General features: G+C 39.4%; 2 protein-coding genes across 3 annotated transcripts in view; both read left to right on the top strand.

The window, feature by feature from the left end:
• LOC134316293 (neurexophilin-4) overlaps positions 1-5,052 on the top strand; it is a 104,360-nt gene extending 99,308 nt beyond the window's left edge. The window contains exons 1-2 of one of the 2 annotated variants that reach the window (XM_062996629.1): positions 803-866; positions 4,227-5,052. In XM_062996629.1, coding sequence (XP_062852699.1) covers positions 834-866; positions 4,227-5,036 — 843 coding nt within the window. In that variant the 5' untranslated portion in view covers positions 803-833 and the 3' untranslated portion in view covers positions 5,037-5,052. Of the gene's footprint in view, positions 1-802; positions 867-4,226 lie in introns of those variants that run through there. The other variant, XM_062996628.1, reaches the window with a different exon arrangement.
• Positions 5,053-11,450: 6,398 nt separating this feature from the next.
• On the top strand, positions 11,451-56,191 carry shmt2 (serine hydroxymethyltransferase 2 (mitochondrial)). Its single transcript, XM_062997452.1, has 12 exons — positions 11,451-11,551; positions 29,903-30,085; positions 39,889-39,968; positions 42,695-42,895; positions 43,275-43,356; positions 47,182-47,304; positions 49,324-49,463; positions 49,731-49,893; positions 51,499-51,598; positions 52,547-52,702; positions 52,992-53,099; positions 54,945-56,191. The coding sequence occupies exons 1-12, from the start codon at positions 11,519-11,521 to the stop codon at positions 55,070-55,072; spliced, it is 1,497 nt and encodes a 498-aa protein (XP_062853522.1). The 5' UTR covers positions 11,451-11,518; the 3' UTR covers positions 55,073-56,191.
• The last annotated feature ends 12,661 nt before the right edge of the window (positions 56,192-68,852 follow it).

The raw sequence follows: 68,852 nt of genomic DNA, 5'->3' as shown, positions 1-68,852 counted from the left end.
TAATAATAATAAAACTTCTACTACTAATAATAATAGTAATAATAAAATAATAATAAAAAGAACAAACCAGCATTTTACTGTTAAATATGGAGGAATAACTTTTGGTACTCTTTTTAAAAATAATACTATTTTACATGAAGGATAGTGTTTAATATGGGTTTTCCTGTTTTATTTCTACTTCACATGTGAGATCTCATTTTCATGTTTTACCAGCACTGGTAAGGGTTGTTGTGGGTTTGGCTTCTCCAGAATAACTAAGCACTATGTGATAATACACCCCAGACAGGACGCCAATCCATTGAAGGGCCTCGGCCACCTCTTCCTCTCAGACATAGTCAATCATGTCTGTATGTAGACGCCTGACTGGCAGTAGCACTGCTGGAGATTTGAACCCTGGATCCAAGCAGTAGTGGGCTAGCATAATTTTTATTTTATTTTTTAGGGCTGTCGAAGTTAACGTGATAATAACTCATTAACGCGATCTCAATTTAACACGATTAAAAAAATAGTGCCGTTAACGCAAATTCTATTTGGCCCTGCGAGTCATCTGTAGTTCATGTTGAGACTTGACCGTGCACGGCATCTCTCATTAAGAGTAGAGGAGTAAGTGAGTGACGGAGAAAGGTCTGTTAAACGGGAAATTTCATTTCAAAAGTTTGCCAGATGGCTCACTTGACAAAACAAAGGCTGTTTGCAGTTATTGTCAGGCTGAGTTTAGCTATCACCGGAGTACATCCAGCCTGAAATACCACATGCAGGCCAAGCACACATTTGGCAGCAGGTTGAGCTCTGGCAATGTACGACAGACAACATTGGACAATGTTCGACGGCAGATGATGGACCAGCCAACCTCCAACAAATTAACGGTAGCATAACATTTACACAGATTTTTTTTTTTTAAATGTGATTAATCGCGATTAACTAGATGAAATTCTGAGATTAATCGCGATTAAAATTTGTAATCGTTTGACAGCCCTAATTTTTTTCTAAGGGGGGCTGTGCTAACAAACTTATGGTCTCCTGTGCCCCTTTTAAAAAGTCCAAAGTGTACACATACTTTTAAGGAATATTTGGAACACCTTACAAACCCAAATTAGAGGGGTTTTTTTTATAAATTTTTATTGGGGCAGCAAGCAAGAAATTTTTTTGACAGAAGTAACACTTTTGTGTGTGTGTGTGCGTGTGTGTGTTTTGCCTTTCAGTTATGCATATTGCTTAGCTTGTTTTTTCTTCCTGTATGTATTTGTTCAGTAATCATGCACTTGTCACATCATTTTCTTGTTTATTTGTACACATTCCATATTCACATGATTATTGGATTGTAATCATTTGTCTGTTAGGTGAGTTCTGTCACAGGTGAGTGGGTCAAAGTACCAAATTCTCTTTCATCTGTGTCTGGTGGCAACTGGCTTGAAGTCATTATCCAGTCAATAGTCGTTCATCACCATCACTTTTTTTAATCTATGGTGCATGTAATCAATATAACTGCACTTGTTCTGCTATCATCCATTCCCCTGATGTGAGCGGTGTGAACGACGGGTTGGAAAAGGCCTTTCAATTAATTGATTAGTGGTAAACGCTGGCAGCAGTGTTGATGAATACGGCTACAAATGGCAACATGAATTCAGTGTCAGCCTTGTGCGGAGGTTTCTGATTTAGAGCGGCCGGGTTGGATTGGAATAAGATGGTTTAAGGGAAGGGTTCTTGTGAGCTCCAGCCTGTTATTATCCTGCTGACCTAAAATAAAGCCTTCTCCTCTGAACTGTCACCATTCATTGACAGAGCTACTGTAGTCTGAATAATAGACAAGCTTGAAGTGTGTGTGTGTGTGTGTGAGAGAGAGAGAGAGAGAGAGAGAGAGAGAGCGAGAGATGAAAATAGGTACATTGTGTAATTGATTTTTATAGAAAGATTTAATAAACCATTAGAAAATCCAGACGTTTTTTTTTTTGCTTATTAAGCACTAAGGGCGGCTTCGTGGCTCAGTGGGCAGCACTATCGCCTCACAGTAAGAAGGTCCTAGGTTCGATCCCCAGGTTGGGTGGTCCGGGTCCTTTCTGTGTGGAGTTTGCATGTTCTCCCCATGTTTGCATGGGTTTCCTCCGGGTGCTCCAGTTTCCTCCCACAGTCTAAAGACATGCAGGTGAGGTGAATTGGAGATACAAAATTGTCCATGACTGCGTTTGACATTAAACTTGTGAACTGATGAATCTTGTGTAACCAGTAACTTCCTGTTCCGTCATGAATGTAACCAAAGTGTAAAACATGACGTTAAAATCCTAAAAGATAAATGAATATTGAGCACTTTGATGGTCACTTTGTGTTAGGAAGGGTCTAAGTAGCTTAAAAACTGTATTTCCCAACCAGAAGCCCTTAAAATCTCTGCCCACCTCTGTGGCTATTGGTTTAGGTAGGGATGCAGGAATGAGTGGTGGAACATCAGCTCTGCTGATGCACTGACAAGATGCAGCATCCTACATTGACCCATAAATCCAATTTAATCTTTTTACAGTACTCTTTCATCTTACTACTGCATAATTGCTAGCAGTAAGTGGTAGTAGTAATTGCTACTATTATAGTAAATTATCGAGTTCCAGGCCGGTCATTCATTTTTACGTTTACGTTTTCGAAAGCGGGCGGCACAGGGGCTCAGTGGGTAGCACTATCGCCTCACAGTAAGAACGTCCTGGGTTTGATCCACAGGTTCGATCCCCATAATGGAAAAATCCTAATAAATAAACGTTTTTGACATTTAGCAGGGGCGGCACGGTGGCTCAGTGGGTAGCAAGAAGGTCCTGGGTTTGATCCCCAGTCGGAGCGGTCTGGGTCCTTTCTGTGCGGAGATTGAATGTTCTCCCCGTGTCTGCATGGGGTTTCCTCCGGGAGCTCCGGTTTCCTCCCACAGTCCAAAAACATGCAGTCAAGTTAATTGGAGACACTGAATTGCCCTGTAGGTGAATAGGTGTGTGTATGTGTGTGAGTCTGCCCTGCGATGGACTGGCGCCCTGTCCAGGGTGTTACTGTGTGCCTTGTGCCCATTGAAAAGCTGGGATCTGAGACAAGCTCCTCCCGTGTAATTCTGGACTGACCTCACCTTTCTCAGAATCATTCTTACCCCACCAGGTGAGATCTTGCATGGAGCTCCAGAGTGAGGGTGATTGACTGTGATCTTGTATTTCTTCCATTTTCAAATTATCGCACCAACAGTGGTCTCTTTCTCACCAAGCTTCTTGCTGATGGTCTTGTAGCCCATTCCAGCCTTGTGCAGGTCTACAATCTTGTCCCTGACGTCCTTTGATAGCTCTTTGGTCTTGCCCATGGTGGTCGAGAGATTTGAACAGAAGAAACTGATTCTGTGACAGGAGTCTTTTATACAGGGACAGGACTAATTTGTGTGCCTCATGGGCACATAACCGGTCTGTGGGGGTCAGAATTCTTGCTGGTTGGTAGGGGATCAAATACTTATTTCACTTAATTAAATACAAATTAATTTATAACTTTTATTTAATGTTTTTTTTCTGGATTTTTTGTTGATATTCTGTCTCTCTCTGTTAAAATAAACCTTCCATAAAAATTATAGACTGTTCAAGTCTTTGTAAGGGGGTAAACTTACAAAATCAGCAGGTGATCAAATACTTATTTCCCCCACTATATATATATATATATATATGTATATACAGTGAGCGTTCATTCGGACAGCGGACGGTGTCTTTCCGGTGTTTTCTTTATATTTTGTAAAATTCAATATTAAAATGTCCCCAAAGAAGCTGCAGAGAAAGCATAGTGCTGTCACTGTGTATCAGACAGAGGGGACAGTGAGTGAGAGAGAAGAAGAAACTCGTAAAGTATTCTTTCTTTCATGCAATTACACCTACAAAATACAACGCTATTGAAATATAGAAGGAAATAATAGAGAAATATGAGTTATTGTTGTTTCTTGTAGATTCATTTTATAAAAAAAGGAAATGTATTATGGTGTATGGTACAGCACATGTACTTGTTTTATAACAAAAAAAGACCATTTAAGACATTAGAAAGGTTATGTAAGGGGGGGTTTGGGAGGTCTGCCACGGACTAATTCTATTTACATTTTTTCTTATGGGAAAAATAGGTTTAACTAACGAACATTTTGACTTAAGAACAACCCTTCGGAACCAATTAAATTCGTAGGTCAAGGGTCCACTGTATTTTGTTTAACCATCTATTTCTGATTTGTTCTTTTCCAGGTACATGGCCTGGATAAGCAGGCAGGCAAATCTACCTACCTGGAGCTGGGTACAGCAGGGTCTGTCTTAAAGGGCCTTCCATATGGTGGAGCAGGAGGAGTAGGTGGGACTGGAGTTAAACCCCCATTCCAGACCTCTAGGATATTCTCCTCTATGGACCACACACAAATGAAACCCAAGCCACCTACCTACAGCTTTCAGAACCCATACGACTGGGCCAGGAACCAGTCACAGTTCCTGGATCAGACAGGCTACATTCCAAAGCGCAAGCCTCCCCTAAAAACCACCATGAAGACCAAGAAGATCTTCGGCTGGGGGGACTTCTACTTCAGTGTCAAGACCCTGAAGTTCAACTTACTGGTGACGGGTAAGATTGTTGACCACGTCAACGGTACGTTCACCGTCTACTTCCGCCACAACTCCTCCAGCCTCGGCAACGTCTCAGTCAGCATCGTTCCTCCGTCAAAGGTGGTGGAGTTTGAGGTGCATCAGCAGCAGAGTACCCTCAGTCAGCCAGAACTCCAGTTTCATCAGCCTCAACAGTCCACTATCGCTCCCAAAGTCATCAAGACCTTCAACTGTCGAGTGGAGTACGAGAAGACCAACCAGTCAAAGAAGTCCAAACCCTGCCTGTATGACCCGTCTCAGACCTGCTTTACTGAGCACACGCAGTCTAATGCTGCCTGGCTCTGTGCCAAGCCCTTCAAAGTGATCTGCATTTTTATCTCTTTCCTGAGCATCGACTACAAGCTGGTGCAGAAAGTCTGTCCGGACTACAATTTTCAGAGCGAACAACCTTACTTTGGATGAAGAGTACAAACTGAATGAAGGAGAGGTTGACTGATGAAGGGTGTTGTTATGTGTTGTGTATCTATTAAATATGGATCCCATAAGAAAGGGTCAGCACGGTGGATTTAAGAGTTTTCAGACACTTGGAAAAAGTTTTGTTTGTACATATATGAGGGATCTTTAAAAAGTTTCTGCACTTTTATATTTTGGTTGGAAACGGTGAGGGTGGGAGGAGTAGTAATTGGTCGTGTCAGAGAGACTGAGAGAGAGCTTATAGTCTGGATTTAGCGGCATCTGATTTCCACCTTTTTGGACGCTCAAAGAAGCTTTAAGGGGAGGAAGATTTTCATGTAATGATGATGTGAAAGCAGCGGTGAATCAGTGGCTACGTGCTCAACCAAAAACATTTGTACTATGCTGGAAAAATGCATCAGAAGGTGACTGTAGAAAAGTGATGTCATTTGTTGTTGAAATTCTTAATAAATAGAGTGCGGAAACTTTTTGAAGAACCCTTGTAAAACAAAGCCAACTCAGTCACGCTGTTAGTATTTATTGTTTTGTTGACTTTTGTCTGTTCGACTGTTAGAAATAACTGGGAAAAATGAAAGGGAACATGTATTTTTTGTATTGTTCCTATATATATGATCCTAAACGTCATTATATGAGGGTTATTTTATATGTGGACTTAAACATAGTAATGATTTTATCAGTGTCAGAAACTGAAATTGCAGCCAAATGCTTGCAGATGTTCGACCTTGTATTACATTCTGCAAGCATTAATGTATCTTACTGTATTAATCCCATTTTACACTGTAGACAAGAGAAGAAAGTATATACAAATCTTTAAATAGGGGGATATACTGTTATTAAGTGCTTAAGTCAAGTCAAGTCAACTTTATTTATAAAGCGCTTTTTACAATAGACATTGTCTTAAAGCAACTTTACAAAATCCAGGACCCACAGACTAAAACCCCTGTTGAGCAAGCCGAGGGTGACGGGGGCAAGGAAAAATTACAGGAAGAAACCTTGAGAGGAACCAGACTCAGCAGGGACCCATCCTTCTTGGGTGGCCTGGAGAATAATTTGAATTAATAGGATTTACACAAATCATACACACACAAATTAAAATGAACTAAAAGTTATAACTAGCAAAAATAATTGGAGTTATTATTTATTCCAGTCTGTGATAAAGTCTGTAGTGAGTTCTTGACATTCTTGGTGCAGACACAGCACACACATACAGAAAGTACAGTAGCATTCCACTAAAATTTAGTTTACCTACAGTCATAGCTAAAATATTGTCACAAAATGCATAAATTCCTCCGAAAAATGGTTGCAATTAAAAATGGTTTGGTATTCACATGTTATTTTTTGTTTACATTGAGACAACACAAAAAGCTGATAAAACTGGTCACATCTGACAGAAGTACAGAAATGGACTGGACAACATGTTTTGCTCCTTCTCAAAATTGTAAGGAATTATTCAGTAAATATATATATATTTACTGATATCATATATGTATTTCCCCACTTTTCCTCCCAATTTTCTCCCCTAATCTAGTCGTGTCCAATTACCCTGATTGCGTCCTCTATACTGATTCGACCCTTCACCGCTGACGGCACATTTTTCACCTGCACGAGTCAAGTTCATACACCGACGGGTACTGTGTACGGAGGGCCACACCCCCATCAGCATTATTCCTTAGCCCTGTGCAGGCGCCATCAGTCAGCCAGCAGTGGCCGCAGTTGCACCAGTTATGAGGACCTATGATCCGACTTTTTACCCTCTAACCCTGAACAACAGCCAATCGTTGTTCATGCAGCCATCCAGCCCAGTCGGAAGGCAGAGCTGAGATTCGATACAATGTATTCGAAACCCCAACTCTGGTGTGTTAGCATACTTTACCGCTGCGCCACCTGAGCGACTTTTTTTGCAACCATTTTAAATGGTGGAAATGTATGCCTGTGTTAACCACATTGAACATGGAGAAAAGAAAACAGGGGCGGCACGGTGGCTAAGTGGGTAGCACTGTTGCCTCACAGCAAGAAGGTCCTGGGTTTGATCCCCAGGTGGGGCGGTCCGGGTCCTTTCTGTGTGGAGTTGTGTCATGCATGTTCATGTGTCAAACATAGTCATGGACAATTTTGTATCTCCCATTCACCTCACTTGCATGTTTTTGGACTGTGGGAGGAAACCAGAGCTCCCGGAGGAAACCCACGCAGACACGGGGAGAACATGCAAACTCCACACAGAAAGGACCCGGACCGCCCCACCTGGGGATCGAACCTAGGACCTTCTTGCTGTGAGGCGACAGTGCTGCCTCCGGTTTAGTTTTTTTTTGTTTTTTACATTTACAGCAAACTAGCTTGAATTATGTCTCTTAATTTGTGTTGAATGTGCTGATTGAGTTTTCAGATTATTCATAATGTGCACTAATTAAAGTTGTAAAGCTGGTGTGAAATACAGCAGAGTTTCTGTAGATACAAAGTTCTCTTACATTAAGTAAGTAATCATCTAGTATCTGTTTTATTATGACAAAATGATTGAAAGTCCAATCAATCCATGCCAAAGCCCATGGTGATGTGAAGGTTTTTTGACTGTAGACAGTCTCACCCATGTTTCATCCGCTTTCCATTTATGGCCACCTGCTTTTTGAATAATTTTTTGAATAATTATTCAGACATATCACCAGGTCAGCATATAGTGACAGTTTGGGTTTACTTTTTGAACTTGGGGAGAGACCACTTTTTCATGTACTTTTCAACAGGGACATTCAAACTCGCCCTATTTATAGATATTTGTAGACACAGAGCAGTCATCAGCTGTAGTCAAATGATCTCTTAAACAGCCTGCCGGCTGGGCTGAGCACCCACATGAACAACGATTGGCCTGTTGTTCAGATAGGGGTGGGATTTTAAAAAGCCGGATAGGGACTCTCTCATAACTAATGCAATTACGACCTCTGCCACCTGCACAGAGATGGGAAAAGAGTGCTCTCAGGGTGTGTCTCTCCGTACACAGTGCTGATTCGCATTGCACTCGTCAAAGTGTAGGTGACAGGATGCATACGGCTGCTGCCCACGTGTCGGAGGGGGCGTGGGTTAGCTTCTTTCTCCTCAATCAGAGCAGGGATCGGCATTGGTGGAGAGGAAGCATGACGCAATCGGGCAATTGGACGCGCTAAAAGGGAGAAAAAGGGGAGAAAATGCATAAACAAAAAATATATATATATAAAAAAAAGATCTCTTAAACAGAATTAGGAGGCCATGCCACAAAGTTTAATATAAAGGTTTAGAAATGTATACCCCACCAAATTAATCATCTAAAATAACAACAATGATCTAAATGACCAAAAAAAGAACACAACTTAGAAAGTTAGAAAGAAATTTGGCCACAGACAAAAAAAAACAGGTGTGTCCAGGTATGTATGTATGGATGTATATGTGACACATTAATGTTCAGTTCCTGTTTGTTTACTGACGATAGTGAATGCATTATTTTGAGTTTATAGATATAACTGTGACATTAAATAAACGATTACATGTTTTGCCCATGCTTTTACTTAATGTTTGTATCTCACCTGATTATATGCAGGCTTTGTTTAAAAGGGGGTGCAGGTAATTTCAATATTCTGTATAGGGTGCCCAGATTATTAATTTATGTGGCTGTAAATTTGCAAGACTGGATACAAATATGTTTCCCTGCTTAACTACTGTTAACAGAATATAAATATGAGCCAATGTTTTGTATATTAATATGTCAACAAGTGTATTCAGGGGGACAAAGGTCTGCTTCCTGCTGTGGGTCCTTCAGATTAATAGTAGAACACGCCTTTAGATTTTAGCCAATAATTTAAATGATATCACAATAGATGCACCACAAGCTAAGAGAAATGGATAGAAAGGTAAATAAGTGGTGTTTAAAGCTGCTACACTTAATATTTGAGATATTTATGCATAAGAATATTCTCTGTGCCCTCATCCACCTTCTACGTAACCAGTGGTTGAGTGAAAAGCGATATATCTAAGGAAAGAGATTACAGTTAATATTAACGATTACTATGTATCTAGTAAAGAAACTAGTTCAGTTTATCTTATTATTTACCTATTGATCTATTACTCTTACCACATCTTTATCTGATGTGAACCATTGATTGATTTTGCTGAGTTGCTGACACAAAGAAATGTGCAGTAACGTCATATTACTTTTTTCTTTTCTTTTATTTGCACAGTAAGCAAAATATATTCTCTTCATTTCTGGACAACCGATTAGTCTGTGAAACAAAGAGGCTGTGTAAAGAATTTAAATCACAGGTCTGTGAATAAAGTATTGCTTGAAGTGTATATTTGACATTGAAAAAATATTATGTGTAAATAATAAATAAATTATTACATCTGGTGTCATTGTCATGTGTTTTGTTCAAGTTATGTCTGGGTATTCGTTTAAAGCAGAAATAACATGTGTTTTCCTCTTATGAGAATAAGCTAGTGAAAATGGAAAGTGAACCAATGACTAAACTGTTTTTGTATTATGCTTGAAAGGAGTTGGGGAATCTCAAGAATCATAAACTGGGATGTACCTAATTTATCAGTAAAAAGATATTCTGCAAAACTACCATTCTTCCTTTTCTCTAGAACTGTACACACCTGGATTGAGGCAGTTTATCTCATTCTTAACTGCAAAACCTCTTAAGCATCATCAGAATGGACAAGGAGTATCTGTGAACACCCATCTTTAGGTCTCACCACTAGTAGGCTTTGAGAACATGTAGAGACTTCAATTTTCATTTCATCAGAGTAAAGAATCTTTTTCCAGTCTGTTGCCAGAGTTCTCCAAGTGAACTGTCATATGCCTATAACTCAACAGTGGCTTCTGTTTCCCCTCTGTTGGACGTAAAAGGATTTACGAAGAGATGGTTGTCCATCTAACAGGTTATTTTACAGTTTCAGTTTTTGATTTCTATTTATCTAAACAAAATCTAAACGTTCTTCCTCATGAGTTGTGAATAAATGTAATTAATGGTTTTGAATGGCAATTATATCAATTTAAATTTAAATCCACAACATAATAAAAGTGCAAGAGATTAAGGGGTCTGAATCCACTGTATATCAGAATCAGAAACTTTATTATTCACCAAGTACTAGATGTACAAGGATTTTCTGGTCTTATTTATTAAAATACTAGATCAAAATAAAAATATAATTCACTTTTTTGGGGTGTGTTGTCTCCAGTTACCATTCTTGTTTGTTGTTACAGACCAAAAAAGTGGAGGATATTATAACCCCACAAATGTATAGGGTGAAAAGTGGAGGGACAGTTTCATACGTTTAGCCATAAACTGTATGATATGTGGAATACCTTGACCATGTTTAAACACAGAGGTTGTTTTTAACATATTAGTAAAATTAAAGTCTGGTCTTCCAAATGCTAAGGCAAAAATACCTGATAAAAGACCATATGTTAGGGATTTGAGCATTTTAGTCTGACAGAGCAGGTGAACCGGTAAGAAAATGTAACATTATAGGTGTTTTATGCTGAAATTGGAGTAACACAAAAGCTGTTATTCTGATTATCAGTCACATAATCATTAGTGCTAATATTCCTTATTTTATAAATGGTGTTTTTGTTAATGATTTAGTCCCTCGGAGCACAAGGACATATCCTCTTATTTGTAGATGGCATTTATGTCCCATTCCTAATAAAATAACAGGACAAAATGTTTACTGTCTTTCTTTGCATGAATAAAATGCATCATTTATAGTTTGTGTTAAAGGTAATCTTGTCAGGAGCCGGTGGTAGGAGCCGGTGGGGACGGTGGTAGCCTAGTGGGTAGGGCTTTAGGCCATCAACTGAAACTGGTTCGAATCCCAGCTCTGACATGCAGCCACTGTTGGGACCTTGAGCAAGGCCCTTAACCCTGTCTGCTCCAGGGACGCCGTACAATGGCTGACCCTGCGCTCTGCCCCCAGCTTCTAAAAAACAAGCTGGGATATGTGAAGAAAGAATTTTGTTGTACTGTACATCTGTATGTTTATATATGACAAATAAAAGCTACTCTATTAGCCAGTATAAAGCTACACAATGAGAACTTTGGAGTAGAAGGTGGCCAAAGAATTCAATAAACCTTTTGCATTTTACAAGGAAATATGACAACTTGTGTATTTAGAAATACTCTGTAGCTGTGACAGTGCTGTAATGCATGCTACTGAATTAGCTTTCAGTGTTGCTTGTTTAATCACATTTATAACATATTAAAACATAATGGTAAGTAACTATTATAGCTCATTTGTCTCATTTTAAATTTGTTTGCTGTGTTTTACCGTTTGCTCTTGGACAAGTCAAATTCAATCCAATTCCACCTGACTGGGTTAAACGAGGCTGAGCATCGACCGAGACTACATTTCCCATGATGCCGTGCGCACGTCGTCTCTCCACAGCTCCCGGCCGAATGTGTGCAGACAGAACGTAACTGTGCTCTGAGCGTTCACACCACGTTATTACCATGCTCGCACTTCCACTGAGACATTTTATCAGGGTAAGTACAAAAAACACGTTATAAATGTATTCATGAATATTACTTCAAATAAACACATGTATCTGATAATTGTGGAGTAAGCATGCTTAGCTAAGTGTTTTCCTCCAGTAGCAGTTTGTCTGCTAGCTGGCCTGAGGGTGCAACATAACGTCTTGTATGAATGACGAATGTTGTTCTTTATGCTCAGATATGTGTATATTCTCATTTAAAGCATATTATAGCTACGTTTATTCTCGTCGACGTGGCAGTTGGTTTAGCTAACTGGCTGCACTGGACGTTTTGCTAACTGGTTTACTGTGTGTTGCCTTGATAACAGTCACGTGGTTCAGAAGCGTTCTAACTTAACATGCTGGAGTTCTCTGCAACGCAAACAAAGTTTTCCTCTGTGTTGTTGTGTTAATGAATGTACTTTTCTCACATTTTAACATTGTCGATTACATTGCTAACAAAGTCACGTCAATCAAAAGTTTCAAAACGGCATCATTGTAATGCACATGCAACCCAGATCCCTAATGTGATCAATAAACTTAAAATGCCAAGCACGTCATGATGTCTAATCTATTATGGCTTTGTGAGATCCTGAGAGGTTCCATCTTTTGTGTGCTAGGCGAATTATAAACCACAGGTTTGTGTTACATATTACATGTGAAGTTCCAGCACAGTGAGGTAATGATGCAACTGTGCAGCCTGTGTTTCATCAGGTCAGCTTATGGAAAACTGCAGATCTGGTTAATGCTTATTACCTTACATAGCCACACTCACCATGAAGTGTGGTGATGGTTAAGTTAATGACGAGCCAAAATGTCAACTGTTAAGGGGTCTAATTCCACTCTATATGGTCTTATTTATCAAAATACAGTAGACCCTTGACTTACAAATTTAATTGGTTCCGAAGGGCTGTTCTTAAGTCAAAATGTTCGTTAGTTAAACCTGTTTTTCCCATAAGAAATAATGTAAATAGAATTAATCTGTGCCAGACCTCCCAAACCACCCCCTTACATAACCTCTCTAATGTCTTAAATGTTCTTTTTTGTTATAAATACAAGTATATTTTTCCTTAATCTTAAATTATAGAATAGATAATACTGTAATAAATAATAATAAACAACAATACACAGTAGTACTGTACATAAAATCACACATCTCAGTACAGTAGATGTGCTGTACCATACACCATAATAAATTTCCTTCTTTTTTTATAAAATGTATCTACCAGAAATGACAATAACTCTCTATTATTTCCTTCTTTATTTCAATAATCTTGTGTTTTGTAGGTGTTATTGCACGAAAGAAACAATACTTTACTCAGCGGACTTCCTTCTTCTCTCTCACTCACTGTTTCCTCTGTCTGATACACAGTGACAGCTACTGGCAGGAGTAATTATACAACAACATAAAGTAACAGATTTGTTAATTTTCTCACCACTATGCTTTCTCTGCACCTTATTTGGGGCCATTTTAATTTAGAATTTTACAAAATATAAAGACAACACTGAAAAAACACCGTCCGCTGTCCGAATGTTCGCTCACTATATACATATATATATCGCTCGGAGTCAACTTGTTCGTGATGTCGTGTGTTTCAAGAATTTCGGTTCGTAATCCGAAATTTTCATACGTTAAGTTGAAACAGATCGTTCGTAACCCAAAATGTTTGTATGGTAAACCGTTCGTAACTCAAGGGTCTACTGTACTAGCTCTTAATAACAGTATAATTCACCTTTTCACTTTTTTCCCTTTGTCACCTCCAGAATGGGGCCTCTTGTCGCTAGTTACCATTTTTTATGTGGTGTTATGGATCGAAGAGTGGAAGATGTTATAGCCCCGAAATGTATGGGGTGTAAAGTGAAGGGGCATTGTTAGGTTGTTTCTCAAAGTCACTCAAAGTCCTGTCCCTTTAAGTAATAGAAAGAACTTAACCAGGAGAAAATCATTCGTTAAATCTCGTACGAGGAAAGCACCCAGACCAGACACCAAGTCAAAGTATGAATGCCTTAGTTAAAAAAAAAAAAAGAAAACAGAGTTTTTATAAACACAAGAAAGGTGTGTGTGTGTGTGTGTATAAATGTGTGTGTGTGTGTATCTAAATGTGTGTATGTGTATATATATATATATATATATATATATATATATATACATACATATATTATATATATATATATATATATATATATATACACATATACACATATACATATACTGTACATGTGTGTATATATATAAATGTGTGTGTAGAAATGTGTGTGTATATATGTGTGTGTGTGTGTATAAATGTGTTTGTGTGTATGTTTGTGTGGGTGTTTGATGGCTAAACTACATGAGAAAGTTTCAGAGAGAAGAAAAGTTTTGATAAAACAAGAACAAAACTAGCCAAAACACCATTTAGAACTGCATGCTCAGCTCTCAAGCTGTGCAAAGTGTAGAAATACTAGGCCTAATACCATAAGTATATGGACATAAGTGTAACTAAGATCTAACAGGCATTTTTATATGTTTAGCCATATACTGTATGATTATGTGGAATACCCTGACCATGTTTAAACACAGAGGTTGTTCTCAACATATTAGTAAAATGTCTAGTCTTACTCACCATGTGGTGTGGTGATGGTCAAATTAATGACAAGCCAAAATGTCCTAAAGACTTTTTAACATGTTCCACCTGAAGATGAGAAACAACTTTATAATTAAATGTTTAGGGTAGTGGTTTCAAAGCTTTTCAGTTACGGCACCACTGAATAATCGTGTTCACAGCAACCCAGGTCTGTGTTCAAAATCAATATTTTGCCTGTAAATGTTAGGTTATGTTAAGCATCAGTCATCAGTGTAAATAGTATTACTGTCTGTAGGTAGAAGGAAAGGAATTTCTCAGTATTTGGCACTGCTAAATAGCAAGTTAGAACATTTGTGAAGGAAATTGTGAGAATTCTGTGCTTCTGCACCTTTTGCTTTCTTTCAACTTAAATAATGCTTTTTGTTGTTATATGACTGAAAAAAAAAACATTGTTCAATCTGACTTACAATTGTGACCGAATACAATGTAAGCGATTGAAGCTCCCTGCTTATACCCATCTTGGTGGTGGCGGGGCATGAAGCATCAACTTTCTGGTCAATAGTTCAGTACTAGATTATCTAGATGATTTGTTAGTGTTAATAATGTTAATAAATAATTGAATTAATCTGTGTTGCATTTGTACACTATCACAAACAGTTAATGAGAGAATGCATTTCAAGAATACATTTAATTTTCAAAATTCTTGATGATGCCTGAGAGCATCATTGTATGTTTACATTGTTTGTGTTAATTGTTATTTTCATACCATCAGATAAATTATTAGAATTAAAAAAGCTAAAATGCTTAGAGTTTCTAACTTTTACAATGGTCTGTGAGTTGTCTATATGTAACCTTTAATTCTCCTGCTGTGTTAATATTGTGGTCCTGGTGCTGTCGGGTCAACAGAGTTTAAAAGGTTACATGTCAGAAATGTAAGAATAGACTGGTATATGTAGTGATCATAAACTCTTAAGATTTCCGATCCTCTGTTGCATATAAGCAAATAAAAGCTACAAATGCTGATTTTAGAGGAAATCCAAAATATTCTTAATAGATCTAAAATAATGTGATATGTTGTCTTTAACTGTCTGGGCATTAAAAACAGTGTAGGCATTATTTTTTCTTGTTTGTTGATTAGACAGCAGCTGTCAGACAGAGCAAAGTACAAAAATGAAAAAAGCAAAATGCAACATCAGCAGGGTTCTTCAGCAGCTGTATGCTATAGTTAGCTGTGTATGTTGCCAGTGGTGCTGTCCACTGCTAAATGGTATAAAAACCAGCCTTACAAAATAATTTATACTCTTTTTAACAAACATGTTCAACATAAAACTTCATTCTGATGCATGCTAATACAAACGCATTTTCAAATGTTGCCAACTTCTTTTAATTGACAACCGTTAAAAGTTTCTTTATGCTTTATTGATTAAAAACAGCAAAAACAAATGTTTATTTGTTTGAAATTTAAAGATACATTTTAGGTAGGGCCCTACTAAAATGTGCTTAATTTCACGGACCTCATTTTTCAAAAATCACAGATTTCTTAAGAAAAGTGCCACGCTTCATGGCAGTCATTAAATTCCACTCATAAATTGAATGATAAAATAAATGGAAGCTACAATACAAAGCACAGCCTACCTTAATAGTTAATTTGTAAGTCTAGGACATCCAGTGACTGTGCGAGACTTGTCTGTGTTTTGACCCCCCCAACACACACAGAATTGGTTGTCCCAAACTCTGAGTAGTTTTTTTTAGCTGCTTTACATTTCGACATTTTGACTTACCGATTGCTAACTGAATTGCCGTTGGATTGCTAGGACCGCCTGCAAATTAACAAGTAAACATGAGGCAGTTAAATGCTACACGAATTAAAAACGTTAAATCGCTAAACACAAACCTTAAAGTTTGAATTTTACAGCAAATTGCATATGACACGGGAAAAAGGTTAATTTCACAGTCAGTGGTGCGATTTTTCATGGCCGTGAATTATGTAGGGCCTTAATTATAGCGTAACAGTATGTGAACAGTTGAAGTTTGTGTGTTTCAGCTATAACCATTGTTAAAATTAATGATGCAAGTTAGAATTGTTTGGCAACAGGGAAGGCCTTTTTTAGCATAATTGTGCTTCTGTGCATAATGCCAGGTCCATAAAGACAGCCTCACTAAACCAAGTTGATCCAAATGGCCAGTGAAATCTATTTAATCCGCATGTGCTTGATCAGGCTGTATCATTTATGATTAGATTGTTTCCATATTCAGTTGACTGACTGGTTTTCTTGTTCTCTTCAAAGCAGACTTAATAAGTAACTTGTGTTTCACAATTTTGGCCAAAGAGCCAAAGCTCACTTAAGCCAGCCAATGAAACTGTGGTTTAGATACACACCCATATCTTAGCTAATTTCCATAACACCTGAAAAGGAGCTGATATGTCTTGATGAAGCTGATATCATCATGATAACTGGGTTATGATAATAACTGGGTTATGATTCCTGAAACATACACATCACAGCCATGAGACTTTTGTTAAATTTGCATATTCCCCCTTTAGCCTGCATAATAAATACAGCATTTAGTACACAGGCGATACAGTGCCAGTTCCAACATTTTATCTTTAAGGTGACTTTACAGAATAACAAATAATGATTGGATGAGTTTGCAAGTAAAACAGAGTGTTAATGATCACACAGCCAAAAAAAGAATCTTTAAATTCATCATCACTCCCCACCCGATCCTTATCAGTGGCCTGTTTGTATTGTGAGTAGGGCAATAAACTGTCATATTTGATTCAGATCAAAAGTTTATTTAATAATTGATTAGGTCATATGTTTAAATAGTTTCATCGTTATTTTTAGCCCTGCTCTGCCAAAGTCCCAGATTTGCATGGTATTGGGAGGGGTGAGATACAGCTGCTCGAGTTAGCACTGGCACAACTCTGCTGGTAAATCCAGAACTTGATTGAGCACACACTCAGAATTGCAGAGTTAGTCTAGATGCATATTAAAAAGATTTCTGCAGCCTCCTTTGCATTGCTCTGCTCTGAAGCAGCCGATCAAAAGTGTGTGAGCTGCTTCAGTGTAACTGAGCTCTCTCCTCACCTCAGTGAGACCAGATGTGTCCCATCATGCACCAGCGAACGTGGGCTGACGGGGACGGACATGTTCCAGAATCGCCACTCGTATTCAACTCCATCTTCAGGATTACTGCAATAATGTTCCCAGTCTCGGCTGGAAATTGGCTTTCCACCTTCCTGATTGTTCCGTGTCACACCGAGGGAGCCGAAGGCTAGAACGCCAGCGCTGTGTAAACCTTTCTTTCTCTCTCTCTCTCTCTCTCTCTTTCTATCCCTCCCTCGCCCCCCTTGTATCATTCTCGGCCAAATCAGTGGGTAATTTGTAATGGCTGCTCTCCTATTAGTCCCTGACAGCTAAAGAAAAGAGTACATGTCACTCTGACTGATCCCTGTTTGCTGACACTCTTCTTTTCACACCGTCCCTTGTTCTGTGCTCTCTTTGCTACTCTGTTACATGGTCCAGTTCTCATCCAGTCACACCCTGATAGCAGTCACTTGCAAAATTTCCCCTGCTATTGGAAACAGGAATTAAAACCAACAAACAAATAAATGAACAGGGTACCAATTCATGCATGGGCAATGCACACACACAATTCTTCTTGCACACACCTAATGGAAACTAAGTTACCAATCCAAGGAAGGGAGAAACCAAAATACATGTTTTCCTTTAATAAAGACAAAAGGTTATCCAACACCATCTGGCCCTGGGAAAAATGTAATTGACCGCCCTGTATAAATACATCTGCAGATGCATCTGGACACATCATCAGTGATGTTCCTGGAATTACTTGGTGTTTTGGGTCTTTCAACCAGCTGAACTTAACAATTGCTTGGTCCATCTTTAGCAGCAACAGCTGCAAACAAACGCCTCAATAAGTGTGCGTTCACATGAGAAGCGGCAAAATCTTTTTCAGCAGGCTGTGCCTTTGTTTCCTATGGAGCGTGGCGGTGCTGCTTAGTTTGCTGCTGCACTGCCCTTGTGATTTTTGCTCTTGCCGTGCCGCTCAAATTTCATCTGACTTTGACTCAGTTTGCCACTGACTTTTTCGAAGCACCTCCAATGAGACGAACTGTTTGATATGACGCAGTAAAAGTGACTCAGGCTGTATAAACAATGCTTAATGTTAGAGATGGGACGATCGATCGGCTATGAATCGGTATCGGCCGATTTTTAATCAAAATATGCTATCGGCGATCGGCCGATATTTCCTAAAAGTAGCCGATCCGATCGTGTGATATATAAAAGATCACGTTAAGTTAACAGCTCAGTGGATTGATCCAGACTTTGAGCTACAAAGCGCCAACCATCACATCACCATTCATCAACCATCTTACAGAAACCACAGTGAAAACTCTTCATGACCTAAAATAACATCATTAACGTTGTGCATCATACATACGATGTAATTTTGCTGATTGTTATATTTACTTTAAAAAGATAATTCAACCCGATCACATCTGAGTCGATTCTATCAGCACGTTATATAAACTCCTGGTTCACTTTGGTAAATCGTAAGCGGTTCTTACTTGTGATGTAGATGAGAACAGAAAACGTTACAGAGCCAATCCGAGGCAAAAGTTTATTCATTACCAAATTCGTTAGTTCAGGATCATCTGCTGAACTTTTAGCTGCTTAGATGGAACAAGTCTGATGGTCGGTTACAGATCTGTGGTAATAGCAGTTTAATGAAGCTTTTTAATGTAAGAGAGTCACACAAAATGTTCTGTAGTAGTTGGTGTTTATTTAAAACCATGACATTTAATTAATAACAGTAAACACGGAGAGATAACTGAGAAGAGAAACTTACGCACTTATAGCGATACTGTGAACAAAGCGTCTCTTCTAAGGGCACACGCGCGCGCGCTGCTCCGGTTTATCTTCACTGTGAGGCTCTTTTTAAGTTTATTTATTTTATTTACTGCTAACCCAAACAGCCCCCCCCTCCCCGATCGGAATCGGCTATTGGACGATGTCCCTGAAAGGAGATCGGAGATCGGAATCGGTGCCAAAAACCCCGATCGGTACATCTCTACTTAATGTGACTTACTGTACTAAAACAATGACCAAAAAAATTCATTCGCTGAGAGAGCTCATGACCAGTAATAACTGGGAGCAGTTTAGTGTTCCTATGTCTTTTAGTACAGTAAGCCACGTTAAGCTTTTTTTTTTTATTTTATTTTTATTTTCTTTTTTTACGAAGAGCATTTTAGACTCTTAAAAAAAACTGCTATTTCTCTGCACCCCATGCTATAACACAAGTTTAAAAGTGAAACAGTAAGGAAAATGTAGCTACACATAGATGCACTGTATATGGATGCCTTCAAAGTGGATTTTATGGTCATTTCACACAAATGCATATTCATGTTATGGAACACTTAGATGTTTTACCACAAAACGCTTCCTTAAGTGAATGTGTCCTAGGAGATTGCTTCTTCACTAGCACAGCCAGCCTTTCTGAATTCCGCAGATATACAGTCACTAAAGCATAGCATCATTTCTGTGAAATGCACTAAAAGAGAGAATTTACAATAGTAGAATTGTATTATTGAAAGTTCTATGAAAGTCTTTTTGTTTGTTTTTGCATCTTAATTGAAACAATCAAATATATTTTGTGCACTCTGGCGATCTCTGCCAGACTAGGACATGCCTGTTACGCTCGTACAAAGGACCACGCTTCTTTCTCTTTAGCCTTTAGTATCAGCATTTGACCAGACAGTAGGCATTGCTATTGGAGCGACAAGGAGACCAACAATGTGTCTGTTTAGCGCTCAGGCACCCACAGAGCTATTAATACATAATCAATAGATTGTGATTATATTTTTCTTTCTTATTTCAGAAGTAATCTACCTGTGTTATTTTGAAATACATCACAGTTGAATGTCACAAGTCATAAAAAACATTGGTATAAATTAGATAAATTAGATAAACTGATAATTAACTAATAATTTGTTGTTTGATTTATGCTGTTGGTTAGAAATGTCTAAGATTAGGCCGCTCACACGCTTGCACACTGAAGCTGGGATCTCGAATACATCATGTTACTGGCAGAATCTTAGCTCTGCCATCCGGCTGGGCTGAGCGGCCACATGAACAATGATTGGCCTGTTGTTCATATAGGGGTGGAGTAGTAGTAAGCTGGATAGGGTCTCCTCGTAACTGATGCGACTGACCTCTGCTGACTGATGGCGCCTGCACCGGGGCGGGGAGGGAGTGCGTTGATCAGGGTGCGTCTCCGTACACAGGGCTGATCCGCATTAGCACTCGCCTAGTGTGGGTGAAAAAATGCATACGGCTGCTGCCCACGTGTCGGAGGGGGCGTGGGTTAGCTTCGTTCTCTGCGATCAGAGTGGAGATCGGCATTAGTGGAGAGGAAGCATGACGCAATCGGGCAATTGTACACGCTAAAAGTTGGGAGAAAAGGGGAGAAAATGCATAAACAAATAAAGAAAAAGAATAGTCTAAGACTTAATTAAAACATTCCAATTGGGAACACACCCAATCCAACTTCAGCAAGCATGCTCCATCTCTGTACAGTCATATTCGTTTTTGTGTTTTACCACCGCTTTATCCAGGCCACATGTGTGTGGTGGGTCTGGCTCTCCCAGACTCACCGACTGAGTGCAGTATCATAATGTCTGTATGTAGATGACCAACCGGCCAATAGCACCGCTGGGGACAGCTCAATGTCCACAGCTTGTCTTAACTTCAGGGTTGTTTATATCCACACACACACACACACACTCACACACTTCCACATTGCTCCACTTCCCCTGTGTCACAGTGGTGTCTGTGTTCTCACTGGAAGATCAGACAGCAAAGGACGAATCCTGTCAGAGAGTAATGACCCATGTGATGCTTGCGCACACGCAGGCATGAGGTGGCCCCTGAGAGACAGGCAGACTCTCTCAATGGACGTGCTGGTACAGGGCGCCGGTTCTGACAGAAGGCCAGGTGAGCAGTGCCACTCGCCTCCTTATTACCATGCCAGTGCTACTCCTACGGACACATCTGGCTCTGACCTCGTACGTGTGGCATTGCTCACAGGGGAGGAGGTGATACTGTCACTTCCCGTATAAGTCTGTTTAATTAAGATGTAGGTGAGGATATGGGGCCTAAAACTCTTTTAAATGCACAATGTTTCATGTATTAGGACATTTGTTACTAATGTTGGCTCATTTCTCTCATGTAAATTTAAATGCATGCATAAAAATAAACTTAAAAATATTTATAAATACTACTTGTGTGAACAATTCTATACTTTCAGTCTTGCAAAAGTTTTGTTGTTCTAGGACGTTATTTGACTGTCATACATGCACAGCATACCAAAGATCTACCCAAAGTCTTGAATTATTTTAAATGTCACTGCTTGGTGAATTTTAAGGTACACTTAACGGTCAAAAGTTCAAAAAACTTTACAGAACTGCAAAAAAAGTTCTGTAAAGACAAATTTTGACTAATTTGGTGTGGAGGAACTCCAGTGACCTGCACATGCCCTGACCTCCACCTTATTACACATCTTTGGATAGCACTGTCGCCTTACAGCAAGAAGCTCCTGGGTTCGGTCCCCAGGTGGGGCGGTCCGGGTCCTTTCTCTGTGGTATTTGCAGGTTCTCCCCGTGTCCGCATGGGTTTTCCTCAGAGAGCTCTGGTTTCCTCCCACAGTCCAAAGACATGCAAGTGAGGTGAATTGGAGACACTAATTTGTCCATGACTGTGTTCGATATAACCTTGTGTGAACTGATGAACCTTGTGTAATGAGTAACTACCGTTCCTGTCATGAATGTAACCAAAAGTGTACAATATGACGTTAAAATCCTAATAAAACAAACAAACAAGCACATCTTTGGAAGAATTGGATGGTGGCTCGGTGGGTAGCACTGTTGCCCCACAGCAAGAGGGTCCTGGGTTTGATCCCCCAGTGGGGCGGTCCGGATCCTCTTTGTGTGGAGCATGTTCTCCTCGTGTTTCCTCCGGGAGCTCCAGTTTCCTCACACAGTCCAAACACATGCAAGTGAGTTGAATTGGACATACATAATTGTCCATGACTGCGTTTGACATTTAAACTTGTGAACTGATAAATCTTGTGTAACCAGTAACTACAGTTTCTGTCATGAATGTAACCAAAGTGTAAAACATGACGTTAAAATCCTAATAAATTAATAAATAAATAATAACAGTGCTTGACAGCCTGTAGACTGACAATATCTACCCTGCCTGCCATGAATATAACCACCGTGTAAACATGGTGTAAGACATGAATAAATTCTGTTAAGCTTTTCAGTGTATATGGTTCAGATCACATTTGGCATCTCCAGTCGATGAAGAAATTCCTATAATGGCTTGAACACAAGCTAATTTATTATCCTTGTAAGACCTCTTCCGATTTGCCCTTTTGCTTTCGCTGAAGTAATTGATGTCTTATTCATTTTGCCAAATTCTCTAAGGACCCATATAATGCTCATTAGCGTTGTTTATTTACTCATAAGTGTACAGTATTATTACTAATGCACGCTAGGTGGTTACCCCACCCTGCATTACTATAGCTCCTGATAAAGTGACCAAGACCGGCCCAGCCGTTGGTGCTCTCACGCTAGCCGGAGCCGGTCTCATACATCGTCTCCTAATGCCCCCACATCATTGAGCTAATTGTTTTTTAATAACATTTTTAAAATGAAGTAGTCCATCATGCTCCTGGCCTCCCATGGAGCAAAGCGCTTTGGTGAATTGGAATAGGGATTGGACAGGAGCTTTATTATCTTTATTACTGTTGCACGTTGCAACACAGGAATCCAAAGAAAAGAGAAATGCATTCATCTATAATCAGTCTTTTGTGTTGGAGGTGCGTTTCCCCAAGTTTTTATGAGCAGTTCTGGATCTGATAATAGCACATAGAAAATGTATTTTATGTGGATTTTAATGAACATGTGAAACACACTTTACATCATAATTTTTTTAGCTGAAGCTTACATAACCTTCCGATCTTTTTTTAACTAATAATTATTATTTCTGAAAAATAATTCTTTCTCTTTCTTCCAATCTACTTGGATCCAATTACCCAGTCGTATCTTTAATACTGCTGCAGACACCTCCGACATTTCTGAAGTAGCCCACTGCTGCTTTTCCTCTGCACGAGGAAGGCGAGTTCACACAGGGATCAGTATGTGCACAAAGTCATGCACTGATCTCTATTATTCCACATCTTTGTGCTGGTGCCTTGTGATTGCAGCAACTGATAGCAGAGACTCGTGTCGATTCAAACTTGAGAGCTTGAGATCTCAGCAGTAAACTCTTGGGTTTTACCGCTGCGCCACCTGAGCACCCGTAACATACAAATTAAGTTACACGCTAATATTTGTTGGATGAAATTCCCTCTCATTAATTAAATGTTTACATAAAACAGTGAAATCTTTACCTCAGTACCCCCCAAAACTCTGCTTAAACTCCTGGAAGCACTAGCACCTACAAACACCATGTAAGTCATGAAAAAAACAATTAAACTCTATACCCTCATCAGAATACTTTATTGATCCCAGAGGGAAATTGCAGTTTTTTACAGTAGCACCCATTTATGTAAAAAGAATAAACACTCTACTAGCTTAAAACAAAGAAAAAAGAAGAAGAAAAATGTAAAGTTAAAAAAGTTATTTACACACAATTAAATAATTAATGCTTACGTTATTATTATTGCACATATGAATACTGAATATTGCACAGATAAACCATAGTGTCACACATTAAGGGAGGAATTATAGAGGTTGATGGCCACAGGTAGAAAAGACTTCCTGTGGTGCTCTGTGGTGCATTTTGGTAGGATGAGTCTTGCACTAAATGTGCTCCTGTGTCTCATCACTGTGTCATAAAGTGGGTGAGAGCCATTGTTCATAATGACCTGCAGCTTAGACAGCATCCTCCTCTCCGACACTGCCCTCAGAGAGTCCAGCTCCACACCAACAACATCACCGGCCTTGCGAATAATTTGTTGAGTCTGTTGGCATCTGCCACCCTCAGCCTGCTTCCCCAGCATGCAACAGCATAGAGGATAGCACTCGCTACCACAGACTCATAGAAGATCTTGAGCATAGTCCGGCAGATGTTGAAGGACCCTGAAATAGAGACGACTTTGACCCTTCCTGTAGAGGCCATTAGTGTTCTTAGTCCAGTCCAGTTTATTGTCAATGTGCACTCCCAGATATTTGTAATCCTAATATCCTCATAGTCACACAAACACTGTAACCACTACACACAAGTAATGTAAGCAAATCCACAGACATGATAATAGCCATAGTAGCTGACATGGTGTTAAATATGAAACAAACTTAAAACAGTGCAGTTTCACCAAAACTACCAGCAACTATTTATCACTGGTACTTTAATTTATAACTGAGTAGGTTCTGAAATTACCTTCCGCTGCTTGGTTTATCTTTTAGCAGACTGCAGCACCCATGGAAGATCTACAGTGCAATGATGTTTCTGTCATAACAGCTTTTTTAGTGATTTACCACCACACTGAGTGAAAATCATTATATTCTGGACTATTTTGCTCTTTTCTGACCAAAAAGAGGTGGATTTGTCTTGTGTGCGTCACTTGACATTATGACCATAAAGAGCTGAGAATGAAACAATACGAGTCAGCTTGTTTTGTTCAACATCACTGTTCATCAGATAACACAAGATGGGAAAATAAAAAGTCTTTAGCCATCATCAGTTCAAGACAATGAGAAGTAAAGTAGATTAAATACAATACACAATGTTTTCTCATCTTTGTCTAGTGTTGGGTGTTCCATTTCATTTTTTAAAGTTTTTCAAAACCAAAGATATATTTATATAATATATTTATTTTAGTAACCTCTGGTGGTCAGGCATTAGCAGAGCGACTAAAACTGATTAAATAAATAAATAAATAAATTTTAAAAATGGCTTTGGTTTAAACAACAACAAAAAAAGCTTTATGCTGACTGGCTTTATGCAACAGTTTTTTTTACTGTTTATATATATATCTAGCGTAGTCAATGTGTCTTCCACTTGGGAATCCCCAATTGCAGTCGAGGTGGGTATATTGCTGCTCACGCCTCCATTGACCCACGCGCAGCCCTTAGCAGAACCCTTTTTCACCCATGCATTCTGCACAGACGCCTCTCTATTTGTTAATCAAGGCCCTTAGGCAGCGTTTGACGGCCCCACCCACATAGTCATCCCGCCCTATCAGAAACGTGTCTGCTGCAGACACTGCCAATTATGCCCGCTAGATGTTGCCTAGCCGATCAGTGGCAAACGCCGAGTTTTAAACCAAGGAGTTCTGTATATTTTGAAGTAGAAAAATTAAATGAAGAATGCGTACTAGTTTATATAGAGCAGTGGTAGCTGAGTGGTCAAGGCTCTAGGCCAGCCTTTCTCAACCAGGGTGCCGTCTGGCTTCGTCAGGGGTGCCGTCAAAAATATTCTAAAAGTGATGAGTCGTTCGCGAACGATCCGATTCTATTGAATGGCTCTTTAAAATGAACAAAAGGAACCGAGTCGCGCCTCTGGAAGCCGCTTTATATGTATATCTTTTTATTTCTGCGCAGTTCTTATCGACTGTAATCCACCCATTCCGCTTCCATCAGTAAAGGGAATTAATCAGTCATAATAAGAGCTGTTTATTGTCGAAATTCAAATCCAAAAGCGGAGAGCAAGCGAGACACACACACACACAAAAACTCAAAAGAAGCTTTATTGGCATGACGTTAGGACATTTGTATTGCCAAAGCAAGTTAGAGAGAAATAATAAAAATAACAGTAAGAAAGAACAAATATATACAAAACAGTTACATGTGCAAAAATATAAAATAGAATAAAATAATAATAAAAACAGTGCAAAATATTAACAATAAAAATTATAATATTTACATTAATGAGGTAGTAATAACGATCAGTTAATGTGCACACACACAGAGAGAGACTGATCATTATTACTACCTCATTACTGTAAATATTATAATTTTGTTATTATTTTGCACTGTTTTTATTATTATAATATTTTTTTGCACCTGTAACTCTTTTAGCAAGTAAGTAATTTATTTATAAAGCACATTTACATCCAAAGTGCTGTTTTGTATATATTTGTTCTTTCTTACTGTTATCTTTATTATTTCTCTGTAACGTGCTTTGGCAATACGAATGTCTTTATTTGTCATGCAAATAAAGCTTCTTTTGAGTTTGAGTTGAGAGAGCCGTAACCGAGCTACAGAGAGAACATGCAGAAAAGAAGCAGTGCTCTTAGTATAATGACAAATAATTGAGAAATAAACTATAAACTTGTTTATTTATGGTAAATCTGATTAGTTCGTTGAGCAAACTGAGCTTTTTGAGCCTAACTTGCATCAAGAACAAGTACAGGGGGCGACTGAGGGCTCTGGACCAGGAGCTCCGTGTCTGATTCTCATCCATCCCTGCCAGAATAGGGCGATTGTGTGCATCATCCCAGGCTCAGGTTTCCCATTTAAAGTAAGTCACGTTTACCCCTCCCTCCCTAAATGATACCTTATGGTGTGTGTCCGTGTGTGTTAGCAGTCCGAGGGATGCAGAGTGTACGTTTTTTAATACATTTTAGACTGGGGTGACTTGAGATTTTGCATACTTTTAAAGGGTGCCGTAACTGAAAAAAGGTTGAGAAACACTGCTCTAGGCTATCAATCGAAAAGGCCTGTAATTTTTTTGGCTTCACAAGTGCCCTATAACAGCTGGTCCTGCGCTCTAATACCAGCTTTGAAAAAGATGAGTAAATGTCAATGCATGTATTAAGACAGTCGTTGTTTTCTACTGTAACAGAAGATGGAGGAAAGCTAAATCTAAGAGGACAGCAATAGCAAATTATAGGATCTGAAATGTAGTGCAGAAAGATGAGAATTTGGAGAGAAGAAAAGCTGGAGGCGCAACCAGCCTCATACAAAGTGAAGTGTGGTCGTGTGTGATTAGATAAGAGTTGTTCTGAATTTTATACTGCTGTTGCTCATCAATACTGCTGACTGCAGCATAATTAACAGACATGAGAGGGGCTCAAATAATTAGCACGACTGGTTGAAGTTAAAATAATTATTTTTGAACCACTCTCATACCTGTTGAAATTAAGCCTTTCTGAGAAGAAGGGGTTGATATGATCGCATGTCCTCTTGTTATGAAAAGAATTGGAGGTGTGATTGTAAGACATGCCACCTCTGCCCTTTATGTAAGCTTTTTTTTTTCTTTGTTTTATTGAATGTGATTGAGCGCATGTTTTTATCTCTGTCTAGAAGTACATGATTTGGACCTTCATAGGATTTGGAATTTATTGCCATCGCTAATACAAACTCCTTTTCCAGACAAGTTCATTTTTTTGTAAATTATTGGGGGTTTTTTTTGGTTGTTTTTTTTTTTAATGCATTTTTTCCCCCCCTTTAGCACGTCCAATTGCCCAATTTGCATCACGCCTCCTCTCTGTCTATTCCGATCTCTGCCCTGACCGAGGAGATCGAAGCTAACCCACATCCCCTCCGACACGTGAGCAGCAAGCCGTATGCATCTTGCCACCCACACATTGACGAGTGTTGTGCCACCTAGCGTTGCGTGCTGAGAGACACACCCTAAGAGCACTCCTTGCTCATCTCCTTGTAGGCGCCTCTAATCAGCCAGCAGAGGTCGTAACTGCACCATTCTGACAGAGACCCACTTCCGGCCTTATGCCTAGTTCACACTACACGACCTTTGGCCTGATTTTCGCTCGACGACTGGTCGGCGCTAGATTTGCCGGCTCGGCAGCAACTCGGCGTTCGCTCGGCGATCAAAACTCTGCTCTCAGTCGCTATGTGTGAAATACTCAACAACTCCATCCGACCAGCTCGCCGAGCGCTCAGCGACTGGATTGAGATTTCTAGCATTTCAGATATCTGATCTGAGTTGCACGTCTGGCAATGAGTGCTATGTCGAACAGCCAATGAGAAAGCAAGATACAGTGTGAGGGGAAACGCAGGAGAGGCGTGTAAACAGGTGGGACAGGGGGATAATATAGTTTATATCTGAATACACCGGCACACACACACGTTTTACAGTATTTCTGACTTGATCGTTTTCTACGATGCATTGCAAAAATATTAATTAACCACCAACTTACTATAGAACAATCCGTACTGTTCGTGTTGCCAAATCCACTCAGATTCATTTATTTTTCCTCCTTGATTTTACGCTGCACATCAGCTCACAAACACTTTGATCGCTCGCTACTTGTTGACGTGCATTTTTGGACGTGGTATCATTAAACCCCTCGTCACTTCTCACGTTTTTTTTCGTGACAAAACGTAGTTTGGGAGACCAGAGAAGCTCGCCTGTGATTCCAGTTGGTGATAGGTCGTGTAGTGTGAAAGCCCCTATCGCCGATCAGTCGTGTAGTGTGAAATATACACCGACTTAAAGACTCCCGAGTGCAAAAGATTCAGTCGTGTAGTGTGAACTGTACAGCGACCCGACAAATCAGAAAGTCGTGTAGTGTGAACTTGGCATTAGTCCCACCTATCTGAACAACAGGCCAATCGTTGTTCATATAGCCGCTCAGCCTCGACCGGTAAGGCAGAGCTGGATTCGATACGACGTACTCGAGATCCAGCTCCGGTTGCAGCGTGCATCCACCTGAGCGGCTTATTGGGTTTTTTTTTCAGTATTTTAATCTTTATTTAACTAAGGAAAAATAGAAAGAAGAGATTGGTTGAAACCCTGTGATGGATTGGCGTTCTGCCCGAGTGTGTAACTGATTCTGGGATAACCGGGTCCACCGGTTGTTAACCATGAAAATAAAATGAATTTTTATTAGATTGATTTGTGGTTTTGTTTGCTGTCTGTTTGCTCACCATAAAAATGTTAAGGGTCTGTGCACATGTCGGAAAGGGTGTGCAGGAATGGATGTTTATTAATAAATTAAATGAAGTTGACCAGACAAAACATGAAATATCTCAGGTTCATCCTGTCTGCAATCAAATAAAAGTCAAAGTAAATGTAAGAAACTGTGTTTTTGTTTTTAATTATTTGCATTTTCCATCCTGTCCCAACTTTTTCTGATTTGGGGTTGTAGAAAAAAAAAGCGAAAACAACAGCTTCCCACAAGCAACCCAGTATGTTGACTCTTTAGTCAATACAGATACAGTTTTCCTTCACAGAGCATATCATGGACTGTAAGTGACCTCATACAATGATTGTGATTATAAGCTGCAAACAGTGCTTGACCCTAAGCTTGGGGGTGTTATTGATCATTAAACAAATCGAAGTGCTGATAGGGGGTATTTTAAAATCAAACAGTCAGATATTGTACATATTTATCCACAGGTTAAGCCATTCTTAGTTTTTATGCAGCCGTAAAACGACCTATCTGTGATTACTGGGAGCACATTTGCTCCTTTTTATTGCCACATTTACCATTTCCTGCAGCATTCACTGGTGAAAAATTGGTCCACTTTGCAATTCTTGCAGCACAGGAAAGAAATGGTTTTGTTAATATTGCTGGGCCTCAAAATAGAGCTGCATGCGGTGTGTTGTATGCTTTATGCTGCATGTCTTAGAAATGGAAACAGTCAGGAACAATGACTTCTTGGCTGTCTAATAAGAAAATACACTGTTTAACTGTTCAATTTGCAATTTGCTAGCCTGTAGCTATGTTAATAGTTGCCAGTGTATTTTCTTATGAAACCTTTGAACTATACTTACTCCTTTTCCTATCTGATGTGTCCTTAGCCCTTGTGCCAGCGCGTGAGTGTAGGTCTGAGAGCACAGCACTCTGCAGCAGCACAGGCACCTGAACATGAGCGACCCTGGACCGGACAGGACAGCCTGGCACAGGATGACCCTGAGATGTGGAACCTCCTGCGGAAAGAGAAAGACAGACAGTGTCGTGGACTGGAGCTCATCGCATCCGAGGTAAACTGAAATCACACACACACACACACACACACACACACACACACACACACACACACACACACACACACACACACAGAGAGAGAGAGAGTTAGATACAACTAGTTACTTCATTTAAAGTTGTGTGAAGTATTTACTGATATCATACATCACATAATTAACCCAGAGCCTCCAGTTCTTCATCACAGGCTGTAATTTTTTGAAGCATATTGAATGTTGAAACTCAAATATTTGTGGCTCATGGTTTGATAAGTTATTGTTTCTTTTGTAATGACCTCTGTTGTTGCATTTTACATTATTTAATTTTAGATCAGTAATAAATCTGCTACCTTAGGCCAGCGTCTTTTAGGGGTTTTTTTTTTCAAATGGCCCACATTTTGTCCATGATTTTTACTGCAACCCAGGCAACACAATGTATCAAATCAAAATACAAAACGAAATATACTTAATTAATAAAATTGTTGGCAATCTGGTCCCGCTGTGGTTTACAAAATGTGACATAAAGCCTCAGCAACCTCAGCAAGGGTCATGACCCCGGGTTTGAAAAAGCCTGCCCTAGACCACTGATCTATTACTTTCCTGGGATAATGGCAATTCTAATGCTAGGTGTTTGTGTTCACATCTTGGCTGCCTGAAAAACATTTACATTTGGAGGTGTTCACTAATTACCAAACAGAAAAGTGTATGGGCTTATGCTAAGTCTGGGACTCACCTGAAGGACTTTTCCAACTGTCTTTTAATCAAACTGTCAGAATGGTAATGCTAGGCTTCTAGCTCTAAACCAGGCAAGCAGCAACACCTGATTTTAATTTTATTCAGTTGGGTTGGTTAGAGCCCACCAAGCTAAAAGAAGTGGGAGCCCTTGTTTCCTGTCAAGGATTGCATTTGCAGTTCTACCACTCATCAGCTCATGATTGTGGCATTATTAGAAGGGCTGTAACGGGTCCCTTGTAATAGTCTCTATTTTAAAGGGGTTTGGTTAGTGGCGCAGTGTACACTAGGAAGTACTTTTTAAAGGCGTTGTCAGCTTTGGGTTAATGGTTTAAATGTATTTTTGTACAAAAAATTTATGTCTAGTAACCAATCACTGAAAAATAATGTTTTGCAATAGATGTTACATACAAAACTCAACATGTATTATTAGATAAATAGATAGATGTATAGATAGATCGATCGATCACTTTATTAATCCCAAAGTGAAAGGCAAGCATTACAGCAGCTCTAGGTACATTAGAAAAAATTACTGTACAATACTTGTAGATAGTAAATATAACAAAATTATAAAGATATTATCAAAATACCATAGTTTTTTTTTATTCTAACAACACGTAACATATTGGGAACTTGTTGGTGGCAGGGCTTAACAGGCTAAAAATTAGCAACAGTTTGCACATTTTTACTTTTATTGCACTTGGAAACTTTAAGACATAATACTGTGACTGAGCATCGTCAGCCTTTGTTACAGTAAAGCTGTTTTGTTTTTTTAATATTGTGTGGTAATTACCAGTAAAACATTTAGGTGTGAACAAGTAATTGCTGCTCCACATGCATCTTGGTGGTACAGATAATTAGTGCTATTAACAGAAAAAAATATATATATTTCAGTTGGTTTTTACTAGGATTGTTATTCACATTGGAAGGGCTACAATAAAAAGTACAGTCATTAACGACTTGTCTGTCTTCGAAATGGTGCAAGGTCATTTACCTGGTACTGGCAACCCAAAAACATCTCGTAGAGAAGCTTTGAGACGATAATTCATCTTTACAGAAGTGGGCTTACAGCCAGCATCTCTCCAGCAGCAACAGCTAAGGTCATCGTACAAAAGTGGAGCTTGTGGCACAGTAGCAAGATGGAAACCACTGTGTGATAAAGGATAACATTATTGCTGTCTTAGTTTCTGCCAAAAAATGGCTGCATGATCTCTAAGACTGTCAAGATTCTCTGTGGGGGAGGGGAAGGGGTAAAAAAAGAAAAACCTTTTGAATGATGTTCTTTTCATGGCTGGCAAAAGGCCACACTAAGTTTAGCAGGTGAAGCATTACAGCAGATGTAACGCGTGATGATGGAGGTCAGTTCTTAAACAACATATACGCTTTAAACCAGGAGGATTTATTTACCTCTTGATGTTGATGTTTCAGAGACTTCAGGATAACGTATAACCAGCTTCACTCTGCACCGCTGTTCACTCTGCAACTCTTTTAGAACATGATTGCAGGATTTTGCTTTCATTTAGCGTGGAGCACATTAACGAGGTTAGGCACTGATGGCAAGTAATGAGGATCGGCTTTCAGCTGGCAGTCCAAAGGTGATGGACAGGGCACAGTACATCGTTTTTCACACAGTTTCGTATAATGCTAATGCATGCACTAGCATTAAGGGCCCCCCAACTAAAACCAAGATGTCCAGCTTAATAATTACAACCAGTGCTGGACCATTTATTGTTTTTGCACTGTATTGTCAAACCGCTAAATTGCAGATTTCCTTTTCTCTAGGGTCCAGTGGTGGTGTGCTTTATGCCATTTCAGTCAACACTTGGTAAAATATATGGCGATATTAAATGCATGTGCAGCTTCTTTGCTAGAAAAGCCCAATCCGTAAAGTGTCTGGTTAACAATTGTAGTTATGTGCCCGTTTCTGTATTTAGTAACAGTCACTCCAGATGAAGCCTTTTTTATGCAGTCGGAGCTTTAGCATTACCATTAAAACATGTCATTAATGTACCATTGTACCTGTAATGTACCTGTACAATTAAATTTCATGTCAGAAAAGCACTTGGAAAGGAAGCATTGATATTGCACTGAGCTCTCCAGTATGAGTCGTTCTAGTGCTATTGGGGCAGCACAGTGGCTTGGTGGGTAGCACTGTTGCCTCACAACAAGAGGGTCCTGTTCGATTCCCAGGTGGAGCAATTTGGGTCTTTTCTGTGTGGAGTTTGCATGTTCTTCCCATGCATGGGTCTCTGTGAGCTCCGGTTTCCTCCCACATTTGGAAGACGTGCAAGTGAGGTGAATTGGAGATACACAATTGTCCATGACTGTGTTTGACATTAAACCTTAAATCTTGTGTAGCCAATAACTACCGTTTCTGTCATGAATGTAACCAAGAGTGTAAAACATGACGTAAAAATCCTAACACAATAAATCTGTCATTGATTGTCCGTGGTGTAGTTACATCTCACAGTGAACCACAGACTTTTTTACAGCAGTTGAAGTGTATGGCAGTGATCTTCCTGTCTGTTACTTTGAATTATTCCGCTTTGTTGATCCAGATTCACATCAGGCTGATTAGCAGAACACATATTAGGCTTTTGGAATTGCAAAGAGCCGACAGCTGTTCCCGTGCCGTCTGATACAATCAAAACTCCATGCAACGGAGCCTTTCTTTCATCTCTTCTCTGCTGTCGGTTTTATTCTCGCTTGCTGGAGAATGTGTATCGGTGCACGCTAGGCTAGGCTAGACTTGTGGAAGGACTTATGTTGCCATAATGCCTAGTTCCAATTGCAGCAATATCATTTACTGGTACAGATTTGGAGTATAGATCAAAAGTGGGCAATTAAATTCTGCAAGGGGCCATGTGAAACTGGGACTGTTGTGGAGGGCTGTACCAATAGGTTGAACTTAATTCTGCTCAATATTTATTGTAACTCTTTATAAAAAGCAGTAAATGATAAAGTTTTGATGAATTGTTACTGGTAAAAATAGATGTGACAATCAGGCAATGAGTAAACATCCTTATTTCACTATTTAATCAACTTTCACAAAAACAATTGTGAACAAAATGTTTTTAAAGTAACTTTACACAAAGTGCTTATGCTATTTTGTTTGGAGTTGAATTACAGTAATCCCTCGCTATATCGCGCTTCGACTTTTGCGGCTTCACTCTATTGCGGATTTTATTAGCAAGCATGTCTAAATATAAATCGCGGATTTTTCGCTGGTCCGCGGATTTCTGCAGACAAGGGGTGTGTTGGAAAAGCTAGTGCGCTCTCTACATAGACGCATTTTACGTAATCCTGTGTGCGCTCCCGATTAGGAGGCTCACCTCTTAACATTTCAACGTTATTTTCACTCATCCTGTGCTAAATAAACATGTTCAGAACCCTGTACGTTTTGTCCTATGTACATTTTCTCTTGTACATCACTGGATCCTCTGAATTACGAGGTTGTTAAAGGATCGTAATACTAATAATGCTAAACGAAAGCTAATGCTACTGCACATTAATTAGATGTCACTGAACTACACCAATCAAATTAACGGAACGAGCGGCTCGCTTTTGGTGAGTACAACCAAAGGCGTAACACCCAACCGTCCTTGCTTTCTACTTTAATGTATCTACCTACTAAAAATATCAACCAAAACTTGTGAATATCACTCCACTGTTACACTGGTGAATCACACTGCTTCGTGCGCTCATTTAAGAGGCTTATAAAAGAAAGAAAAAAAGAAAACAGTCTAGTGACGTCAATTCAGTGCGCAGTAGCGTTAGCTTACATGTAGCAATATTCATATTTTGACTCTAACGACTTCATAATTCAGAGGATCCAGTGATAATAGACAGAAGAATCTCCATAAAACAAAACGTAACAGCTTTGGAAAATTTTTTATGGCTACAGGATGCGAGAGAGGCAATTTGCGAAATCTCCATTCATATTTCCCATTCAAAATTTCTGTTAGACCCGGGTTACCAAATATGGGCATAACAACATGGCGTGGACTACAATATGACGACACGACTTCAGTGGTCTATGGAGTTATTTTCAAACGTAAATAAAATATTACTGATTTTTAACTTGTATAAACTTGTTGAGTGTTTTTATTTGCAGTTCGGGCTTGTCAGGAAATGTAACCGTAATCGTTACATGAAGGGAAATGTTATATTGACGTTAGCGTGCTGTGCTACCTCAATCCATTGGTTTTAATGACAAGATGCTAAAGCCGATGGAATCGAGTTATAAAAATAACCATATAAACACATGGTTTTTACTTCGCGGATTTTCACCTTTCGCGGCGGGTTCTGGAATGCAACCCCCGCGATCGAGGAGGGATTACTGTACCTCATTTGCTGTTTTTCAGTCCTTTGTTCTTGTTAGATGTTCTATCGCAACGCTGGTCTTAACTGCTCTAGTCGGGTGGCTCGGTGGGTAGAACTGTCGCCTCACAGCAAAAAGGTTCTGGTTTTGATCCCCAGATGGGGCGGTCCAGGTCCTTTCTATGTGGAGTTTGCATGTTCTCCCTGTGTCTGCGTGAGTTTCCTCTTGGAGCTCCGGTTTCCTCCCACAGTCCAAAGACATGCAAGTGAGGTGAATTGGAGACACTAAATTGTCTATGACTGTGTTTGACATTAAACTTGTGAACTGAGGAATCTTGTGTAATGAGTAACTACCGTCTGTTATGAATGTAACCAAAGAGTGTTAAACATGACGTAGAAATTGTAATAAATGAATAAATAACTGCTCCGGTCATGGGTGTGTAAAACCTTATTGCTATAGTCCTTATTGCTTTTGCAGTTTAGCTAGCAAAGCTTCAGATGTGGCCACCGTTTTTTTCTGTGTTTAGTACCGTAATGACGATTTAAATTGTAATCCTTAAACAGAGCGGTCTGTTCCCTACAAACTAAACACAAGGCATTACATCTGATTTCAATAAATAAAATACTTAGAAGTCAATGTCTTGTTTAAAAGCTCATACATTTTGTATCGATCACACTCTTCTGTTTCTCTGTTTAACACATCTGTTTTCCGTTCTGTTTAACACATTTTAAGTCTGGATACACTAATGCAAGCACAGGTAAAATAGCAGTCTCTTTAAAATAAAACAATAATGTTGTATTGCATGTATGATGTACACTTATTCACATCTTATTTCTAATTACCACTGACCTCATGCAGGCCGGTTGGGGACAGCCAAAGGGTCGGATGCCCAGGTGTGGTCTAGATGATTTATTAAAGCTGTGCTGTAAACTGCCCGATTAGTGCAACTCATTTCAAACTCACTAGCATTTTTATTCACTATTGCTTTATGCCAAGTTCACACTACACGACTTTTGGAGCTGTCAGGTCGCTCGCTCTACAGTTCACACTACAGAACTGAATGTCTTGTAATCGGGAGTCTTGAAAGTCGGTGTGGATTTCACACTTCACGACTGATCGGCGATAGGGGATTACACACTACACAATCTATCACCATGAGTAATCTCAGGCAAGTGTATCTGCTCTCCTGGTTTTTGTCACGAAAACACACGCGAGAAGTGACGAGGGGTTTAATGATACCATGTCCAAAAATGCCCAACAATAATAAACAAACGATTAAAGTTGTTGTTGATTGGGCTACGCAACCAGCAGTGATCGTCTGTTCTGTAGTGAGTTGGAGGTAAATAAATATTTTTTGCAATGCAATGTTGGTATTATGGTTTGGCATGGACAAGAAGATAGACAGTAAAGCTTGTGTGTGTGCCGATGTATTCTGATAAACTATATTATGCCCCTGTTCCACCTTTTTACACTCCTCCCCCATATCTGGCATTCTTATTGGCTGTATCTCTACACCGTACTCGCTGCCACTCGCAACCTGCTCGCAACCCCTTTCACACTACAGGATTTTCACTCGCCGACTGGTCCGGATATTTAACATGCTAGATATTTTTCTTCAGTCACTGAGTGCTCGGCGAGCCGCTCGGATTGAGTCATTGAACAGTTCACACAAAGCTATTGAGAGCCGAGTTTCGATCCCCGAGCGAACGCCGAGTCGCTTCTGAGCTTCCATATCTAGCGGTGACCAGTTGGTGAGCGAAAATCAGGGCAAAAAGCATGTAGTGTGAACTAGGCATTATATCATTTCTGTGTGAGGCGCTCGGGTGTGCAGAAGTTCGAACCTCAGTCATGCCATCCGCCAGCCGGGCATACACACAGTCTATATGGTGGGAGGTGGCCAAAGCCCTGCCACGGATTTCCACCACGTCTAAGATATTCCTGCCTTGCACCCAATGATTTTGCATAAAACCAGACCCACATCAACCCTGACCAGGATAAAGCACTTTATAAAAATGAAATGAATGAAAAACAAATCTGTGTGCTAAATGAAGAAGCATGGCAGAGGAAAGATTTTCATGCAGGGGTTTAACTAAACGTGATCAGAGTTTGTCATTACATTTACAGCTGGGGTCAGAAGTTGCACATTTCACTGAAGTTTTATTTTTTTATTTATGAAATTATTGGAGCACTGCTGTGCAAGAAAGAAGCTTCTGCTTTTTTTCTTTGTCCATGTGATTGGCAACAAATTTCAGTGACTCATTAAACTGCAGGGGTCTCTCTCCTGAGTGGCCACTTTTAAGGCCAGAAGCTTTTAAGTTAGGTCAGATTTTATTTATTTATGTTTTTTATTTATTTATTTATTTTTGTGTGGTGTCTGGTTTACATTAGCCCATGCAGAAGTTCTTCTCATATGGTTACACTTTTAATTTTCTTGCTTGAATTTTAACATTGGCTAGAGACCCCTGCTCACTAATTAAATTAGCCCTATTTTTAAGTGCACAAAGGGCTCACCAGCAGTAGTCTATTTTTATAAAAGTTCATTTATATAATTCGGTAAAATCCAAAATGTACATACACTTTTTGTAAGGGACAGACATGTCATGCAGTCCTGGAATTTAAGTTTTTTATTTATTTATTTCTTTTTTCTGTGACTGGTTGATTGAAAACACACTTCTGCGTACGTTTGTGTTAGATATTTTAAGTGCCCATATATTTATGGTGCTGGACTTTTTGACCGTTAAGCTGAGCATACCATTTTACAATCTGTTCCTGCAGATAACTCTAACCACAGAGTCGTAATGTTCTGTTTCTGTTTTTTACCAGCCTTTTCTATCTCACCTGCTCTAACTAAACGTTAAGCCTATTTTAGAGACATCTATGTCCTATATAAGCTCTTGTAGTACTCAGAATGAACGAAGGCATCTCAAACTCTGACCTTGTCAGAGCCGGACCTAGTGCTCACGTACGGGAGTCACAGAGTTCTTCCTCTCCGATCTATGTCTGTAGAAGTGACTTTAGGCTGCACCTAACAGTTAATAATAATTCGTATTTAAGTCCCGGTTCTGGTCCTGAAATTTGGTCATGTGTGGAGTTTTTTTTTGTCCTTGATCAGCTGCTTTTGACATTCATCAGCATGTTTCTGGCCTAAGTCTGGTGAAATTTTGGCTCACACCTGTCCATGTTTGGAAAGTTCAAATTGGTTGTTCTTTTGACATGAATTTAACTTTTTAATACATACACCAATCAGCCATAACATTAAAACCACCTCCTTGTTTCTACACTCACTGTCCATTTAATCAGCTTCACTTGCCATATAGGAGCACTTTGTAGTTCTACAATTACTGACTGTAGTCCATCTGTTTCTCTGCATGCTTTGTTAGCCTCCTTTCATGCTGTTCTTCAATGGTCAGGACTCTCCCAGGACCACTACAGAGCAGGTATTATGTAGGTGGTGGATCATTCTCAGCACTGCTGTGACACTGACTTGGTGGTGGTGTGTTAGTGTGTGCTGTGCTGGTATGAGTGCATCAGACACAGCAGCGCTGCTAGAGTTCTTAAATACCGTGTACACTCACTGTCCACTCTACTGACACTCCTATCTAGTTGGTTCTAGACCTTCATCAGTGGTCACAGGACACTGCCCACAGGGCGCTGTTGGCAGGAAAATTTGGTTGGTGGACTATTCTCAGTCCAGCAGTGACGGTGAGGTGTTTAAAAACTCCATCAGCATTGCTGTGTCTGATCCACTCAACACACAACACACACTAACACACCACCACCATGTCAGTGTCACTGCAGTGCTGAGAATGATCCACCACCCAAATAATACCTGCTCTGTGGTGGTCCTGGGAGAGTCCTGACCATTGAAAAACAGCAGAAAGGGGGCTAACAGAGCATGCAGAGAAACAGCATGAAAGGGGGCTAACAGAGCATGCAGAGAAACAGATGGACTACAGTCACTAATTGTAAAACTACAAAGTGCTCCTATATGGTAAGTGGAGCTGATAAAATGGACAGTGAGTGTAGAAACACGGAGGTGATTTTAATGTTATTGGTGATTGGTGTATATTCTTAATTTGACTGTGTACATAATATGCATACTCAACATGACAGGCACTCAAATTACACTAGCCCACTACCGCTGGGATCCAGGGTTCGAATCTACATACAGATATGATTGACTGTTTCTAAGAGGTAGAAGGAATGGCCAAGGCTCATGATAGATCCTGGATGTGTTACTACATTGCACCTAATGATTCCGGGGCAACCTGACCCACCACAACCCTGACCAGGATAAAGCGGAGGTTGATTGTGAAAATTAAATGAAATGAAAAATAATCAAGCTCACATAAGTAAATGTGATCAGTCTTATTCATTAAAGGCACCTTGTGCATTTTTCTTTTCTTCATTTTAGCAGGATATTTTGTCTCTCTCTCTGTCCTTTTTAATCTCTTTCTCTGCACATGTGGATCCCCTGTAGTGGCGGCATGTTTATGCTGAGGAAGCCCAGAAGTCCTCGATCGCGTTTCCAATTTGTGTGTTTGCTTTCACAGCGTGGCGGCGTTGTACTGTAGCAAGCTCTGTGCCATCTGAGGCCAAACATTTGCAGTGTGTGTGTGAACGACAGTAGGAAATAGATGAGAAGGTGTTGATATGATGACTAAAGACTTGTCACCATGCCACACCACAGGGCAGTTTCTTTTCTGCTTCACAGTTTATGATGAGCTTCCCGAATGAATGTTTATTCTGTGTTTGTGTTTCTCCATCACAGAACTTCTGCAGCAGAGCAGCTCTAGAGGCTCAGGGCTCCTGTCTCAATAACAAGTACTCAGAGGGCTACCCAGGAAAGAGGTGTGTGTGTGTCTTAATAACTCTAGTTACTAGTTAAAACCATCAATATTTAATTGATAAGTAGTTCTACCTAAAAACACGATTTTAAGTGGTTAATTCTTTTTTTTTTTTTTTTTGCTGCTGATTCTATTTTTCAATTTAAAGCCAAGACACTAAGTATTTCTATAAAAAGGAAACTGTTTACAGTATCCGTCTTGTCCTTCACAGCTTTAAGCAAGTCAAATCCAAATTATTACAGGATGAAAAACTTGCTAATTTAGTAAGCTAGCCTACTAGCTCTCAGCCTGTTAGCCATGCGCTTATTGATATATTTTATAATACTGGGCTGCTATTTATTCAGTCACTAAGAATGTAATGATGTAAACTAAGACTCCAGTATACAAAATGCATTTGAGAACACCTGGCTCTTAGCTGACATTCGGGGGGCTCGGTGGGTAGCACTGTTGCCTCACAGCAAGAAGGTCCTGGGTTTGATTCCCAGGTGGAGCGGTCCGTGTCCTTTCGTTTGGAGTTTGCATGTTCTCCCTGTGTCTGCGTGGGTTTCCTCCAGGAGCTATGGGTTCCTCCTACAGTCTATAGACGTGCAAGTGAGGTGAATTGGAGATACAAACTTGTCCATGACTGTTTGACATTAAAGGTTTTAAATGATGAATCCTGTGTAATGCCCTGTCTTATAAATAATAAAAAATAATAACAGTTGACATTCTGATTTATCCCAAAGGTGTTCAATAGGATGTAGGTCAGTGCTTTGTGCAGACAGCTGAATTTTCTCAACACAGAAATGATCAAACCATATTTTTATACATTTTGCTTTGTGCACGGGGGGAGCACAGTCATGCTGGAACAGGATGGGATCTTTTTGCCACAAAGTTGAAAGCATATAATTTATTTTTATTTTAAGTCTTTTATGCAGAAAGACAAAGTCTACATATGTCCAATACAATATAAGAAACTCTCACATAAGATAATACAGAAATGATCATTAGTTTCCTCTATAATATAAGACTGAAAACATAGTCATGTGAAAAAGTTAGGACACCCAATGGAATGGCCAAGTCAAAGCCCGGATCTTAATCCTATTAAGATGCTGTGGGGTGATTTGAAACGTGCCGTGCATGCAAGAAACCCCTCAAACCTCACACAGCTGAAGAAATTTCTCCCAGTTGATGTCAGACTAGTAGATGGTTATAAGAAACGTCACATTGAGGTTATTTCAGCCAAAGGGGGAAATACCAGCTATTAGGGCTTAGGGTGTCCTAACCTTTTCCTCAAAATAAATTTCCATTTTTTGTTGATTACATTTTACAGCTTGAGTTTAAAAGTAATTTTTTCAGTTTTATTTGTCTAATGATATAAGCGCCATCTCTCAGTACTGTTCAAATGAAAGTCAAATGTCCAGATGTTTAAATATGTTAAAAAAGACAAAGGTTCTCATGGGGTGTTCTAACTTTTTCACATGACTGTATATACAATACAAGACAATAATACAATAAAACTAGCATAAAACACAGAATCCTGCCATGGATATCATAAATATGCTAACATGGCATTATAAAAACAAACAAGTCTTTTATGCACCTTCTCAAAGGCACATGCATTTGTTTTATTTATATATTTTTGCTGTGGTAAAAATTATGCTCTTAAGCCTTTAAGTAAAATTCCATGTTCAGGCCCTCCTCTCTCCACCCTTCATGCAGTTTGTTCTGTTGATTTTGTGAGGGGCAAAAAGATCATATTTGGCCAGGGTTGTCAACATACTCCTTTTTGCCCCATTTCCCTTTTTTTCTCCCAGCCTAGTTGTTTTAAATTCAATGGTAGTGTTGCGCTTGGTCCAAGGAAAGTCAGGCTGTCATGCACCACTTTCCTATTCAAATGCTGGTGGATTCTCACATATTTCGTACAGAGTGACATAGTACACGCTGTTTCTCTCCGAGTTCCACACTCCTTGTGCAGGTCCCTTGACCTGCCAGCAGATGTTGCATTTGCTGTAGCAATAAGGAACCCAGTCGACCTCCCTCTTTTGGACACAGCCAATTGTCTGTTGGGTACCAGCAGGTTGATAGCAGTGCATTTAACACCAACATAGCAGATTTTATATCATGCGTCCACAAAGATTTACAAGGTTTTATAATCAGTGCATGTTGACAGGTATTAGTGTTAAACCACATAAAGTAAGTTTTTCAGTTCAAATTTCGTTCTAATGTTCGAGTACGCAACCCAAACATTTAAACCTGGTTACCTTATATCCTGTGCTGTGTTAGAAATTCGGTATACAGGAGTCAGGAGACCGGGTCCTTAGGGTAGAGTAGTTTATTAACACATACAGAAGTATAGATACAGCATGGAAGACCAACAGAATCTAACTAGACGACCTTATCTACACTCAAAATGAGGGGAGGAATTGGGAAAAAGAGGAGGAGGTTTAGGGGAAGGAAATGACAATGGAGAGGTGGACTACAAAGGTGAACAAAGATTGGGGTAGTGTGATAAAAGGGGTGTTGGTTTTATAACGGGTAATACAAGATACAAGAGGGGGGTCAGGATACAGGTGTGAGGAGAAAGGACTAGGTGTCTGTAGGAGACAGGAAAAGGGAGTAGGTAAGGGGTGAATCTCTCAGCTGCCATCAGTCTGAATATAATAATCTTGGCTTTTGTTTATTATAAATTGTCACATGCTAGTCTTAAAACTAATTATTTAAACATTGTGTGTGTGTGTGTGTTTGTAGGTATTATGGTGGCGCAGAGGTGGTGGATCAGATCGAGCTACTCTGTCAGAAGCGTGCTCTTGATGCGTTCGATTTGGATCCAGCTCTTTGGGGCGTTAACGTTCAGCCGTACTCTGGGTCTCCAGCTAATTTTGCTGCATATACAGCTGTGCTGAAACCCCACGAGCGCATCATGGGTCTGGATCTGCCTGACGGAGGACAGTGAGTACCTGCTTTCCTATAGGCACTCTTTTTGCACATTTTTTGCTTTGTTTCAGAAAGCCCTAATCTTGTTTCATGGATATTTTCAGTTAGTGTGTTTAGCAAAAGTAGTTCAGCCCTTATCTCACCTACTCACCCTTTCCTAATGGAGGAGTGGCACAAACATATCTTTATTTCACTCATGCATGAGTAAAAGCAGCACGTTTCTCTTCTATATTCATGTTAGAGCCACTCACTCTGCACTTTGGGAAATGGGGGATGGACCACATGTGCTAATAAAGTAATGCAGGAGTGGGTTTCACTAATCCATCCATCTACACCATTTTCACTCTGATTCTCACATATTCTCTTGCTTTTTCTCTTTTGTGTTTTTCTCCAGCCTTACCCATGGCTACATGTCTGATGTAAAGCGAATATCTGCCACCTCCATCTATTTTGAGTCCATGCCCTACAAACTCAATGTAAGTTACACCTCTGTAAATAAAATGTTAATAAACTTTAGTTAATTGTTTAGTGATTGCTTACTTTTAAAGTTGTCTAAATGTCAACCGAGTGGGTAGCACTGTCGCCTTACAGCAAAAAAGTCCTGGGTTTGATTCCCAGGTGGAGCGGTCTGGGTCCTTTCTATGTGGAGTTTGCATGTTCTTCTCGTGTCTGCATGGGTTACATGAGGAAAACACACAGTCCTCCCACAGTCCAAAGACATGAATTAGAGATACAAAATTGTCTCTTGAATGTGGGGCTTCACGGTGGGTAGCACTGTCACCTTACAGCAAAAAAGTCTTGGGTTTGATTCCCAGGTGGAGCGGACTGTGTCCTTTCTATGTGGAGTTTGCATGTTCTGCTCGTGTCTGCATGGGTTTCTTCCTGGAGCTCCGGTTTCCTCCCACAGTCCAAGGACATGAATTATAGAAACAAAATTGTCCAAGAATATGTTTGACATCGAACGTGGGGCAGCACGGTGGCTCGGTTGGTAACACTGTTGCCTCTCACAGCAAGAAGGTTCTGGGTTTGATTCCCAGGTGAAGCAGTCAGGGAGCTTTCTGTGTTGAGTTTGCATGTTCTCCATGTCTGTGTGGGTTTCCTCCGGGAGCTTCAGTTTCCTCACACAATCCAAAGACATGCAAATGAGGTGAATTGGGGATACAAAATTGTCCATGACTGTGACATTAAACTTGAACTGATAAATCTTGTGTAACGAGTAACTACCATTTCTGTCATGAATGTAACCAAAGTGTGTAAAACATGACGTTAAAATCCTAATAAATAAATACATATTTTGATATGAAATCTAATCTGAGTAATTTGTATGTTTGTGTTGTACATATATACACACACCTGTCATTGTGGGTGTGTCACTAAAATGTCTTATTTCTTTATTGGTTAAAACAGTGTCACAGTGAAGGTGGCAGTGATGTAGAACAGTAAGATGAACACTAACATCATGAGCAGAACCAGTTCAGCATTCAGAATGTAGATTTTAAAGAAACTTGGTAACATCCTAATCATAATGAATACAAATACAGTCAGTATATTAAAGTTTGTAAGATAAGATTCCTTTATTGATCCCCATGGGGGAGTAAATACAGTTATAGACAATAAAACAGTAGAATAACATAAAAGTAAAATAAAATAAATACAGTAGTGACAAACTGCAACTATACAGGGAGACACTATATGACTGACGCTGCTGGTCAGTTTGAGGACAGCCTGTGTATTCTGCTGCTGTTATGCAGTATGATGGCAGTGGGCACAAAAGAACGTCTGAAGCGCTCCGTCTTGCTCTTTGGTGGAGTAAGCCTAACTGCCCAGCTGCCATAGACCACTGAAGTCATGTCGTCATATTGTAGTCCACGCCATGTTGTTATGCCCATATTTGGTAACCCGGGTCTAAGAGAAATTTTGAATGGGAAATATGAATGGAGATTTCGCAAATTGCCTCTCTCGCATCCTGTAGTCATAAAAAAATTTTCCAGAGCTGTTACGTTTTGTTTTATGGAGATTCTTCTGTCTATTATCACTGGATCCTCTGAATTACGAAGTCGTTAAAAAGTCAAAATATGAATATTGCTACATGTAAGCTAATGCTACTACGCACTGAATTGACGTCACTAGACTGGAAGCCTCTTACATTTTTATTTATTTTTTCTTTTATAAGCCTCTTAAATAACCGCACGAAGCAGCGCGATTCACCAGTGTAACAGTGGAGTGATAGTCACAAGTTTTAGTTTTATTTTTAGTAGCTAGATACATTAAAGTAGAAAGCAAGGATGGTCGGGTGTTACGCCTTTGGTTGTACTCAACAAAAGCGGGCTGCTCTTTCTGTCAATTCGATTGGTGTAGTTCAGTGACGTCTAATTAATGCGCAGTAGCATTAGCTTTCGTTTAGCATTATTAGTATTACGATCCTTTAAAAACCTCGTAATTCAGAGGATCCAGTGAGGTACAAGAGAAAAATGTACATAGGATAAAACGTATATGGTTCTGAACATGTTTATTCAGCACAGGATGCGTTAGAGCCGATTTTTTGAAAACCCCGTTTATTTTTCCTATAGGAATCTGACTTGGACCCGGGTCTCTAAATATGGGCATAACGAGGACTACAGAATGATGCACGAGTTCAGAGGTCTATAGTTCCTCATTAAGAGGGTGAGAGGGATTGTTCAGTATTGTGCTTCCTGACAGCGTTAGTGTAGTTATGGTACAATTTTAAACAAATTTTCACTTTCAGACGGGACTTGATGCAAAAAAGTCACATCATTGTTGCATAAAACAGTTACATAGATTTGCATGTGCAGCATTTAACATGTAGGCAGACTCCATACTGCCCCCTCATCCTATCACAGTTCTAATCTGCCCCTCTCTCAGTAAAAGCAGTGGACCTGAATGGCTTAAAATGTGTGAATTTGTCATTACATGATTTTGAGATTTCTGTTGCATGTCAAATTCATTCTGGAACATGCAAAAGTTTAGCGCTCACCTTCGATAGTGCCGGGATACATGCGGCAGTGCACAGCTAAACCTGCTGGTCATTTTCCACAAGTGACTGTTGAGGCTCTTGTGTGATTCATTGATCAGTGTCTGTGGAGCTCATCAATGTGGGCAAGATTTTGGGTGATCAATGTGGCGGGGTGGGTGCTGTCTCCCTGGTCTGGCATCTGATAGATGAGAGGGCAACCCCTTCTCTGCTGGAGAGATAATAGGAAATCGACAGGCGGGCCATGGCCTCTCTCTCCCCTCTCGCGCACACTCACTCACCCACCCCCACGGCCCCTTAGAGCCCACTTCGGTGATGGAGCGGCTAGATGGACTGAGGGTGAGAGATAGGTGCTAGAGATTTGGAGATAGTAGATTACCACGTGTGTGTTGAGAGAGACAGTGGGAGGGGTGGAGAGAAATCCTACATTGAATGCTAAGCCACATGCTGGGGTGTGTAATCTGTCCTATTTAGTCTCTTGTGCAACGAGCTTCAACAAAGATGCTTCAAATTTTCCTTAATCGAAGAAATCCAGAGTGATTTTCATTGGCTGACCGTGCTTGCTAGCTTGGTCCATGGATGGCGTGTGTGTGTCACATTTGAAATTATTTGCAGAAACGTCACACAATTTCAAGGGATTTGTTTATAAGGGCTGTGACCATTAGGTTTTCTTTTCCAATGTTAATAGTATGTTTTTAATCAAGAATATGCTCGAGTGCGAATTCCAGTTGGCTGTGCCTGAGGGAAGAAGCTTGGTGTGGCTTTATTGCCACTGTACCGTCTCTGCTTTCTGGCTGTCTATTCAAGGCACCTGCTCTAGTGATGGATGATTTGCAAGGGGCATAGCGTGTCTCTCTCTGTTCAATAAGGCTCTCTGTGAGACTCCGCCATGGGCAGCTGAAGAGATGAGGCTGCCAACTGCACTTGTGTGGAAGGGGGTGCATGTCAGCTCCCCTTGACCAGTGCGCGGGTGGTACACCGCAGCAAGAGCTTGCCATCTCTGGTGGTGTTGGTGGTAGTTGCAGTTCTGGGGGGCGTATATAATGTTATCCATAACATTTATAGCCATGGTGAAGTAACGATGTATTCGAAATCCCAGCTCTGGTGTGCTAGCGTATTTTACCACTGCGTCACCTGAGCGGCTATCTTTGTTTTAAAAGAAGAAAATGTGAATTTAGTATTAGCAACTGAGCTGTATAATCAGAATCAATCATTTAAGTTGAATTTTCTGTTATATGTTTGAATGTGTTGCCTTGAGCTTATATTGTGTTTCATAATACACGCCCCACCCTGCCTTTTCTTCTCCCAGCCTAAAACGGGTCTGATAGACTACGAGCAGATGGAGCTGACAGCTAAACTGTTCCGGCCCAGGCTGATGATCGCAGGAACCAGCGCCTATGCCCGCCTCATCGACTATGCCCGCATCAAGAAGGTGCCACATCTCTCTTTCTCTCTGTTTCACACTCGTTCTCATTTTATCCCTCCGCACCTGACGCATTAATCAAACTGCTTATTCTTAACACCTCTGGAATTTTTGCTGTCCTTCGACATTGTGGCACAGATGCTCTGTCCTATTCACTGCAGCACAGACCTCACTTCTGTCTCTCTCACACACCCTCACTCACACAACAACACACACCTTTGTGCTGCTTTCTCATTCTCTCACACACCCTGCTGGTGTTATTCTGTCTGCATGACTAGGATGTTTTTAGAGCTGTGCTGTGTGGTGTTTTTTGTATGAGACATGCCTTTCTTGTCTGCTCTGGCTCTTTCAGATTCACATGTCCGTCTCTTTTTAGCCTCTCGACCACAGCCAAGCAGCATCAATGTTAGACTTTCTAAAGTGAGTTTGTGGCATGCTGTGTTCCTATGCCTGACACAGTCTGGGAATTCTGGTGATTTTGGTTTATTAACTGATCGTCAGTGCTGTTCTGGCTTGGTGCATTGACATGAAATATGAACCTGATAGAATATTAATCTATTAGTTGCATGTCTAGTTTGGATTGGTGAATACTTGGGTATAGTATGGATAGGAATTAAGCTCTCAGAGTCTAATTCCTATTTATACTATATATACTATAAGATCCTCAGCTTAATTCCTATCCAGAGCTTAATTCTTATCCATACTATATATGCTATAAGATTCTCAGTGCTTAATTCCTATCCAGAGCTTAATTCCTATATGTACTATATATACTATCAGATCCTCAGAGCTTAATTCCCATCCATACTATATATACTATACGATCCTCGTGTTTAATTCCTATCCATACTATATATACTATAAGATCCTCAGGGCTTAATTCCTATCCATACTTATATATACTATACGATCCTCGTGTTTAATTCCTATCCATACTATATATACTATAAGATCCTCAGGGCTTAATTTCCATCCATACTATATATACTATATGATCCTCAGGGCTTAATTCCCATCCATACTATATATACTATACGATCCTCATGTTTAATTCCTATCCATACTATATATACTATACGATCCTCAGGGCTTAATTCCTATCCATACTATATATACTATAAGATCCTCAGGGCTTAATTCCCATCCATACTATATATACTATACGATCCTCGTGTTTAATTCCTATCCATACTATACTATAAGATCCTCAATGCTTAATTTCCATCCATACTATATATACTGTAAGATTCTCAGTGCTGTCTTGGCTTGGTGCATTGACATTAAGTATGAACCTGATGGAATATTGATCTATTAGTTGCATGTCTGGTTTGTTTTAGTAAGTACTTGGATATAAAATAGATAGGAATTACGCTCTATAGTATGGATAGTGATTTCTCCTCTTTATCTTCCAGTCTAATAATTTCCAGTTCCTGATTATGTATCTTGCACAACCCACAATCTGATCAAGAAGAGGATTACCACACACCCCCTCAGACACATGTCCAGTCTGCGGACGCTTATCATCACCTGGCAGTGTTGGGCTCCCGTACAGGGCCACGCTAAGCTCCACGGGACTCTCATCTTAATGTGGTCTCATTGGGTCTGTCCAAAAACCTAGTGAGCTCATATACGTACATAGACATACGTAGACAGCATTTCAAGTCATTCTACGCACTTCTGAGATGCCTTAAAGCAGCAAGGCAGCTCACTAGGTTTTTGGACAGACCCTCTGTATCTCTTTTACTACAGTTGTAAATTTCTTTCTTTTTAAGTCTGTTTAGCCACTGTTCCTGCAGGCCCAGATTTTGCGTTTGAAAAATCAGGCCATGCAGAGTCCTAGCAACAGCCATGCATTCACACACATTATGCAGATTAAGCAGACCCATGCATAAAATGATTAGATGAACTTTCTATTTTAAGTGCAAGTAACTTTCTTCAGGCTTTTACTTAAAAAAAAAAAAAAAAAAAAAACATGACAAAAATATGTAATAAGATATTTACTTCTCATTTTTCTCTCTTTCTTTGTAGCTGTGCACTGAGTTGAATGCATATCTGCTGGCAGACATGGCCCACATTAGTGGCCTTGTGGCTGCTAAAGCTATTCCCTCTCCGTTTGAGCACGCTGACCTTGTCACCACAACTACCCACAAATCCCTCAGAGGAGCAAGGTAGTGTGTGTGTGTGTGTGTGTGTGTGTGTGTGTGTGTGTGTGTGTGTGTGTGTGTGTGTGTAAGGAATACTATTATATAATGACCTGGTAAATGACAGAGTAAGCTTTCAGGCACAGGGCAGATAAGCAAGATTAATTATCCTTTAGTTAATTAACAAATTAATTAGTAAAGTATCCTCACCACTTTAGGTATTAATTGGATTTCAGTTCAGGTGAAAATCACTTCATTAACTCGATACTGCGAACTCCTGTGCTTTTCCGGTAGAGCTGGGCTAATATTCTACCGTAAGGGTGTGCGCTCTGTGGATAAGAAAGGGAATCAGGTGATGTATGACCTGGAGGATAAAGTCAACTTCTCAGTCTTCCCCTCTCTACAAGGAGGCCCTCACAATCACGCCATCGCTGGGGTGGCTGTGGCTCTGCGACAGGTACTTCACAACAAACACAGTAAAGGTTTATGCTTTTCTTTTGATTTTACCCCTCTCTCAACACTTTAGTCATTCTTCTATCTGTTAGGAATGTCCAATAATTATCAAAAAAACATTTTATTTAGGCTTTCTGACAGCTAACAACACGCATTAAAACTGATTTCCTATGAAGTGAAGCTTCCTCTCACTACCTTGAGCGTTGTGCTGATTTATCGCTTAGAGGCTCAGTTTTTACCACTTGCTGCTGGGCTTAAAGTTTACTGTTATTTAACCTTGACTCAGTTTGTCTGACCTTTTCAAAGCGCCACCATTGAGACAAATTGTTTATATGATGTAGACAGAACCGAAGCACATACAGATGGAGAGAAGCTGATTCTCATTGTTGGACAAAACCCTGAACTGTTTAATTCAACCTTAAATCTGGCTTTACATTGTAATAAATACAGTATGGCGACTAGTGAGCTATGAAACAGTGAGACCCGGTTTGCATATTAGATTGCAATCCTGCGTTTCCTCACCTTATAGTCTTGAGTTGTAGCTTTTTAATACAATTTAATTCACCCTTAGATAAACTAATCAATTGTTTCATGACCCCACTTTATTACTCTGCTGGGTTTTTACCTTCTCACAGCTCAAAATGACAACCAATAGCAGCGCTGTATCATAATAAACCATTATGGTATTAAACTACAGGTACACTGATTGAGGATTTTTGCTATGTTGCCTATCTGTTTTTTATAATTAATTAAAGATAATTGACTGTAATATTAATGAGCTTAGCTATGGTTAATTTGCTACCATTAGAAATCTATTTTTCTTGACAGCAGTGCATTAATCACTAGATGACTCCTTCATATATGTTAACTGTCTATTTTGTTACTTTGAACAACAGCATCATTACTCATTTATTCAAAATCTAATTCTGTTTATGTTTAACATTTAAAAGATCAAGAGTAAAATTAGTCTGTGTAGTTCAGTGATTAATCCATGTGTAGAAGTAATGCTTATAATATATGGTATAGCACCACTGCTGAAAAGCTTTCATGTGTCATTTAATAACGGCAATACATTTACTGTCTAAATAAATGTTGTTAAATAATTTCTTGGCCGCTCGGGTGGCACAGCAGTATATTACACCAGTCTATCAACCACTCCAGAGATACAGGTTTGAATCTCAGGGATGCTACTGGTCATCCATGCATCTACAGAGACATGATTGACTATGTGTCAGAGGGGGAGGGGGGGGGGGGGAAGGCACTGTAGCCATGCAATAGATTTGCACCCTGTTCGTGATATTTATGCCTGCTTCCAGTATTTCACATGGAACCCATCATGACCCTGACCAGGATAAAGAGGTTATGTTTTATTAGAAAACTGAGCAAACAACTAAAAAACCCAGTACTGGAATGACTTGTTTACATTGCTCTTGCTAGGTTCATTTTAAACATGCACCAAGATGCCTCTTACATCATCCCAATATTAACTGCTTTCAAATACAATTATAACAGACTCACTTGGTAAATTGGGAACATCTTATGATGCATGTACCACTTACTTTCTTACCTATTGTTCTGATTTCTCTTTATTTTGTATTTATTTTTTTAGGCCAACATGCCCATGTTCAGAGAATATATTGCACAGGTGATGAAGAACGCCAAGGCCATGGCTAATGCATTGCTGAAGAAAGAATACACTCTGGTGTCAGGTGAGCCACTAAAGCAAGCTGCAATCATTTTCAGTGACTTCAATAGACTTTAGATGACAATGTGGTGATGAGCCCTACTTGTTAATTCCAGCTTAAAGTAGTCCACTGTAATAAATAATGTATTTAAATTATTGTGGTTCTATTACATTTAGAAGGGCTGCACAGTGGCTTAGTGGGTAGCACTGTCGCCTCACAGCAAAAAGGTCCTGGGTTTGATCCCCAGTTGGGGCGGTCCGGGTCCTTTCTGTGTGGTGTTTGCATGTTCTCGCTGTGTCTGTGTGGGTTTCCTCCGGGTGCTCCGGATTTCTCCCACAGTCCAATGACATGAAACAGATGAATTGGAGATACAAAATTGTCCATGACTGTGTTTGACATCAAAACTTGAACTGATTAATCTTGTGTAACCAGTAACTACCGTTTGTCATAAAGTGTGTAAAACATGACATTAAAATCCTAATAAATAAATAAATACATTTTTAATTTAGGAAAACCTTCCTCTTAGCAAAACAACTTTTATTTCCCAAGGTTAGAATGGAGTTCTTCTTATGGACACCCAATTGTTTTTAATTTTCTATAAATTTACAATATGATTCAAGTCTGGAGATGCTACACTATGCAAGCATCTTCCGTTTTTGTGTTTGGTTTATTTGTTTTTATTATTATTGTTGGCTGTACGATGGAAGATAGTAGTAGCAGAAGGTAAAAAAAAAATACTGGCATAGTGCTGGCATAATAAATATTTTTTTAAATATTATTTAATGCCCAATTGTCAGAAAAAAAGTTTATTTTGGTCAGTCCTGTTTTAGTGTATTATCAGTTAATTAATATGTTAATTGATATTAATAATAGTTTATTAATTAGTTAGTATAATAACCCAGTGTATAGCTAATCCGTATTAATGTTTTATTATTTTTTTTTTTTTTTACTTTGTTTCTTTGACTGGTTCAGGTGGGACTGATACTCACCTGGTTCTGGTGGATTTGAGACCACAGGGAATGGACGGAGCACGTGCAGAGAGGGTACTGGAGCTGGTCTCCATCACAGCCAATAAAAACACCTGCCCAGGTGACAAGAGTGCCCTTACACCCGGTGGCCTCAGACTGGGTATGTAGCGTGCGCACACTTTTAAATGCCCACTCAATTTTCTTTATTTCTGACATTCATACTGCTGTGGCTGGTATAGTCCAGCTCATTTTCTTCTTCCTTTTCAGTGTTATTCTTTTTTTTGCACTACTTTTCGCCTTTTTCTTCCAGTCTTGTATCCAATTACCCAGCTGCAGAGCTGAGATTTTAACTCGAGAGCTCGAGGTCTCGGCAGTGCTGAGCGAGTGTGTTAGACCGGCGTGCACCTGAGCGCCCCTGCTCATTGTCTCTTGTACCTCTTCTTATCCAGGTGCCCCAGCTCTAACTTCTCGACAGTTTAAGGAGGCTGACTTTGAGCGGGTCGTCGATTTTCTGGACGAAGGCTTTAAAATCGCTCTGGACGTTAAGAAGAAGACCAGTAAGTAAAATTGCTTGTTGTTTATTTAAATGATTATTTATAAATAGGGCTGTTCATGGGAAATGTGCTTAATTTCATGGTACTCGTTTTTCAAAAATCACAGATCTCACGGATTTTTAAAGAAAAGTGTTTACAGTCTACAATAAACAGCACAGCCTACCTTAATGGTTAAATATAAACCTAGAACGTCCAGTGACATTTTTCGTCCTTGTTTTCACACACCTTCTGCTTTCATAGAATTGGTTGGAGTTTTCCAAACTCAGTTACCCGAGTCGTGTTTTTAGCTGCGTTATGCCTAGTTCACACTACATGATTTTTGCCCTGATTTTCACTCGGTGACTGGTTTGCGCTAAATTTCCCGGCTCGGGAGCAACTCGGCATTCAATCGCTATGTGTGAACTACTCAACAACTTGATCCGACCGACAAGAGATCTAGCTTGCCAGATATCTGGATCCGAGTTGCTCGACTGGCAATGAGTGCTATGTCGAACAGCCAATGAGAGAACAAGATACAGGGTGAGGGGAAACACAGGGGAGGAGTTATAAATAGGTGGGACAGGGGCATAATATAGTTTATATCAGAGTACATTGGCATACACACATGTTTTTTTTAGAGAATGATAAGGTCAGAAATACTGTATAAAACTTAACACCCACACTGCATTGCAAAAAATATTTATTAACCTCGGACTGACTATAGAACAATCCAAGCCAAATCCACTTAGATTAATTAATTTTTTCTCCTTGATTTTACGCTGCACATCAGCACACATCGCTCGCTGCTTGTTGATGTGCATTTTTGGACGTGGTATCATTAAACCTTTCGTCACTTCTCGCATTTGTTTTTGTGACAAAACGTAGTTTGGGAGACCAGAGAAGCTCGTCTGCGATTCCAGGTGGTGATAGATTGATAGCGTGTAATCCCCTATCGCCGATCAGTCGTGTAGTGTGAAAGCCACACCGACTTGAAAGACTCCCGGTTAAAAGAGATCCAGTCGTGTAGTGTGAACTGTGCAGCGACCTGATGACTTGGAAAGTCGTGTAGTGTGAACTTGGCATTACACTTTCACATATTGGACATTTTGACTAACCGATTGCTAACTGAATTGCCGTAGGATAGCTAGGAACTTTTCATAGTGTAAATTAAACAGTAAACATGAGGCACTTGAATGCTACACAAATAAAAAAATGTTAAATCATTAAACACCAACCTTTAACTTTGAATTTCACAGCAAATGGCATATTGCACAGGAAACAGCTCATTTCACGGTCCGTGACTCGATTTTTTACGGCCATGAATTAGGTAGGGCCTAATAAGTTATTCACCATTTTTGCCGGAAGCCTAAGTCTGATTAACAGTTGAAGTTTAAATACACTTGGGGCCACGTATAGCAGTTTTGGGATCTGGGTTTTTCCTGTGACACTAATAAAAAGAACTTAAGGTTTGTTTTGCACAAAAAAGAAAAACGTGAATAAATTTGCTGGGTTAAACTAGATGTTTTGACTTGAGGGTAAAAAGAGATTTTTTCCTCCCCTTTATCTCTCAGTCTAGTCATTTACAATTACTGTGAATTTGCTGCTGCTTGCACAACCTCCAATCTGATAAAGCAGTGCCTCATCATTACACGCCCCCTCCTACATGTGTTTGACTGTTACCCCTAAATGTACATGTATTTACAATCGAATGTAAAAATGAATATATTTTTATTACCAAGAATTTTTGCATGAATTGTGTTTGGTAAACTATCGAGTGTGATATGAACGATTTTGATCGATGGCAGACCCTGATCATGTCCACCTCTCCACCCTCTCTGTTCTCTTATCTGTCTGTTTAATGACTTGTAGAGAAGCTAGCGGAGTTCAAGAGCTTCCTGCTGGAGGATGCAGAGACCGTAGCACGCCTCGCCGAACTGCGCAGCCGGGTGGAAGCATTCGCTCGACCTTTCCCTATGCCGGGCTTCCATGACCACTAGCCCAGACCTGAAACATAGGAACACCGGTAAAGCTCCACATCCAACTTGGAGTCTTTCAGCGTCTCACAGCAAAGTTACCTGAGATGATGGGTATTGGGATAGTACTGTTTATTTTTGAGCGCTTTTGTTTATCAGGCACCTTGTTGGTATGAGCAGAAAGTGAAGGGTGACTGACTTTCTCACTGAGCAAAATGTTGCCAAATCAAAGAACAAATCAGTTTTTCACAAAATGCGACAAACGGTACAAAACGTTTTCTATTTCTTTTATACAGCAGCTCTGCTTCAGTGTCAGCTTTCTCAAATTTCGAATGATATTCATGAATATAATGAACTAGTCTGGTGCACCTAGAATTAATTATTCAGTTTTTTAAGTGGATAGAAATATTGGTACTTAATTAAAACTGAAATTTAATGTCAATTTTCCCAAACAAAAGCTGTTCAGTGGAAAATCTAGCATGCAGAACAAAATGTAGGCAACTTTGCTTCCAACAGTATTAATTAGGGCTAGGATTTAATATAAACTAACAACCTCTAGCTTAGTCTGAGAACAAATCAGTGAATCCTGGTGGCTCAGTGCCCTGTGTGGGCATCACTGTTTACAAATCATTTTTCACCTCAAGTCTTAATTCTGGACTGCGGAACAAATATCAACCATCAGTGATTTTTCCTAACCTAACTGCTGCTACTGTTAAAATGTGGAACAATTCATTTGGATAAAAAGATAGAATTTGCATATCTATTTAACTTAAATCTAATATAAAATAGAGCTTATGATGTGTCTGGAGCTGAGCGCTAGATCACGGGGACCTCAAGTACTGCCAAGTTCTTAACCAGAGCACCTATACCAGATATGCACTGATTATATCCTCTATTTTCTACCTGAAGTGGTTTAAGGGGTTAAAACTTCATAAAACATGACCAGCATGTCCTCTGTGTCTTTGGTTCTTTTGGTCTGTTCGCATGACCAGTTTACACTGCCTGGTTTCCTCTTTCCTGGTTCTCTTGTCACCATTCTACAGCACACTTCCAGTACAATGTTTTTATCTGTAAATTTTATAAGTAAACCTTTACAAAGTAATTTTATAAGAAACTAATCCCAATAAATATGCATTAACTTCACTTTGTATCTTGTTGTTTTTTGCAAATACACAAGCTGTTTGACCCTGAGCTTTATTCTCTGGTTTGTACAAGACTGTGCCGAATCTGGGAGATTATGTGCAAGAATGTGGCAAAATGCGAAATGTGAAGCTTATTATTTATTTTTGGACAGTGAATATATGAAACATTTGAACTTCTGACTCAAATTCACAACTGATACAGCAATTATTTTCCTAATGACATCAAGTTTGTTAAAAATCAATTCAACGTTTGTGCAAAACTTACCTTTATGTATGAAGAAGACAAGGTGTGCAGAAAACACTTTACTGAGCACATGATATTTATTTATGGTTTTTTATTAAAAAATTTTTTAGTAAGTGGTTGAACTGGGAGTCTGGGAACCATAGTAAACAGTAAATATTGTTACTGTTAGTTTCAGCCACCCAGTTGGTACACCATACTTGTTACATATGCAGCCACCTAGTTGGTATACCATAAGTAGTTACAGCTGCAACCGCCCAGTTAGAATACCCCAATACTTCCATCTACAGCAAACCAATTGGTACACCACCCTAGTTACATCTACATTTTCAGATTCACATACTGTTTTGGTTGTACCAGCATGTAGGGATGCAGCTGTACTAAGATTTATGATATCTTTATTTAATGGATTAAATGTAACTTGATTTAGTAGATTGTGTGTTTTCTCTATGCAAGAGCCACCAGTCCCTCCAGTAGTATCCTGCTTTTGTTATTCAGCATCCTTTCTTTCCTCGCTCAACCCGAGCGTCTGCATTTCTAACACACTGTGAAACATGATGGCGGTTTTCTAGCCATCACACTTCAGCTGAATTAAACCCACTCGAGTCATTGCTGCACCATCATCATCCATGTTTATGATGTGTGTAGGTAACGTCTGTTCTCTTGGTGCATAAGGACTAACGAGAATTAACAGGGACTAACGTGGCCTCCCCGACGTTTGTAAACTATGGCTAGCATGCTTAGTGTGTGTGTACATGCTGGTACATTATTGTATGTTTTTACCTTTGCACATACTTGGTTCTCATGCATCTGCCTAACTTGCCTCAGCCTTACATGCTTGGGTGTGCTAAGCGTCATGCTTACATGCTTGTGCTGAATGTGCTTTACTTTTATGCTAACGTTTATCAAGTTTAGTATTCTTTGCTAAACCTTAAGTTTACATATATGGGTGTGCTTAACATTGACATACTTGATTGAAAGAGCTTTTGTCTAGAGCTTTTACTTGTATTACCGCTGCTTAACTTATAATTTGGTTTTTATTTTGTATTTATTTGAGTGTGTTTGAGATGGATTGTGTGAGTCTGGACGTCTTTGCAAGTGCATTTTAATTTATGTAAGATTGCTTGTCCGTGTGTGTTTTGTATGTGTGTGAGTGTGATAAAGCTTATATATGCTGTGCTTATTCTTACACAGTGCTCAGATTATTAAGTCTACATTGTTGTGTGCTTTATTTTTAGCTTACAAACCTGTATGTCACATGCCTGCTTGCCTGTGCTTGGGTTTACAACATGCATGTCTGATTAGCCTGTGCTTAGCTTTTATGCTATTGTGTTTGTGTCTATTTATTTAAGGCTTAAGTGATTGTGATTTAAGTGTGCATAATTTTTTTTACTCTTATGTTTGTGTGAACATACTTATTGAAGCATGCAATAATGTGTGGCTTCAAATGATGCAGTTTGGTGAGTGTGTGTGTGTGTGTGCTGGAGGTAGAGGGTTGCAGCAAAATGTGCTGTTCCACAGTTTTGCTCTAATGACAGACCAGCAGTTGAAACTGTCTCACACACACAAACAGCAGTGTACCTGTTCTGTGCCAGGGAGCGGTAGCTGTGCTGTCAGCCTAGCTTTTCCTTTACTGTTAACTGTGACAGGCTAGCATTGCATACACACAGCTCTCTCCTCTCCCATCCCATCCTCCCTCTTTCTCTCTCTCGACACAGACACTAATTTAAAAATGAATCACCACTGTTCAATGAGGGACAGATAAGCGACAGCACCTACAATTAATTGGACTCGTTTATGTGGGGTGGCACACGTTGACGGAACGCCTGTCATCATTAAAAACACACTGCAACATGACGCATCATTATGGGCAGACGCCTGCTCGGGCTTTAAGTGCCGTTTTAGAGTTAGGCTGTACACCAGTGTGATTCACCATAATTATCTCATAATAAAGTGTAAGTGTCTCTTATAGCGCCACATGTGTGAAGGGTGGATGGATCACAAGGGAGGAGAGGAAGCATTCCACTCATCAATTAACGACCTGACAGCCCCGTGGAGAGGCGAGGAAGGCACTTTTGAACTTTCTTATTCTATAGTCGTGCTATAACAGATTCTCTGCTTCGCAACCAGTAAAGACCAAAGCTGTGTGAGTTTCCAGTTCAGAGGAAAGCTTAAAGCAGCTTTGAGTCGTACACATTGCTGTTTGTTTCTGCACGCTTCATTTCCAGCTTTATGATGCAGGCATGTGTGCACACTTCACTGAGTGCACATTGTAAATCGATCTTTTATTACTTTGCACCAATACTGTGTTACAAATGTGTTCATGTACTTCTTTCTGTTCAGGTCATTCTTATAGTGCAGTGCCTTAGAAATGCCAGAACATAAAATGTGGAAATCATTAATGCATTTATGTAAGACTGAAATGTAAATTTTATTTACACATGGTCAGCTTGTTAAACAGCATTCATTGCAGTAGCATGAATTATCAGCTTAAACCTGGGCATAATTAGGCTGGTAGTGGAATATTGTAGTTGTAATTTGTCTTCCATTGTGGTGCTAGTATTAATTCAGCTGCGACTTATAGTTGTACCTGCCAACATAACGGGATGAAGCCAAAATTAAATGTTTAGTTTAATGCTTGTTGCAGATTCTATTCAATACCCTAATGCAATTCTGCTGGTGTCTATTCCTGACAGCTGATTTCAAGGCACAGCAGTAGCTGAGTGGTTGTCACTGGATAAGTGATCAGAAGGTTGTTGGTTCCAGCTCCACCACAGCCATGGTGCCACTTAATTAACTTTTTTAATTATTATTAAAGGATTTATCCTGATTTTTAAATTTTTATGTAGTAATTGCTGTATATAAATATGAACAGCTTTTAATTTCCACACACTTTAGTCTCTTAAGTATTATGTTTCATATGTACATAACAGGATGAAGCCAAAATTAAATGTTTAGTTAAACATTTAAATGTTTAGTTGCAGATTCTAATTAATACCCCAATGCAATTCTGCTGGCGTCCATTCCTGACAGGCGATTTCAAGGCACAGCAGTAGCTGAGTGGTTAAGTCACTGGATAAGTGATCAAAAGGTTGTTGGTTCCAGCTCCACCACAGCCATGGTGCCACTTAATTATTTTTTTTTTATTATTATTATTAAAGGATGTATCCTGATTTTGCCCACTTTATTAATGTAATTTAAATTCAAATCCTATACTTAAGTCCTATAAGTGCACAGGGGTTTAAGCATTTTGTTGGCAATTTGCTTGCCAGTCTTGTCTGTAGTAAAAATCACATGTAAAATTTGTTTACTACCTTATCTGACTGCACAATTTGTCACTGCATGTGTAATAATGGCCAACAAACTGACTTGTTATAAGGAAATAAATAGACGGGGAGATAAAGTCCATTAGTTCCTCATACCAGGACAGTTAAACTTTCTTGCTTCTCTCACAGCCACATACCAGCATTTACAATGTTTTGTTTTCCCATAACTACATTTTTATGTAGTAGTTGCTGTAGATAAATGTGAACAACTTCTAAATTCTGCACACTTTAGTCTCCATGACCACCTTCTTGTTTCTACACTCATTGTCCTTGTTATCAGCTCCACTTACCATATAGAAGCACTTTGTAGTTCTACAATTACTGACTGTAGTCCATCTATTTCTCTATATACTTTTTTTAGACTGCTTTCACCCTGTTCTTCAATGGTCAGGATCACCACAGGACCATGACAGAGCAGGTATTATTTAAGTGGTGGATGATTCTCAGCACTGCAGTGACACTGACATGATGGTGGTGTGTTAGTGTGTGTTGTGCTGGTATGAGTGAATCAGACACAGCAGCGCTGCTGGAGTTTTTAAATACCATGTCCACTCACTGTCCACTCTATAAGACACTCCTACCTAGTTGGTCCACCTTGTAGATGTAAAGTCAGAGACAATCGCTCATCTATTGCTGCGGTTTGAGTTGGTCATCTTCTAGACCTTCATCAGTGGCTGGATATTTTTGGTTGGTGGACTATTCTCATTCCAGCAGTGACAGTGAGGTGCAGACACGTTTCTGCTAGGGCAGGACGACCGGACTATGTGGGTGTAGGGACTCTGATTGGCAGATAGTGAGGCGCCTGTGCAAAATGCATAGGTGAAAAAGGGTTCCGTTAAGAGCTGCACGCAGGTTGGAGGAAGCATGAGCAGCAATATACCCACCTCTGCAATCAGGGATCCCCCAGGAGCGGAAGACAAATTGACTATGTTAAATTTGGAAATAATGCATAAATAAAATAGAAAAAACATCTAAACAGGATGTTTTTTGTTTGTTTGTTTTTGTGGATATGGTTGACTTGGCAGACTTTATCAGGAATAAATAATGAGCAAATAGATGGATATACAACTGACTAAACAGGCAAAGCTTGGGCACACATCTTCATTTTAAAATTAAATAGTTTAATATATTATGAATAGAGAAACACTGATTCACTAAAAAGAACTTTCAGAATAATACATTCCAAAAGCAATTATTAATTTTTTCTTCTAAAATTTGTTTTGATCATGGCACAGTGTACTTCTTTTTGTGTATCTGAAGCTAATTCACACTGCTGAAAAGGTTCTATTAATGTGAAGTTTGATTACTGCCAGCCTTGTACACACATTTAATCATTAGTGTGTCTATTCAGCTTTTTATAATTAGTTTATTGCATATATGTGTATGTGTGTGTGTGTGTGTGTGGGGGGGGGGGGTAGTTTCTGAAACAGGGCTTGTTGGATAATGTTTTATCATTCTAAAATTTAATTAGCATTTAAATATAGTTAAAAGATTTACAACAGTGTAAGACTTAAAGTACAATTACTGTTCTGAATGTGGAACATATACAGTCCCCACGTGACAGAATTCCTCACACCATCTCATTTACACACACACGTTCTTTATTTTCACACATTCATGTAATCTATGTGACATGTTCAGCTACGAGATCACACTTACATTTTCCCCAAACTTGGATCACAGCTGAATGGTTGAAGAGAGCACGTTTCAGGGAGACACACATTGTAGGTGGCACATATGCGCCCATATCCACATGCACCCATGCCATGTCTGTATTCACACCAGCTTCCAGACTAACTCGCAGCTTATGGTGTCTATTCTCACTTTCTGTCCTCAAGAACAAACTGGAGCCTAAGAGAGAGCCTGAGAGAGGTTGAAACTAGTGTTGTCACTGAACAACTGGAGCACATTCTTCACTGTTCAGTAAAGAAATAAAGTTTGGTAATCTGACATGTTATTAGTTAAGTGCATTTCTAAAAACCTAACCACATCTGCTACCTTAAAATATAAACAGTCAGGTACGCTTTACAGCACCATGGGCTTAGAGACTGCTGTGAAACCAGAAAGCCCATGCTCCAGAATTGGCATTTGGGGATTTTCCAGACCTTGACAAAAAGGCCATGTACTTTGTGCTTGCAGACAATTGCTTACAAACAGCTTCCAGTAACATTCCAGCATTGGCTGATTGGTCTAAACCCTGACTCTAGACACAAATTAAACACTTTCCCACCCAGTTTTTACCACAAATCCATGTCCTTCCAATAAAATTACATAAAATAACATCCTAAAGGGGAATTGCTCATCTTTAAGTTTCATTCCTTTAGTAGTGCATCACTGCCTATGAAGTTAATTCTTTGCAGTCACTGCTATTTACTCTAGTTTGACAACATGACAAATTTTCTTTTCCATATTTAGTAGAAACTATTATCTAAGATGTTAACTATTATACCAGCTTTGTGATATCTAGAAAGAATATCCAGCAAGAACAAAGGACTGAAAACAGCAAATTAGGTAGACTCCAAAGAAAATAGCAATAGCACTTTGTGTGGAGTTCATTTAAAAACCTGCATTTTGTTCACACCTGTTTTCTTTAAAGTTGATTGAATAGTGAAGTAATGTTTATGTTTTTACTCTGCCTGCTTCTCATTTTCATTGCTTGATTGTAACATCTACTCCTAACAGTAACAGCTTATCAAAACTGTACGATTTACTGCTTTGTTTTTTTTTTATATAAAGAGAGAAAATTAATATTGAGCAGAATTAAGTTCAATCTATTGGTTTGGCCCTCCACAACAGTCCCAGTTTCTCATGTGGCCCCTTAGAAAATTTAATTGCCCACCTCTCTTTTTTTTTGCTTCTAAAACTAAAGCAATTCATTTTTCACCCACAGGAGACATATTTGATTAGTCTCGCTGACCACACATACACGTTTAATGTTATCCAGTCAAGTCAGAAAAAGAACGACCATTGGCTAGCAAAACTTTAAAATAGGGCTAACAGCGAAGATAAATTGGTGACAAAAACAATGACTGCCGTTATAAGACGTCTGTGTGTGTCCGTGTCTTTAAGAGAGGTGTATAGTGGGAGATGCTCAATATCGCTACAAGTAATTCAGGAGTCGATTAGTAAGTTTAACGTCGGCACACAGAAATTATAAATGATAAATAAATAAATAAACTGAAATCTCAGACAGACATTTCACTCATAAAAATATGATGTATTGTCAACTTAAATGAAGTGGTTACAAATTCATAATGAATTATTTAGAAAAAGACATCCCAAACTTTTAATTTGCTTAGGTGACATTAGCACACAGCTAACAGGCTAGCTTATTTTCTTGCTAACTTGCTAATGCTAAAATTTTTAGGGCTTTTGCTGTTCTTTAATAATATTCCTATGTTTATAATTGTAAAGCGTAGATATTAATGTTACAATAACGCATGTAGTAAGGTCCTCTTTGTGAAAAATTAACCACTTTACTGTAAAAGTCTGCAAAACAGGTTTCAGGTTACCACTAAAATATAATACAAATGAGTTCAATTGATCTCTATGGATTTTAGTTATGATGAAGCAAAATGGGCAACACAACTGACAAATAGCCATTTCTGGAACATCCTGCATGTGAGTACCTGTGTTTATATTGAAATTGATTATGCCTAGATTTGACTGCATGGGTTTGAGTTTTCACAATGTGTGTGTGTGTGTACAATGTTCAGAATTCCACTGAAGCAATCCTATGTGTCGGGATTGCATGCACACAGTGGTGCTGTGTTTGTTGATTGCCTGCAGCCTTCAGGCGAATTGCAATAGAAAAGATAACAAATTGAGGCAATTCAATTGTAATAGGCCACCACGCCTTCCATCATGGCACTACGACGGGCTGTGTGTGTGTGTATAAGTGTGCGTGTCTGAGGCAATGCACTAGGCATAATCGTGCACTAGTGCACACACACACACACACACACAGAGCTTGTCATAGTGCCAACGGCCTGATTACCTGTCAGCATGTGCTTGGACCCTGACACGAGTTCTGCTGTTGTTTCATTCTCACGCACACACACACAGATAGATAGAATGGCAATCCATGTGTTTACATGCAGTCTCACTGAAGGACTCCATGCAGGGAAGTGGCTTGGTATATAGGCTTTATTGAGGAGCTGAATGCTTCGTCTTGCGTAGAGGTCTGATTTGTGCATTGCATGTGCGTAAACAGTTCTCAATGGATGCTCATCTGTGCACAGGATGGAAGCGATTGCTGCTAGATGGCATGTATTATTCTCACAAGACCAACTCTCGCAAGCAATTTTCACTCCTAATGCCCCTCAAATGAGCCAGCCTCGAACATAGTGAGGTTTCTCAAGACTTCATCTATTGCTTCGCATATTGTCACATATTGCTGTTTCACTGTCAAGGCCTCAGAATGGGATGTTCTTGGAATATCTCGGCAAATAAGGCTCTAGAGCAGGTGCAAAAATAGATGGGACACCTCTATCTGAACAAACATTATGTGTAAAATTTGGCATGTTAGTAATGGTAATTACAAATAACGTTGTTTAGGTTAATGGAGACCTGGGTTTAATTATTGTGTCTAGAGATTTTTTAGGTCTTTCTACATCCATGTGGGTTTCTCAGAGTACTCCCAAAACATCTGAATTGCTTCTAGGTGTAAGTGACCTGTTCATTTTATTACTGCCATAGTTACTTTCCATGATGAGTACCACTTGTGTCCATTACCTGTGAAGCCATTCACACTGACGAGCCAAACAAAATGTGCATGGCAATGCCTGTTTCATAACAGCTGTGCGTGTGATGGCCAAAGATATATTGAATGTTGGGCTGAGTGTAGTTACCAGTAGTACACATGATGAAAGCAGTAGATATGATCAGCATAAAGACATAAGTGACTTTAAAGGCTAAATCGGTATGGCCAGATGATTGGTTTGAAGTATATACAAAACAGGGTTGCTTAAAGGCAGTCAAGAGAAGTACCTACCGATACTGGTTCAAGGATATTGGTAATTAGATAACTGGGTCAACACAGCACAGTGAACACTTAATTGTATAAGGCTGTATAGTCGCGAGCACAGTGCCCATGCTAACTCATGTTTACTAAAATTCAAATTTTGTTGTGCAAGTGTACAAGTACAATGTGCAGTGACAATAAAGGATTCGTATTCATAAAAAAAAGGTGCCTACAGTGGGAACTCAGGCATCAGTAGTAGATATTGGAGCAATGAAAAAATCCTAGAAATCCTATTTTCTCCAAGACCATTTTAAATTGTAGAGGGAATCGAAAATGACTAGATTATGCAAATATGCAAAAAGAATATATATATATATATATATATATATATGTATACATAATGTACCACCTAATCCACACTGACCAGAGGTTATTTAGGTGGTGAGCTGCTTTTACACTCACCTAGCAATGACATGGTAGGGTGTGTGGTTCTTGTATGAGTGTATCAAGTACAGCAATGTTCCTGGGATTTGAATTATTTTCTAAACTTGGCTCTTAATTAGGAATGCATACCCTGTTACCACTTATTACAGATGTAAAGTTATAGACTCATACTGTTTTCTTTTTTCATGCACAATGAGTGTAAATCTTTTTTTGTCCTTAATCAGCAGCCACTTTCTGATCACACTATGTTGCTGGCTTAATGTTTTTGGTTGGAGCACTATTCTCCTCCCAGAATTGACTTTGAAGTGTGTCAAAATCCAAACAACACTGCTGTAACATATACTATTACTATTAGTTTAACATCACCATGTTATTACCATGTAAGTGTTATATCAGAGGTTCCTATGGGGTCCTTCTTGATTGATAAACGGAGTCAAAGCGGTAAATTAATCCAAGTGTAAAGAGCAACATACATGCTACAAATTTAATCTGTATACTAGGTTTAGCTTATATTAATCAATTAACATGTTTTTTTTTTTTTTCATGTTTTGTGTAATTTGCATTGTATTCTAAATATTGTAAATATAATGATTTTGTTGCAGGTTTCTTAAGAGGGACTAGATGTGGTAAAGATAATGTGGGGGAGCACTGTAAGTGTATGTGCCCTCAGAGTAGCAGAGAGGACCTTTAAAAGTTGGGCCGCTCTTAGTTTCTCGTAGTCTGTAGTGACGGCCACCAACTGTGGGAGCAGGAATATATTTAAATCTATTTAGCTTAAATTAGGATCATGAGGTTGTGTGTCAGAACAAGCACTTTAACGTATGCATGCACCCACAGTTATTGTCTATCTGCTTGGCTCAAATTCCAATCCTTTATCCCCTGACTTTACGGTTCTTTCAGAAAATAGGTTCTTATCATTTTACATGACAGTTCCAGCTTTTACCCCTGTCTATGAAATAAGAAGCATTTCTTTTGGTTCTTTGGTTTGCTTTTTTTCCACTTCTTCATATTCTAATTGGTCCTGAAAACACTTGAACACCAATGAGCCAAAATATTAGGACAATTTGCCTAATATGCTGCCAAACAGCTCTGACCCACTAAGACATGGACTCTGCAAGACTTCTTAAGGAGTTCTGTTGTATCTGGTACTAGGACATCACCAGCAGATCATTCAACTTCTGTACATTGTGAGATCTGTTCATTGTAGAGTGTGTCCTCTTGCCATCTTAGTCACGGGTAAATAATGCATGTAAGTACTGTAGTGTGCCCGGCCATTTACAATATTGGAGAAAACAGGATTTATCAGACCAACTGACATTTTGCCATTGCTCCAATGTCCAGTTCTGATGCCTGCATGTCCATTGTAAGGGTTTTTGACAATGGTAGAAGTAAGCATGGACACTTTGGCCTGCAACTACGCAGCCCTAAACACAGAAGGATTTGATGTGCTGTGTGTTGTGACAGAGAGCCGAGGTTTAAAAGTCATGGTTTACTACGGACTTTTACTTTATGCCTGGGTGACCATCTACAGTTTAAATTTTCCTAGAATGTGGGATTATAAAAAAGTAGAAAAGCATTTATTTATTTTATGATTGCAAGTTGGCTCATAGACAGTACCAAAGCCACACTGGTTAACTGCTTATATTGGTTATAGAAGAATATGAGGGCAGGTTAAATATTTATTTTATTTTTATTTATGGTAGAGATGTAGTAAAGTTCATACAAAATTCATTAGTTTTCCTTGTTTTAATGAATTTAATTATTTAGGTCTCAGCCCATCACATTGGTAGGTGTAGTATTAAGGGGGTCGAATCTGTTATGGAAACAAACACTGGCAACAGAATCAAGAAAACCAGAGCATTGTAAACTTGCTGTGACAACATATCGTGTTTTTGTCTGGGATAAATGTCAAATTAGCAGGAAATCTGTGGTGGCTGGAGCAGAATCAATGTTGATAACAGGCCAACATGTCAGGCCAGAAACTGATCTGAGTGCAGTCGGCAGGTGCTTTACCTTGTAAAACTGAGCTTGTTCCACAGCTAGAGGTTATTCTAACAATCCACGGCTGACAGATTGAGGATAACACTCGGCCTATGTGGGTTGAGGGGAGCAGAGCCGAAGGAAAAAAAAAATGGAAAAAAAAAAATGAAAAAAAGAGAACAAGATGAGAAAAAGCAGAAAAAGGGGCATGTAATTATCACCTGAGGTGAAGAAGAGCATATTTTTTTGCAGTGTGCCTCTTCATTAAATAATTTTTTTCTCACAGAGACAGAAACGCTAGAGGTAGAGGAGAGCACAGCCCGAGTGCCCTACTGAACTTACTACATACAAAAGAAACTAAATAGTGTCTGTAAACAGTAAACTGATCAACCGAGCATGGAACATGAGACTCACATCAACGTCTGTTATTCAGGACTCAAACTTCTTCCTGCTACATTAAATATATTTATATCTACCAGTCATGAAAGATCCAGATACTTATACAAATATGAATGATTTGGTTATTGGTAGTTCAAACAATGATGAAATATTAAATAGGCATAAAAATATTATAATTGTTCATTATTGGTAGATATTGTAAGTGTCCATATACTCATGGTGCTGAACTCTATATACTCATGGTGCTGAACTCTATATACTCATGGTGCTGAACTCTATATACTCATGGTGCTGAACTCTATATACTTATGGTGCTGAACTCTTTATACTCATGGTGCTGAACTCTATATACTCATGGTGCTGAACTCTATATACTCATGGTGCTGAACTCTATATACTCATGGTGCTGAACTCTATATACTCATGGTGTTGAACTCTATATACTCATGGTGCTGAACTCTATATACTCATGGTGCTGAACTCTATATACTCATGGTGCTGAACTCTATATACTCATGGTGCTGAACTCTATATACTCATGGTGTTGAACTCTATATACTCATGGTGCTGAACTCTATATACTCATGGTGCTGAACTCTATATACTCATGGTGCTGAACTCTATATACTCATGGTGCTCTATATACTCATGGTGCTGAACTCTATATACTTATGGTGCTGAACTCTATATACTCATGGTGCTGAACTCTATATACTCATGGTGCTGAACTCTATATACTCAGGGTGCTGAACTCTATATACTTATGGTGCTGAACTCTATATACTTATGGTGCTGAACTCTATATACTTATGGTGCTGAACTCTATATACTCATGGTGTTGAACTCTATATACTCATGGTGCTGAACTCCATATACTTATGGTGCTGAACTCTATATTTTCATGGTACTGAACTCTATATACTCATGGTGCTGAACTCTATATACTCATGGTGTTGAACTCTATTTACTCATGGTGTTGAACTCCATATACTCATGGTGCTGAACTCTATTTACTCATGGTGTTGAACTCCATATACTCATGGTGCTGAACTCTATATACTCATGGTACTGAACTCTATTTACTCATGGTGTTGAACTCCATATACTCATGGTGCTGAACTCTATATACTCATGGTACTGAACTCTATTTACTCATGGTGTTGAACTCCATATACTCATGGTGCTGAACTCTATATACTCATGGTACTGAACTCTACTCATGGTGTTGAACTCTATTTACTCATGGTGTTGAACTCCATATACTCATGGTGCTGAACTCTATATACTCATGGTGTTGAACTCTATTTAC

This window comes from Trichomycterus rosablanca, chromosome 6 (genome assembly GCF_030014385.1).
Source record: "Trichomycterus rosablanca isolate fTriRos1 chromosome 6, fTriRos1.hap1, whole genome shotgun sequence".
Taxonomy (NCBI): Eukaryota; Metazoa; Chordata; class Actinopteri; order Siluriformes; family Trichomycteridae; genus Trichomycterus; species Trichomycterus rosablanca.
This window is presented reverse-complemented; position numbering and strand designations above follow the sequence as displayed.

What these genes read in the sequence shown, in the direction of transcription:
- shmt2 (XM_062997452.1), top strand. Translation starts at nt 11,519, where the DNA reads ATGCTCGCACTTCCACTGAGACATTTTATCAGG. An exon ending in ACTATGCCCGCATCAAGAAG is followed by an intron (nt 47,305 to 49,323) that starts GTGCCACATCTC and finishes CTTTCTTTGTAG; the next exon opens with CTGTGCACTGAGTTGAATGC. An exon ending in AAATCCCTCAGAGGAGCAAG is followed by an intron (nt 49,464 to 49,730) that starts GTAGTGTGTGTG and finishes CTTTTCCGGTAG; the next exon opens with AGCTGGGCTAATATTCTACC.